General features: G+C 38.4%; 1 long non-coding RNA gene across 1 annotated transcript; it reads right to left on the minus strand.

The window, feature by feature from the left end:
- Window positions 1-42,211: 42,211 nt before the first annotated feature.
- On the minus strand, window positions 42,212-51,718 carry LOC129533482 (uncharacterized). The gene is made up of 3 exons (XR_008679749.2): window positions 50,518-51,718; window positions 49,180-49,261; window positions 42,212-42,549 (listed from the first exon to the last, which is right to left on the minus strand). It is a non-coding gene; the product is annotated as an uncharacterized lncRNA (long non-coding RNA).
- Window positions 51,719-64,628: the final 12,910 nt, after the last annotated feature.

The following is a 64,628-nucleotide window of genomic DNA, read 5'->3' on the forward strand; positions in this document are numbered from 1 at the left end:
CATCATCTGTGTCAACTACAGATCAGGGTCAGTTCCATGTGAGTGATTGATCTTCTAATTATTTTCTTATGTTTTTTTTTGGCATGTCTTTAGGTTCAAGACATTGTGAATTGTACCTTGCTGAGTGCTAGATATTTTTCAGTTACTTTGTTCTTGATGGATCTTATTTTTAAGCTTTATTAGAAGAATCACAGCAGCATTGCATTTAGGGTTAATTTTTTCTGCACAATTTTTGCAACACTCTTCTTAGTTCTCTGGCAGATGTCCTCTGAATTGTGAGGTTTTCCCCTGTAGCTGTTGGAAACAGGCAGTATTTCTGGCCCCTTGTGAGTTCTGCTTACTATTTCCCCCTATTCTTTCAGGAAAATTTTGCTTCAGGTTTGGGTACTTTCCTCACACACATGCTAATATGGTTTAGCTCTGGGTTCCCACCCAAATCTCATCTTGAATTATAATCCCACGTGTTGAGGAAGAGACCTGTAATCCCCATGTATCGAGGGAGGGAAGTGACTGGATTATGCGGGTGGTTTCCCCTATGCTGTTCTCACAATAGCAAATTCTCACAACACCTAATGGTTTCATAAATGGTAGTTTTTCCTGGACTCTCACACACTGTCTCCTGCTGCCTTATGAAGAAGGTGCCTGCTTCCTCTTCTGCCATGATTGTAAATTTCCTGAGGACCCCCCCACCCATAGAGAATTGAGTCAATTAAACCTCTTTCCTTTAAATTACCCAGTCTCAGGCACTTTCTTATATTAGTGTGAGAGTGGACTAATAGAGTAAATTGGTACTGCAGAGAGTGGGCGTACTTGAAAACGTGGAAGCGACTTTGAAACTGGGTAATGGGCAGAAGTTGGAACAGTTTGAAGGGCTCTGAAGAAGACAGAAAGATGTGGGAAAGTTTGGAGCTTCCTAGAGCCTGGAGACTGGTTTTGAGCAAAATGCTGATAGTGATGTGGACAATGAAGTCCAGGCTGAGGTGATCTCAGATGGATGTGAGGAATTTGTTGGGAACTGGAGCAAAGGTCCCTCTTGCTATGCTTTAGCAAAGAGACTGGTGGCATTTTGTCCTTGCCCTAGAGATCTGTGGAACTTTGAACTTGAGAGAGATGACTTAGGGCATCTGGTGGAAGAAATTTCTAAGCAGTAAAGTGTTCAAGAGGTGACACAGCATAAAACTTTTTAAAAAATGCAGCCTGACCATGTGATAGAAAAGAAAAACCCATTTTCTGGGGAGAAATTCAAGCCTCCTGCAGAAATTTGCATACAAACTGAGGAGCCAAATGTTAATCGGCAAGACAATGGAGAAAACGTCTCCAGGGCATGCAGAGACCTTTGTGGCAACCCCTCCCATCACAAGCCTAAAAGGAAAAAATGGTTTCCTGTGCCCAGCCCAGGGCCACCCCTGCTCTGTGCAGCCTTGGGACTTGGTGTCCTGCATCCCAACAGCCAGGGCTAAAGGGACCAAGGTATAGCTCTGGCCATGGCTTCAGAGGGACCAAGCCTCTAGTCTTGGTGACTTCCACATGGTGTTGGTGACTTCCACATGGGCCTGCAGGTACACAGAAGTCAGCTATTGAGGTTTGGGAACCTCCACCTAGATGTCAGAGGATGTATGGACACACCTGGCTGTCCAGGCAGAAGTCTGCTGCAGGTTCAAAGCCCTCATAGAGAAACTCTGCTAGGGCAGTATGGAAGGGGAATGTGGGGTTGAAGCCCCCACATAGAGACCCCACTGGGCCACTGCCTAGTAGAGCTGTGAGAAGAGAGTCACTGACCTCTAGACCCCAGAATGGTAGATCCACCGACAGCTTGCACCGTGTGCCTGGGAAAGCCATAGATACTCGACACCAGCCCATGAAAGCAGCTGGGAGGGGGTTGTACCCCGCAAATCAACAGAGGCAGAGCTGCCTAAGGCCATGGGAGCCCACTTCTTGCATCACTGTGACCTGGAAGTGAGACATGGAATCATTTTGGAGCTTTAAGATTTAATGACTGCCCTGCTGGACTTGGACTTGTGTGGGGTAGTAGCCCTTTTGTTTTGGCCAATTTCTCCCATTTGGAATGGGAGCATTTACCCAATATCTGTACCCCCATTACATCTAAGAAGTGACTAACTTGCTTTTGATTTTGCAGGCTCATCAGTGGAAGGTACTTGCCTTTTCTCAGATGAGACTTTGGACTGTGGACTTTTGAGTTAATGCTAAAATGAGTTAAGACTTTGGGGGACTGTTGGGAAGGCATGATTGGTTTTGAATTGTGAAAAGACATGAGATTTTGGAGGAGCTGGGGTGGAAACATATGGTTTGGCTCTGTGTTCCCACCTAAATCTCATCTTGAATTGTAATTTCCACATGTTGAGGGAGGGATGTGTAATCCCCATATGTCAAGGGAGGGGAGTGATTGAATTATGGGGGGCAGTGTTCCCCATGCTGTTCTCATAATAGTGACTGAATTCTCACAAGAGCTGATGATTTTACAAATGGTTGTTTTTCCTGCACTCTCATACACTTTCTCCTGCCACTTTGGAAAGAAGGTACCTGCTTCCTGCCAGAATTGTAAGTTTCCTGAGGCCCCCCACTAGCCATGCAGAACTGTGAGTCAATTAAACCTCTTTCCTTTATAAATTACCCAGTCTCAGGCTGGGCACGGTGGCTCATGCCTGTAATCCCAGCAGTTAGGGAGGCCAAGGCGGGCGGATCACAAGGTCAGGAGATCAAGACCATTCTGGCTAACACAGTGAAACCCTGTCTCTACTAAAAATACAAAAAATTAGCCAGGTGTGGTGGTGGGTGCCTGTAGTCCCAGCTACTCAGGATGCTGAGGCAGGAGAATGGTGTGAACCTGGGAGGCGGAGCTTGCAGTGAGCCGAGATCGTGCCACTGCACTCCAGCCTGGGTGACAGAGCGAGACTCCGTCTCAAAAAAAAAAAAAATTACCCAGTCTCAGGCAGTTCTTTATAACAGGGTGAGAATGAATTGATACACATGCCCTAATCTGGACTCAGCTGAATGAATACTCTCAAGGGGGGTTCCTCTACAGATATCCAGAGTTCTCTGTGCAGCCTTCTCCTCTCTGGTACTCTGCTCTGTGATCTCTTACTACTTTGGTGTCCCCAGACTCACAGCTGGCTCTCCAGCTCATGAGATCACTGGACTCTGCCTGGGTTCCCTGTCTTTGCACTGTGACCTGGAAACTTTCTCCAGGCAGTAAGCAGGGCCATTGTTTGGCTCACTTAATTTGTTTTTCATATCTCAGACATCCTTCTCCCTGTGATGTCCAATGTCTTGAGAGTTGTTGTTTTATATATTTTGTCTGGTATTTTAGTTGTTTCAGTCATAAGGGTAAATCCAATATCTATTCCTCCAGCAGAAATGGGTTTTCCAGAGTTGTTTGTGAAACATAAATAATTTTACATTAGTATCTTGCTGCAAACCTTCTAATAGCTTCCTTTCGAAGACTCCTTACTAACTTATCCACATCCACAGATTCTACATATTCTAATCTGTGCTTACCTTTCAGAGCTTATCTACCATTCTCACCCCACTTTGCTCTCAAAGGGTGTCTTGTTTTTTCCCAATATGCCAAGCTTGTTCCTGCCTCAAGGCCTTTGCTATAGCACAGCAGTCCCCAACCTTTTTGGCACCAGGGACCAGTTTCGTGGAAGACAATTTTTCCACAGACCAGGGACGGGGATGGTTTCAGAATGAACCTAGCACATTATATTTATTGTGTACTTTATTTCTATTATTATTACATTGTAATATAAAATGAAATAGTTATGCAACTCACCAAAATGTAGAATCAGTGGGAGCCCTGAGCTTGTTTTGCTGCAACTAGATGGTTCCATCTGGAGAGTGATGGGAAACAGTGACAGATCATCAGGCATTAGATTCTCATAAGGAACATGCAACCTATATCCCTGGCATGTGCAGTTCACAGTAGGTTTCCTGCTCCTAAGAGAATCTAATGCCCCTGCTGATCTGACCAGAGGTGGAGCTCAGGCAGTAATGCAATGGAAAACAGCTGTAAACAGAGATGAAGCTTCGCTTGCCCGCCACTCACCTCCTGCTGTGCAGCCCACTTCCTAATAGGCCACCAGTACCATGGCCTGGGTGTTCGGGACCCGCGCTATAGCAAACCTCTCCACCTGGTCCATCTTTTCCCCACATTTTCCAATAGCTGACTCCATCTCTACTTAAGAGTCCACTCAAATATCACCTCCTCAGCAGGGCCATTTTATCTAAAACAGGTGTGTGTCATCCCCTCACTATATTTCTTTAACTGCTGAGCTTTTCTAATGAGTCCTTATTCCTGACATTATTTTATATAATTAACTTATTTGCTTATTTTCTGTTTTCCCTATAAAATAAGGGAAAGGACTTTGTCTTATTCACTACTCTGTCCTTAGAGCTTACAACATTGCTTGGCACTTAGTAGATGATCATTACATATTCATTGAATGGATGGCTGGATGGATGAATAGAACCTCAAAATTAAAGGGCAATAGAGAGGACCCTATACACAGGAGTTCAGGTACTGGTTCACATCTCAGACAGTTCTTGTGTCATCAGCCAATAGCATGTGGCTGAAGAAAGAAATGTGTTTTTGTAGGAAACGGTAGTTTAAAAATTGCTGTCTTCTTGCCTTTTCTGAATTCAAAGGAATTCCACAGTCCAGCAGTCAGAGGCTGGGAGTGTTGAAGATTTGCTCTAAGGACCTTCGACCCTGATTTTTGTTTCTTGTTGCTTCAGCTGTTGTTTTTCTTTCCTTTCATCTGAGAAAATCCTCTATGTGGCTCAAAAGGCAGGTTCCCTACCCCTATGGATGGCTGCATTCATGGTTCTTTTGTCTTAAGTCCTATAGGGATGCTTACTTTTGCCTGTTTGGCCCAATGCCCCATTACCTTTGTAGCGCGCATCACATTTTTGTCACTTTATAAGGCATAAAAATAAGTCTTCAGAGCAAAATTTCCATGCTACCTTTCAAAGTCATCTTTGGGAAAACATTTTTTTCTCCACTAATACATCTGTCATAAGGCCCTAAAATTTGTCTGAAGTCATTCTTTCACTGGAGTTTATTGCTGAAATGCCAAACATCCTCAAAGATGGCATGCTCTGTGCTCTATACTATAGTTTCAAGACACAAAATTGCCAAGTTGCTATTAGATATGATTAGACTGATGCACTGAATACTCTTAACCAAATTTTAAATACAAAAATGTATATTTTTCTTGATGAAAACAATTCTGCTAGGAAGTGAATATGTGGATTTTATACATCTGTCTTATTTATAAATATATGCATTTATAAAACATAAACCTGGAGGGAAGATTCTCTCATTCCCCACTCCAAACCCTGCAAAATAAACAAGTTGAATGTCTTATCAAGTTGTGCACTGATCGGGGTATATTTACTCCAATATGATTTCCCAAAAATGTTGCTATAGCAGGACTGCTGGGGAGGAGATATCTATATATGAGGAGACAGTACCTGATTAATTCTTTGGGCAGAGAGAGAGGCACTGGATTTACAAGTCGAGATTTCCTGACTTGAAAACTCCTATTTCCTTGGTTACATATGATTATATTCCTTCAGGAATGTTTATGATGAAAGCTTTTCATGAATTGACCTGGGAACCTAACCACCACATATTATATTGTTTCTATAGGAGAGACATAATATTTGTACAAATAACTACATTGTATCTGAACTTTTGAAACACAATTTCTTTATAAGCTGAAAGCCATCTATATTCAGGGAACAAAAAAGCATAATAGCCAGTAAGTGCCCTTAGGAAGAAGAAACAGCACTTGCTTCCATAGAACAAAGTAAATCCAAGGAATGGAGAAGTGGTCTGGATTGTGGTCTAGTGGAGAATAGTAGATTGGGTTGGGGACCTGACTCCTTGTCCTATCTCTTTTGCTGCTAGCCTCACTTGGCTGTGGATGGCTCCTGCTCAGCCATCTATCAGCCCATGGTATCAGCCTAGATCTGCTCTCTGATCCCCAAAGGCTTAAGGACCAAAAGAATGGCTGGATGGGGCCCTATTGCTACCCCGTTACCCCCTTGTAACCACTGAATCGTGTCTTTCCAGTTTCAGAAGTGGGAGTCTGTACCTACAAGTCTCCTGCGTCCAGCAGTCTGCAGAGGTCATCCTCAGGAACAAGATCTAGACAAAATGGAGAAGGTTGATTTAGTCTCTAGTTCCCCTTTCCTGTCCCTATCCTGGTGTTGTCCTTCCTGATACCCCAACATTCCCTCTGACTTTGCGGCCTTTTCTTCCTCTTTTAAAATACCCAGAATGATTAAAGTGACTCAAATCAGCTCCATATACTCCTTCTTTCTGAAGTGTGTGCTTTATAACACAAAACAAGGTCAATGTTGGATTAAGCCAAAGGAAGACATCTCAAATTGTAGAATTTTTGTGCATTAAGGTGTAGGTAAGGGAGGAACTCAGAGGAAAGTGGATTTTTCCAGCACCCAAGAAATTATACTGTATAAATGGCTAATCCATTTTACCTGCCCTTTAAGAGGCTGATAATACAGTAGTGATTTTCAACCCTGGCAGCCTTTTAGAATCTCTGAGAGTTTTTTCTTTCTTTTTTTTTTTTTTTTAGAAGGAGTCTCACTCTGTCGCCCAGGCTGGAGTGCAGTGGTGGGATCTCAGCTCACTGCAAGCTCTGCCTCCCAGGTTCACGCCATTCTCCTGCCTCAGCCTCCCCAGTAGCTGGGACTACAGGTGCCCACCACCAAACCTGGCTAATTTTTTTCCTATTTTTAATAGAGGTTGGGTTTCACCGTGTTAGCCAGGATGGTCTCGATCTCCTGACCTCGTGATCCACCCGCCTCAACCTCCCAAAGTGTTGGGATTACAGGCATGAGCCACCGCGCCCAGCCAAATCTCTGAGAGTTTTAAAGACATATATGATGGCACAGGCCCTGCCCATAAAGATTCTGACTTCACTGATCCAAGTGGAACATGGGTATTGATATAGTATTTTTAAAGTTTTGCCAGTAATTCTAACAGTGAGCCAGAATTGAAAACTATTTTATGTAGGTGCAAAAGCTCCTGTGCCCTTCCCTCCAGAGACTCTTCTCTCCCATCCCTACCCTGGTCTCTAGACCCCTAGCAGGCCTGACAGTTCTTCATTTTTCCTTGTCTGCTCACCTCTCTTTCCCTGCTCCACAGGGCTGAGTGGGCAAGTGTGTCTGTGCCCAACAGCCCTGTAATGGACCGGGAGTACTCCCTTGCCTATGAAGGAGTTTCTCTACAGGAGAAGGGTGTGTCCGCAGAGGAGCTGATTTGCCTCTGTGGGCCTGAGCAGGCAGAATGAAGCCTGCAGGATAGGATAACATGTTCCTTATTCTTTGAGAATGTTCCTTAGGAGATAGACTTGCCAGGGGGATTTTCTGAGCGATTTGATTCCAATTACAACTTATTTCTGCCTCTGTAAGGACCACAAATCAATACAGCAGTTTCTATTTTAAGTCAATGAGCTTGAGCATTGGTACTAATGTTTTATGTGCTGACAAATCTATATATTTACTCAGAGATATTTTCAGAAAACTTTGATCATATCTCTTTTTGCAAATTCTTGAGAAAGGTATGCACATCAGATGGATATTTGAATGAATTAGGTAAAGTTTCCTGGTTCATAGCACTTGATTAATTAATTGTTCCTGCAGAAAACAGAATTCACTTGGGCCAGTTTCTTAATGGTTTCCAATTCTGACTGTACATGGAATCATCTCCAGAGTTTTTTAAAAATTTCTAATTGCCAGGCCCCATCCCAGAGGAAAAAAAATGTCTGGGAATGGGGCCCACGCAATGGTACTTCTGAACCATGCCCCAGGCCTGGAGATTTCTGTGTGGAGACAGGGTTGGAAGTTGCCACTCCTCAGCAACACTCAGCAGGCTGTGTTGGGGGCAAGCCTACCACTTCAGCAAGTTCACTGGCACCTGTCCCACATAGAATAGGTTGAATCTTCTCAGGGATGTTAGGTTTCATTTTGTTTTGTCTGCTTGGTAAATCCCATAATGTTAAATTTTGAGGAATATTGTTGACCAGAAACAAATGTCAGCAAACCCTTGGGAATGATCTATTTTTCTGTGTTTGGAAAGCTGTTTTCTACTTAATGTCATAGAAACTACCAACATTATTGCTTTTTCTGCCCAAATTTTATTATAAAACTTAGCAAGAAAGAAACTGGCCCATTGTGAGAATGAGACATTTCTTTAGCACTTCTAAAACACAAGAATCCTGAAGCAACACAATCATCTCCCTCTCCACAGCCAGCAGAAGGGCGGGATGTCATATGACTTGACGTGAGATGTGAATATCAGGAAACTCTGAAATCAGAGATTATTTCTGGGAAGTTTTTTTTTTTTTTTTTTTTTTTTTTTAACCTGTAAGGAACAAGACATGAATTTTCCTTGCCTCTGACATTTAGGACAGCCCTTTAAGTCTCTACATTAAAACTTTGGACATTAGGATCTGAACGTTCTGTTTACCAGCCTTGCAGTAAATGTCCTGTACTACCACAATAGAGACTTTTCTTGGGGTAAAGAGGAGAATGTAATCTGATCACTCCTGATTCCATGGAGGCAGGCAAACAATGTCAGCGCCCATGACAGACTTTATTAGGTGTGCTGGGCAAAGACACAGTTGAATTTAGCTTTCTAATCTATGCGGACATCTACATAATGACATTTAGCAACCACTTCTAGTTGGAATATCATTCTGACTACATAATTTTGTGGGGAAAAAAAGTATATATATATGCCACTTTTTACAAAGTATGAGAAACACACCATTAATAAGAATTATGGTTAAAATATATCAAGAGAATTTTATTAGAAAACAAGATAAGGAAGGAAGAAGGAAAGAAAAAAAGAAAAAAAGAAGAAAGCAAGAAAGAAACAAAGAAAGAAAGAAAAGAGAGAGAGAACAAAGAATCTCAGATTTTGAGAAATTCTCTGTCTAGACTGGCCATATCCACCCAAGTTCTAGAAAACAATTTGAGTGCTGAGTGAATGCACTACAACGTAGAGAACTAGAGAGGTGTCTGGGAGTTCTTGGTTCAATGTTTAATCACCTGTATGAACTGAGACAGGTTTTTCTTCACTTCTCAGGGCCTCAACTTCTGAAAAAGGGCTGATTTTTTTTTTTTTTTGAGTTCTGAGATTTCCTGGGAAGAGGAATGAGGAAACGAGCTTCACCTAGAAGGCAAAAGAAGACATTTGCTGACAAAAAGTCAAAAAAATGCTAGTTAAATTCAAAACAAGTAAAGGTAAGCTCCATTTTTGGGGAAAAGAGTATGTGTGAGCTTTCCTCTATCTCTGATGTATTGACATAAGCATTATTGGCATGCTTAGGTTAATTTAAACAGAAGAATTGTGCTTTATGCCACTGTACTGCTAGCCAGCAGCTTACAGAAAGAAAGAAATGTTTTAAATATATGAAGAAGAAACTGCAGGGGCATCGTTAAGCATTTTGAACCTGAAGGTTTTCCTGTTTTCTCTGGTAAATGTTAGGGATTTGTGTTAGCAAATGGAGGCCACGGCATATTATTTTGAGGAAGGTGGGGACATGTGTCTTTTCCTTGTTCCTCCTACATCAGACCTTCTAGGTGAGGTTCTAGAACACTTAGGATTTTCATCAGTATTAGTAGAGCAGCTATAGAACGTTATCAATTCTATTCGTTTATTCAGTACTTGCTGTGCCAAGTAGGACTGTGCTCAGGGAAAACACATACAAAGCTGGACACATCCTGTCCCACCGAGGAGTAGCTGTTACTGGAGATGAAGTGCGAAGCATTCAGTCTTCAGTAACCCCGTCTTTTCATTCGAGATTTGGAAGGCTCTTACGGTAATTAACAGTAGAGTCACTGGACTTAGTGAGATCCATCCTCTTGGGAAATCTGGGAAACTGCCCACAAAAAGCTGGAGCTTTTTGCCCAAGGAGGGGATTACATTCTGATCCTCTGGGAGAGATCCTCTTGTGTGTCCTTTGAAGTGACTGCTTCTCTGCAGGTGTCAAGTAGCTCAGATTTGGAGCTCTCTGCTAAGCACTCTGAGTGACCTTTCTCCACGGGTCTTTGGGAAATTCACATAGTAATCCCTTAAAAGCATTATGGCGATCAGAAACAGTTTTTAAAATAAAATGGAAGAAGGCTGCCCAGTACTGTCATTCCTGGCTTCAGTTTTTGTTGTTGTTGTTGTTGTTGTTGTTGTTGTTGTTGTTTGTTTGTTTTTTAAGGTGGGGCTATTTCAGGTACGGTTTTTCTAGCACTCTCCCCGCACCCACCAGACATTCAATGCCCTGCCTGCCCATCCCTAGCCAAGCACATGGGTCCAAATGCAGTGTTTCCCAGGCTTGGTCATTCTTTGCTAAATGTGCTATGTTGAGATTTGCTCCACCGAGAAGGATGCAGTAGGAGGTGTGTCCTATTCCTGTGTCTGTCTGGTGACTTCCCTATTCTAGCCTTAGGCTTTGGGACCAGTCATTGCCCCAGAGTTAGGTCCTGGTGTTCACTGTTCCTGGTTCAACTCTCTCTCCTCAGCACCTGCCCCCACTACCTGCCAGCCAGGAAAAGAAAATGATGGCCCTGCTTGCTTCTCTCTGTATTTGGAATATTAGTATTTTCTATCCTTTGCTGATGATGCCCATTAGTGCTGCGGCTGGCATGGTAGGGCAAGGCCACACCAGAACACATCCTTTGCTTCTTTTCCCAGCTGTCACTTTTTGAAGTTAGCATCATTGGTTATGACCCTTTTTTTAGTTGTTTCTCACAAAGTTTTTTAAGCTCGGCCTTACTACTCTTTTAAATTGTATTAAAAGATTGTACATAACTAATTAATTTCATTCATTATATTTCGTAGTAGGGAAGGTAATGTTGTTTGTTTGTGTTTAATAGAAGGAGTCTCACTATATTGCCCAGGCTGGCCTGGAAATCCTGGCTCAAGGGATCCTCCTGCCTCAGCCTCCCAAGTAGCTGGGATCCAGGGGAAGGTAGATGTTTGATGGTTCTTCATTTCACCATCTTTAATCAGAATAATTGTTAAATAATTGCTAAAAATGTTTTTTGACTAACAATGGACAACTTTATTTGATGATAAGATGGGTTTGGGTTCAAACCCTTGCTATGTGACTTTAACCAAGCTACTTCACCTCTCTAAGACTTAGTTTTGTCATATTTAAGAATTTGAGGTAACTCACAACACAGCAATGTTGGAAGTATTGCATGGAGGAATGGGGTCTAGCTTTCAGCAGAACACCTCACGTATGGTAAGCCATCCATAATGACAGTGACAATGGGAATGATGAGTGAATGCACTTTGGGAGGAGCAAGGGACAGGGTTGATGGAAGAGGAAGAAATCAGTCTATTAGGAATCTGCAAGTTTGAAGCAAACATGCAAGCAAAAACAACAAGAAGAAAACATCGTTTTTTAATGACTATGGTGATAAACAATAGAAAATAGCCGAAATAGCACATATCACCAGCAGTGGGATAGAACCCACTCGCATACACATACACATCCCCACAGATCCACACGCACACACCACACTCATGTACACACTCAGCCACATACACTCACTGACATATACACGTATATGTACACAGACTGCATGGTTTGGAAAGCTGTAGAGAGTGAGACCTTTTTAATTATGTGTTTAGCTTAAATATTCAACCTGCCCCAGTCTTACTGTCAGGAGTGTCCGGGGCTGTTTCTGGCACAGTTCTACCCCAGATACAGGTCACTCACTTGACTACACTTTGACTTGACCTTGTAAACAAGCTTCTTCCCCTTCTGAGGTCCATGTGGTTTCTGTGGTCTTTTATTTTTTAACCTGTTAAAACACTTTTAAGTTCAGTTTTGTGGTTTTGACATCCCTCTCCCACTGGAACCTGACAGTGGTTTCCTATTTCTGGTTTATTGCTAAGGAATGATGAGAAATAAAAAGCATTAGAGCAAGGTCACCACAATATAGTAAATAAGAAATCTATCCATGGTGAACATTTCCAAAGAAGTCTTCCTCTCAGGGTGATTTTCTCTTTGTCCTGTCTTAGAAGATGAGCTATAATTCTCTGAATTATTTGCCACATTACTTACTTTATCAAGCATGATATTTCAATCTTCACATCTGCTTGTAATTAAAGAGAAGAGTCTCTGAATGTCACAAGGACACTGGAATACATGCAATGGGACCTGTAAGCTGCTGCAGGAAGATTTTGGTAGAATTTCCCTTGATTCTCAAAAAACAAAACAATGTCTTACTAATACATTTTCCCTGTGAGTGCTGGTAGACCTACAGTTGGGCCAACTTGTTAACACGGGTCTCTGTTTAACCAGATGATATTTGTTCTAGTTGTTAAGAATCAAGCCTATCTCCAGAGAGTTCAAGTGCAATAAAAGAGAAGATGAGAGGGTAGAACTGATTTCTAATCTCGGAAATGCTTGGTAATCTGGATTAGGAACAAGTCAAACATACCCAAATGAAAGATGATAGTGTTACCAACAGAGGATTCATCTGAAAAGTGCTTATGCTCATGAATTCTCAAAATGTGAAGATCCATCTTTGTGGACCCTGTGTGCCTATTGTGTACCCACACTACTTCTTAATGGATTTAGCATGGATGAAATCTATGAAAACATTTCTAAACATCAAGTGGAGGCAAGCACAGGTGAAGGCAAGGTAGAATGTAGTAAAGGCCAACCTGGTACATTTGCATGATGTTCGGATGCAGGCCTCAGCAGAAGTATCCATGGAAACAAACTTTCTGGGGCTCTGAAGGAGCTGTGGATGGAAGCATATTCAGTCCTCACAGAACCAAATGAGTACCAGTTTATGGTTCAGAAAGCCAAGAATTCAATATAGAAGCACATCAAGGGAAGAAGATATAGGGGCCTACAATAACCCATTTTCTCTATTCATTTAAACATAACTCCACACATCACAAGGAAAATGTACAAGAAAATTTATGAAGCTATATGAAATCCAGTCTAAGGGGAAAAAATTCTAAGAAAAAGGTACTTTTATTTTAAACAGAACGATTCCAAAATGTCTCTTGCCCAAAAGACAAATGAGGTAACTCAGAAGATAAGCATCCTCAGAGATTAGAAGTGTGCAGCAAACAGCTAAATCAAACAATTATAATCTCTAATTTTCTAAGATTTTTCAGATTAAGATAATAAACATATTGATCAAGAAATAAACATCCCACTAACATGCCAATTATATTCTCCTTCCTAAGAACACAATGCAATACATGAAGAAATGGCTACTATGCAATATGATAGGAAATATTTTCAAACTCACAAAATAATCGCAAAAACTTAAAAACAGAAGGAAATAATACCAATAATTAGGCTTATGAAATCATACTGTTGCTCTTCTGATCTAGCCTTATTCCTCCAAGCAGCAGGGCTCCTAAACCATGTAATTATGTGGTGAACAAATGGCATAACAACTTTAAATATAGCCTGTTTCTATTCAGTGTAAAATGTCTGGAGATAAATTTAATGCCTCTCTTCTGTTTTTTGTTGCCTGTAATCCTACAACATAACCAAGTTTTATCTTCAAGGTCCTCTGCTTTATTTTTCCTTCAGACAGGACACTGATTCATTATTTGTTCGCTCATTCAACATTCAACACACACTATGTGGCAGGCTCCACTGGCCTGAATGATCATGTTCTCTACTAGATAACCCCAGACCCTTTCCTTAACCACAGCTCATTGGACCTGATGCAACAACTGACCCAAAGATGGTGGCTCCATTTGCTTCTAAAACTTACGGCTTGTGAGGCTTGGCTAAAAACTAAGTAGAGCCAATCTTCCCTGGGAATTTGGAGCCTGAAGTCCTTGGCTAATCAGCAGATGAGGGTCAGAAACATAACTATAAAAGGTTTCATGATGTAACAAGGACTGGATCAGCCCCTCTAAGTTATGTACAAGCTGAATAAGAGGTAGGCAGAGATGAAGATGGATCATAGACACAGAGAGTAGCAGAGACCCCATAACCCTGAAGCCCCCGCAGAGATAGAGTAACCTCAATTCCTGATAGCTATACAATTTTAGGTCCCAGGACCTGGTTACATAATGAATCTAATTTTTGATTTCTATCACCCTTACTATATCTTTGTAAAAATTTAAGTTCTTAAGCTAGCTTAGGTGGGTTTCTGTTCCTTGAAACAAAAGAGCCCTGACAGGAACACTGCCTGATTACATATGTCCTGGAGAATATGGCTGAGTCCATGAATATGTGAAAGAGGCATTTCAGTGCAGGTCAATTGGAAGTTGGGCTCACTCTTTTCAGCTAGCCATTGTCACCTTTATAATGATGTCCATTTTAAAATCTATACTTGTAGCAAACCCAGCTATCCATTTATATGTAAAAATTGAATTTGCTATCCCATCATGCTAGGTACAATTTTGAACACACTACATATACAACATATAGCAACTTATGGTTGAAACTTATCTTACTGGCAAGTCTGAAGTAAGAGTTGGGTAAGAAACCAAAGTCCCTATGACTGTTACTGTGAACATAACATTATATGTTTAAAACCTCTTCTACACTATTTGCTTTCCAAAATATAAACCTAGAACTCCTGCTATGCGTCTGTGAGGATATAGTCTTAAACTTCTGTTTCATCCCTCTATGACATACTTTAGATCATGAAACATGTTCTTTCATCTTGTTGAACATGTCATTATAATGTCTATTTTGCAGTAAATCTGAACCAATAAAAACTTCCAGAGTGAAATAATTCTTCAAGATTCTAATGTCATTTTTAAACTCAAAAATGGGTATATCTACAGTCCAGGAATATGTGGATGATCTGTGTTTTAGAAAACTAAATTGTGTTCTTCCTCTTTATATAAAATAAGTGGTAATATTTTAATAACATGGACATATCAGTAGAGTTTGCGTTGTTTCCCTGGAATTAAAAAAATTAGTCATTATATCAGTGTTTACAAATAAACCCTAATGGTAAAAATAAAATATGTATGTAGTTTAATAGTGATGAGTTAATTGCAGCTCATGAGATAATTTTTATACATATTTATAAAAGGAAGCATCTTCCGTAATACAAAACAAAGCAGTTAGAAAAATTAATTGGAAAACGCAACCAATAAATGTTTGTCAAATAGGGAAAAGCTTTTGTGGTCAAGAAAACCACATAGATAAGCAAAGTGTTAACAAAATGCTGGGTCAAAGAAAGATAGATGAATTAATGGTAGCTCTGACTACCGCAATATAATATATACATGGAAATGTAAAGGACATAAACTGACCAAAGCAATCTTGAAAAGTAGAACAAAGCAGGAGGACTTAGCAATATCTGATTTCAAGAATTACTATACTGTTGTAATCAAGACAGTATGGTGCCACTGTAAAGCTCAATGAAATAGAATAGAAAATTCAGAAATAGACTATGAATATTTGGTCAATTGATTTTTGATTAAGCATTTTCAACAAATGCTACAGGAACAATTGGATATATATATAGGAAAAAATTAACCTCAACTCTTACCTCCTACCATACATAAAAATTAACTTGAATGGATTATAAACCTAAATGTAAATAATTAAAGCCATACAATTTATTTTTTTTAAAAAGCATAGAAAAAAATCTTTATGACACTGGTATGGGAAAGATTTCTTGGAATTCAAAAAGCACAAGCCATAAGAGTAAAAATTGTTCATTGAATTTCATCAAAAGAAATATTTCTGCTCTGAAATAGACACCATTAAAATATGAAATAACCAAGTCATAAACTAAGAGGATATATTCACAGTACATACATCTGATAAAAATCTTGTATTCAGGATATATTAAGAATTCTTAAAATTTAGGAATAAAAAGACAAACAGTTCAATTAAAATAAACACGGAGAAGATTTAAACTGACATTTCACACACAAAAATATGAATGGCCAATAAACACATAAAAATATGTTTAAAATCATTAGTCATCAGGGAAATATAAGTTAAAACCATGAGATACCACTTCATACCCACTAAAATGGCTAATATTAAAAAGACTGAAAATCTTGGAAATGATGTGGAAGAACTAGAACTCTCATAAATTGCTGGTGGGAAAGTAAAAGTGGTGTAGCAAAACCAGCAGTTTCCTACAAAATGAAATGTACGCTTACCACACGACCCAGCAATTCCACTCAGAGATAGTTACTCAAAAGAAATAAAAACATGTTCCCATAAAAACTTGTCTGTAAATGTTTCTAGAAACTTCATTCAAAAAAGCCAATAATTAGAAATAACCCATATATACATCATATGAATAGACAACCTGCAGTATGTCTATACACTGAAATATTGTACAGCCATCTAAAGGGCAACAACATGGAGGAAGCTCAAAAACCTTACACAGTTGAAAGAAGCCAGAAATATAATATTACATTTATATGAGATTATAGAAAGAACAAAACTAATCTATAGTGAGTAAAAGCAAATCAATGGTTACCTGGGGTTCTGTGGTCGTGTGTGTGTGTATGTGTGTCGGTGTGTGTGTGTGTAGGGAGTGTGGTTGACTGGCAAGGTACACAGAGAATTTGGGGATTAATAAGAACATTCTATATTTGGCTGGTTATGGTGGTCCTATAGATCTATGCATTGAATACGTGAAGAAGGAAAACCCATCTTAGAGTTATGACTGAAAATCTTTTGACCAAACTAGCAAAATTTAACTATACAGAGAAAGTTCAGCCAAATGACCTGCGTGTGCGTCTACTTGGAAGGAGCATCCAAGTTCCACTGTCTCAACAAGAAATTGATCTACTGATTATCCAGATCTTGTGGCTTATTTTGGCTAAGGAGGTGTTCTTTTTCTTTTTGGCCTGGTAATGTTTCTCTAACCCTAGGAATATGTTAACATTATATTCTTAAAACCTTTGGAAAATATCAAAATTAACATAACTAAAATGCCAGTCTCATATAGAAACTAACATATAAAAAAGAAGCGACTTTAAACCCGTAGTGTTGGTGTTTTAGAATAAATTTATATATAACTGTATTCATTTGTGCATATTTGTCTGATTTTTAAAATATTTAATTTATGCAAACTATTCAGCAATACCAGTATTTTAGTTGTTTAAACTGTTTCAGGAAATTTAATTGGTTAAATTTGTCATTAATGACCAGATGCTTCAGGAAAAGTTTCTAAAGTTTTTATCTGATGTAAGAATTCAATAATTCTTCCACTCAAAGTGTTATGTGGTTAAATGTCTTTACATCTTTATACAAGGTACACAAAACCATCTTGCCATAATTAAAGAACTACGGTTGACTCTTGAATAGTTTTGAAGTATGCAGGTATACTTATACAACACTTTTCTTTCGGCTCTGCCACCACTCCTCTTCCTCTTCCTCCTCGGCCTGCTCAACATGAAGACTACAAGGATGAAGACCTTTATAATGGTCCATTTCCATTTAATGAGTAGTAAATATATTTTCTCTTCCTTATTGTTTTCTTAATAACATTCTCTTTCCTCTAGCTTACCTTATTGTAAGAATACAGTATATAATACACATAACACACAAAGTATGTGTTCATTAACTGTTTATGTTATCAGTAAGGCTTCCAGTCAACAGTAGGATATTCATAGTTAAGTTTTGGGGAAGTCGAAAGTTATATGTGAATTTTTGGCTGCATAGTGGGAGGCAGTACCTCTAACCTCTGCATTGTCAAGGGTCAACTGTACTATACACGGCTCCCCATGAAGCATCAAAGAATCTGGGATCCAGCATTTTCCTAGGAAAGGACTTGTCATTTGCATAGTTAGGCTCATCTCAATTTCAAGGAACAGAAAAGGTTTAGGTAAATAAAGAAATAAATTATGGGCAGCATCTCAGCAGCCACATACTTTTAAGCACTTCTGAGGCTGAAATATATAGCCATGACTTGACCAAGAATTGTGGGCACCCTGTTGTCATAGTTTGGGTTTACCCCAAACACAAAGCCTGAGCAGAAATTCAGGTGCAATGATTTACAAAAGACCAATAAGGGAGTGGGGAAGCAGGATAGGAAAGGGGAAGAAGCTAAGTAAGTGATTTTAGCCTAATCTCAAGGGCATCACAGGCTTGAGATGAAGGAACTGGACTTATATCCCACCCCAGTACATGTAGGCTACAAGCCACCCTGGAAGGACAAAGGTCGAGGGAGGCTTGAGAAGAAAAGAATGGGAAATTTCAGAAGAATGGCAGCTTCAGTGGCTCCAGTGTCCAAGGGCAGTTGTAAGTGACAGTTGTTAGGGACAAAGCCCAGCAGTTTGAGGGATGCACTCACAGAGCTAGTGATCCGGGTGGGATGGCAACACTGCCCACTGCACTTGTGCGGTCTAATAATGTCACCCCTTCAACCCAATATTCTCCAATACTAGGAGACATGCTAAGAATTACTTGGAAAAAAGACAGAAAGGACAGACTTGAGTGGCAGGGCTTAATCAATTTTCCAAAGAAAACCAATTTTCCAAAGAAATTCAAATTTGACTCCAAAATGCAAAATTCATCCAGGAAAGAGAAACATCCCCCAGATAAAAGCCTATAGATAAGAAATTTTTCCTTCTTCAATGTGAGTTTAGGAATTATGTGAATACAATGTCTAAGAGACATTGATATCCCTTGAGATGGATCTCCCCGTACCTTAAAAACCTTTTTCAAGAATTCCTTTCAACCAAATATAATACTCTTTCTGAGAGAAGTTCTAGTGAATACATCTTGTTACAGTTTTAGGGCTGTTTTAGCATCCCTTATAGTTTGGTGCCACAGGCAACTACCCAGTGGGCCCCCTTTCGTACAACTCAATATAGCAAACCTAAAAGTGGATTAGAACAGTGGGACATCATCTATTGGCTATCCATATACCTAACTTCATCACCTCCTTCAAGTGTTTGCTCAAACATCTTCTTAGTATGACCTGCTCTGTATACTCTGTTTAAAATTGCAAGCCCCCACCTATCAGCATTATGAATTCTCTTGATCCCCCCTTACCAAACTCTACCTTTCTTATCCATAGAATACTTACCACCTTCTAAGTGATAGTGCTATTAATCTATTATATCAATATCTTATTGTCTGTTCCTGTCCCCATTAAAAAGAAACTACACGAAGTTAGGGCTTCATTTATTATGTGTTTCAAGCATCTGGAACAGTGTCCAGTGCATAGTCAGTGCTCAAAAAATATTTACTACTTTAGTAATCCTACAGTTTAAGTGACTCAGATAACCTGTTGTTCTCTAAGAAGCATGAGCCCTTTGTTCCCAGTGTTGGTGATTCAACCATTCTCATAATTTAGCCACAGCTCATGGCTGAATAGGTGTGATCAGTTATCATTGATTTGAAACATCTCTAGGGGATATGCTTCTCAAGACAAACCAACGGTTTCCTATGTGTGTGCTTAAATGGTGTTTCCTAAGGTATAGATCCATGCACAAATCAACTGTGGCCACCATAACAGGACTACAGGACATGACACATAACAACTTTTGCAGAACAAATGTCCTGTGTTGACCTTTTCGCGTGCCACAGGGTCTGTGGGTATAGACTGGTGTAGTATGAACTGGCCAATGCCATTTAAGCTAGTCATGAGCCCTTTTCCATTGTGCTGAATTTTTGCAACAATTCATTTTCTTTCTTTTCCATCTAAATGAGGTCAGTGGGAAAAGTTCATACTTGGGCTGCACCTGAAATGTTCATTTTAAAATAAATATGTATGTAAATATATGTGGATATTAACTGATGACTTCAGGGCTTTGGCCCTCTGTCAATTGACTCTCAATGTTAGCTGTTTCAGAAACCCTTAAGAAAAGTCATATCTTATGACAGAGTTGCTGGCAAGGAAAACAGCCCAGAAGAGAGGTTTGGAGTTTAGTAGAAAACTGCAATTGTATCTAAGTAAACATGTTTATAGATTACTGTCTAAATGTGGGATTAAAAAGTGATGTGGATATAGTAATTCCTTTGACTTCCATAAGTCCATAAAAATTAGAAAGGAATAAAATAAAATTTAATGTTGTGGAAAGAACTGTATACCAGTATTCTCATTTAGCTCTGTCTCTAAGAAATTATGCAACACTGGCTAAATAATTTAACCTCTCCAGGACCCCATTCACACATCTTTAAAACAATAGGGCTGGAAGAGAGAGCCTCTAAGGCTTGCCAGTCATGGCCACTTAGAATTCTGGATTCAAAGTACTTGGGCAAACATTCTGCTAAACTCCCCCAAATCCATCACCTACTCAGTAAGTACATTTTCCACAGATAACATTTTGAAACCACTACACACATTTTACATTTTAAAAGCTCTATTCATGCAGAAACTAAAGAAATAATATTTACAAAATCTATTTCTGTTATTATCTGGCATTGTTTTATGCCATGTAGACTATTTTAACCACTTAAGAAAGATACTCTTTTATCCATAAAATATTAGATGTGGTACTAATCCATTGTAAACTAAATGCAGGCCATTTAGTTTACACAGGGCCACAGATAATCCTGCAGGTACAAGGTTACTGTATTATGCTGAGAGAAATAGATTATACAGCACAATGCCCTGCCTGTATGATTAGGTCATAAAATTCATGAGTTTTGTATTGCTTTGCAACAAGAATTGTTAGTCTTTTAACTAGAATCCTGCCATGTGCACCCTATAGTGCTGCAGACTTTGTTCAGTGGCTACTGTTCAACTGTCCGTTGCCCACGATATCAGTAAAACATACAGAAGTTTATCTAATATTTATTTAGTAAAATGATTCATTCTTTTGGTTTCTCTCTGGGACTAGACTGAGTATGCCATCAGAGAACTCATAACTCTTGTATCCTGATAATACAGCAGTTTGTCTTCAACCCTAAATCAGCTGTAGAATGATAGAACACAAATTTGGTGTCCAGCTTGTCTAAATCCATCATTTAACACCTGGGCAACCTTTTAGATGAAGTGACAAGTTATAATGTCATTTTTTAAAAGCCTACAGAAATAGTAACAAGTATTAATACAGCCCTTATATGTGCCAAGCACTGTTTTAAGGGTTGTACATGTACTAATTTACTTAGTCCATTCTTCAACCTGATAGTTAACAATCCTGAGGGGCATTCTATTTATATCCTGTTTTACATATGTGGAAACTGAAGAAAGAGGTGCTAAGTAACCTGGTTAAGAACACACAGCTAGTATGTGAAAGGGCCAGTATTTGAACCCAAACAATTTGTCTCCACATATAAACATATATGTATGTATTAGAAGAGAAATAGACCCGCAGTAAATAAAAGGCTTTTTACTAGAATTTAAACACACAAATATTCGTATTTCACTCATTTGCACTTCTACACCAAAAATAACAATCTGCTTTCATGGGTGAGTTTTCTTTTGTTGAATCATGAACATTATGCTGGAGAATTACGGTGGGTCTGAACTTATTATCAGCATGGCACACTGGGAACTCAGTTTGGATTTACAACATGCTCATCACACGTCATGTTAAATAGAAGCATTGACAGCTAACTTTCTGGCTTTTAGTAAGACTAATTATATAGGTTTAGTCTGCTCTAGGATTCGGTGAATGAATTTAACATAAGAAATATGCTATTTGGCACAAAGTAAGAAGATTTAAATTTGTACCATGATTCAAAGGAATGAGGAGAAAGAAAGCAAATCCTGAAACTCTTTATAAAATTTTAAGGAAGGAATAATTAAGAAGCAAAATTAAGCTAGTAGAATCTCTTTTATACAAGCTGACCTTCAGAATAAAGTCAGCTCAAATTATTTTGCCCTCTACCAAGGGTGAGTGTCTCCTTAATTCTTTTCCCTTTAAATATCTTCACAGTGATGGTTGTTGTAATGGTTAATATTATGTGTCAAATTGACTGGGCCATGAGATGCCCTGATATCTGATTAGACATTATTTCTGGGTATGTCTGTGAGGGTGTTTCTGAAAGAGATTAGCATTTGGATTGATGGACTGAGTAAATCGGGTGGCCCTCCCCAACCAGTTGAGGAGCTAAACAGAGTAAAAAGGTGGAGGAAGGTTGATTTACTCTCTCTCTGCCTGACTGTTTGAGCTGGAACACGAATCTTTGGCCCTTAGCGTTCCTGGTTCTCGGACCTTCAGACTCCAACTGGAATCTATACTATCAACTTTCTGGCTCTCAAGCCTTTGAAATACACCACCAGCTTTCCTAGGTCTCCAGCTTGCAGATACCAAATTTTTGGACTTCTCAGCCTCCATGGTCACATGAGCCAATTCTTTGTAATCTGTCTCTCAATCTCTCTCTCTCTCTCTCTCTCTCTCTCTCTCTCTCTCTCTATATATATATATATATATATATATGGAACATATATATTTATTTATATTTATGGAATAGATAAATATGGAATAGATGTATATCTCTCCTATTGGTTTTGTTTCTTTGGAGAACCCTAAGAAATTTGCCATTGTTCTTATAGATTTTTATCATTTCTGGTAAGCGTAGGTACTTTACATACATTGCTTCTTATTTCTTTTTTTTTTCTTTTTTTTGAGATGGAGTCTTGCTCTGCTGCCCAGGTTGGAGTAGAGTGGCATGATCTCCGCTGACTGCAAGCTCCACCTCCTGGATTCACACCATTCTCCTGCCTCAGCCTCCCGAGTAGCTGGGAATACAGGCACCCGCCACCACACCTGGCTAATGTTTTTGTATTTTTAGTAGAGACGGGGTTTCACCATGTTAGCAAGGATGGTCTCGATCTCCTGACCTCGTGATCCACCCGCCTCGGCCTCCCAAAGTGCTGGGATAACAGGCATAAGCCAGCGCACCCGGCCCATTGCTTCTTATTTCTAATCCTTACTATGATACCACAAATTATTGCTATCCCCATTTTCAGTGTAAGAACTCGAGGTTCTAAGACAAAGTAACTTGCCTAAGGTTATACCACCGTTCTTCAGGATGGCAGAGTTTATCATTATTAATATCCAAACCTAACTGCACAATGAGGTATCACCTCATACTCATCAGGGTGCCCACTATTTAAAAAAGAAGAAGAAAAGAAGTATTGGTGACAATACGGAGAAACTGGAAACCTTGTGCACTGTTGGTAGGAACGTAAAATCATGCAGCCACTATAGAAGATTAAATGGCAGTTTCTAAAATAATTAAAAATAGAATTACCATATGATCCAACAATTTCACTTATGGGTATACACCCAAAAGAATTAAAAGCAGGGCTCAAAGAGCTATTTGTACATTCATGTCCGTTATAGCACTATCATGATAGCTGAAAGGTAAAAGCAGCTAGTGTCCACTGACAGATTAATGGATAAACAAAATGCGGCATATACAAACAATAGAATATAATTTAGCCTTAAAAAGGAAAAAAAATTCTGACACATGCTACAACATGAATGGACCTTAGGGTCACTACACTAGGTGAAATAAGCCAGTCACAAAAAGAAAATGCTATATATATGATTCCACTTTCCTGAGATACTTAGAGTAGTCACATTTATAGACATAGAGTAAAATGGTGCTTGCCAAGGGCTGGTCGGGGAAGGAATGGGAAGCTGTCGAATGGGTATAGAATTTCAGTTTTACAAAAAGAAGAGAGCTCTGCAGAAGATTTGCACAACAATGTAAATGTACTTAACACTACAGAGCTGCACAGTTGATAAAGGTTAAGATGGTAAATTTTGTGTATATTTTACCACAATTAAAAATTAGAAAGAAAACTAACTTTACTCAGAATGCATTACATGTGTCAAGCAGTGACACTGGCCATTTAATCCTTACAGTAATCCCATAAGGTAGGTATTATTATTCCTTTTCTACTGGTGAGGGTTGTGGTAGGCTGAATAATGACTCATAAAGATGTCAGTGTTCAAATCCTCAGAGCCTGTGAATATGCGCACTTTATAGATGTGATTAGCTAAGGACCTTGAGATGGGGAGACTAAACTGGATTTCCTGAGTGGGCCCAATGTAATCAGAAGTGTCCATATAAGAGGGAAATAGGAAAGATTTGATCATAAGAGAGGAGTCTGAGAGTGATGCAGCATGAGAAAGACTTAACTAGTCACTGCTGGCCTTGAAGATGACAAAAGGGGCCACAAACCAAGGAAAGCATATGGTAGGAAAGTCAAGGAAATGAATTCTCCCCTAGTTTCTCCAGAAGAAACACAGCCCTGCTTATTTATTTTAGGACTTCCAGTCTCCAGAACTGCAAGATGATAAATCTGTGTTGTTTTAAGTCACCAAGTTTGTTATAATTTTACAGCAGCAATAGGAAACTGATTCAAGAGCTTGTATAACATGTTCAATATCATATAATTACTAAATTTTACACTTAAGATGCCAATTCAGATCTATCCAACTACAGAAGCTTGAGTTCTCAACCAGTGAGTCTATGACAGAGTCAGTCAAATGAACTGCGTGGTACAATGAAATAAGAATGTGTTCATACCAATCATATGGTGATATCCGCCTTACACTTACTCATATATACATTCCTCTTCTTAAGAGTTCTCAGAATGTTTGACACTAAGTTTTCAATTATTTGAAATTGATGTTAAGTAGCACCCCCTGGGTAGAAGACTGAAATATAAAAATTAATATTTCTGCCAAATGTCATCTATACAAAAATTTTAACTGAAAATAGATTACTTTCTTATTGGAATATTTTTCTGGAAATAATTGCTTGAATTAAAGAGAGGAAAAAATATCTGACAAAGAGGAGTTGCAAACATACCCTAATACTGCAAAAAAGTCAGATTGTCATCACCCTGAGAGATTTTCACTTATAACTTTAAAGCATCATTATTGTTTTCATTATTACATAACAATGTTCCCTGTTTCCTAATTTTTTCACTGAGGTATTATTGCATATAGTAATAGATCCTAAGTTTACAATCTGATGAATTTTGAGTTATATAGCCAATATCCCAGTCTAGATAGAACACTTTCATCATCAAATGATAACAAGGAAAGAGGCACCCTCTTCTCATGCCCCTTTCCAGTTTTGATCTTCAGGAAACTATTTATGATCAGATTGTAAGCAACCCATTTCTTACCCCCTAAGCCATAATTCTGCTATGCCTATAACTGATCACCCACATATTTGGAATAGAAATTAGGGTTATATTATATATGGTACACAAAGGGAATACTTATTCACCTTTCAATATGTCATTTCATGCTCTCCATAGTTCAGCCCCTACCTGCCTCCATAATTTTGGTCCCCTTCTCTCCTTTGAGTTTTCTTCTTCAATTGTATGCTCCTATACCCAGCATAACCTCCTCCCCTCCCTATAAATCTACATAATACCTATTCCTCTTTTAATATTGAAACTGCCTTTGCAAAATTATGACAGTAAGAGAAATCTGACATAGTTAACTCCATCTTGCTTCTAACCTCCAAGCTGTCCTTGGTCATTCCTGGGTGTGGGCCAAACTCACTTTGGGAGGAATTTAGCCTATAGTTTAACCTTAAAGCAAGGATGATAATAGCTCTTCCCAAAATTAAACCACCTTTGTAAAACTAGTGAAAGGCCAGAAGGTTAGAATTATGAAAGGAGCCTTAGTGCTTCTAAGATATACTTAAACACTAACCAGCCATTTCTCTGGAGGTCACAAGACTTGTAACCTCCCCCAATTACTCCTGTAGATAATATCACTGTTGTAGAACCTAAAATTGGCCTTTTAAGATTTTTTTTTCAGACTTTTGCATTTCTAATGACCAGCTGACTCAAGACTCACATAGTCCTGTGGCCCCCACTGAGAGGTTGACTCAGTGCACCAGGATCATTTTCCACACCCCTATTATTTCATCCCCAACCAATAAGCATTCTCCATTCTCTAGCCACCTGCCCACCAAACTATTCTTGAAAAAACCCTAACCTCTGGGCCTTTGAGGAGACTGATTTAAGTAATAACTCTGTCTTCCACATGGTTGGCTTCACGTCCATTAAACACTTTCTTTACTGCAATACCACAGTCTCAGTGAACCGGTTTTGTCTGTGCAGTGGACAGGAAGAGTCCATCAGGTGATTACAGTGACAATTCAAGGGCTACTTCTTTATTGAAACATTTCCTGAAGTCTTCCCCAATCTATGAAGAATTACCTCCTCCTTTTTGTCCCCAGTGTATCTTAATCACTATGCTCAAATAAAATCCAATATTGCATTTCTTTATACATGTTAGACCATAAAAGAGGGTTGCAAATCAAATGCCTTCATGACCGAGAGAGGCATAAGTGAGTGAAGCAGCTAGAATTAATATAATATGGAATGGTGAGAGTGTAGCAAAGTAGAAAGTGCATACCACTACCTACAGCATGCAAATAAATTTATTTTAGAACAAACAAAAACTGAAAAGTCTGGGAGCAAAGAACTTATGACACTATCTTTTTTAAATGTAAGCCACTAAAGTTGGTGTATACTCTTCAAGATGGAAGGGGACAAATACTAGTGACCAGCCAAGGTTTAAAGAAGTCTGTATGTTAAAGAGTTTCCCAGCTCAATCCCAGTCTAGCAATCCACTCTATTGCTTGTGAGAGTAAACCACAACTAATTGCCTTAGTAGGTGATATGGTTAGGCTTTGTGTCCCCACCCAAATCTCATCTTGAATTGTAATCCCCATAATCCATATATGTCAAGGGACAGACCAGGTGGAGATAATTGAATCATGAGGGCAGTATCCTCCATGCTGTCCTCATGATAGTGAGTGAGTTCTCACAAGATCTGATGGTTTTATAAGGGGCTCTTCCCCCTTTGCTCAGCACTTCTCCTTCCTGCTGCCTTGTGAAGAAGGTGCCTTGCTTCCTCTTTGCGTTCTGCCATGATTGTAAGTTTCCTAAGATATCCCCAGTCTTGCTGAACTGTGTGTCAAACCTCTTTTCTTTATAAATTACCCAGTCTCGGGCTGTTCTTTATAGCAGTATGAAAGTGGACTAATACAGTAGGACCCAAGAAATTATAACATGTACTATTGCTATTTACCTGGAATTATCAATAAGTTAGATGACGTTTAATTATTTTTGGTAATAAAGAAGTTTGCGTTCTACTATTTTTCATACTGATTGTTTAAAAGCTTCAACATCTGTTTTGCACACATACACAACCACATATGTGTAAACAATTTTTATAATAAGCCTATAGTATAAAAAAGGATAATTCTACCTAGAGTTATCATGAGGAGGGAATGATCTTTTATGCAAACCTCCATCAATAGTGTTGGAAACTAGCGGGAAACTACAGTGTAATTACTACACATACAAGGCTCTGCATTCTTATTCAATTACTGCCTTCACAGGCCTTTTATATTTTTACTCAAGCATAGTAAAGACAATATGGCATATTCAATCTCTACTTGGATAATTATAAATAATTAAATTTAATTAAGCCCTAATTATGCATAATGAAAAAAAACTAGCATTTCCCTGGGATGTTCATGCAATCCCATGACTAGCTTGGCTAACTGTACACTGCAGCACAAAACTTGAAAATTATTAAGAAACCTAAAAAGCAGCAGATACCGCTAATTTAAGATGTGTCCTGGAACAAGCCGCTCAATTTCTGTGGGACTTAGCTTCCTCACCTACATAGCCTTGGGTGGAATTAATTCTTTCCAAGACTTCTTCCAGACTTCAGAGTCTGTGTTTATATGATTATCTAGTCTACCTTTTTCTTATCTCAACACAACTTAAGGAAAGCAGCACAATCCCATCTTCAGTGGTGGCAGAGATCCTCAAATGACGTGATAGGTCCCCCCTACTGGAGTGTCTCAGAATTGCTAGTGTGGTGGGAAAGAGGAATTTGTAGATTGAAAAACAAATAAACAAACAAACAAAAAAAGCCCTCCAAGGGAAAGTAAAGTGAGGCTTTACTTCTGTTGTCCCTATTGACTAAAGTATTCCAACCATCCAAATACTAAATTTTAAAAATTATTATATTTAGAAAACCTTGTGGGGGCCAAGAGAGACTTCCCCTTTGCCCTCTGGGGAGCTGCTGAAAAATCAACTCACAAAAGGCAGATTAACTGGAGAAAAGGCACACATATTTATTTAATGTGCACATAGGGAGAATCACTGAGGGATGCCCACCATCCCAAATGGTTCAGAAGCTTAGATACTGCCCTGGCAAAACAGGTTACCTGAGAGGGGCAAAGAGACATTCTGTTGAGGGGATTACTAGGGAGAATGAATGTCTCAGGGAACAGAAATTAGCTTGTCCATTATCTTGTGAAAGGGTCTGTTCAGGCATCGTTGCATTCTGGTTTTACAGGGAGAAGAAAAAACAATTGTTCCTTTTGGTGGGCCTGGATCTTAGGCAGATAAAGGTTTTGGGAGAGACGGTGGGTGGAGGAGGGCACTCACATGAGGTTTCTGCAGTTCAGCATGCCAAAACACCACATTTGGAGTTACTGATTTCTGAGCCCTAACAATCTCTAATACAGGGATCATAGAAAAGCGGCCCTCAAACCATAGACAGTCTATATATGTGTTTTATACGGTCAAACAACGTTCTTAAAATATTGGAATTTGTCACCAAAACTTACAACCCAAGAGAATTCACAAAATCCCAATTTCTGGTTTGCTTTGAAAATTCAGAGGACCAGGCTACAGTAGGCTCACATTCTTGCAGCATGATAATGGTTGTAGCTGAGTAGCAGCTGACTCCCTGACTACCATTCTCAATGGCCTCTTTAGCATTTGTCACTATGTGTTTCTCTCTTTTTCTTCTAGTAGAGAAACATTTTTCTGTATCTCAGCTCTATCAAAGGTAGGAAATCTAAAGACAAACCATGTTTCTTATACCATCCGATTTCATTCATTCATCATCAGTGTCTCATATTTGACTCACCACTACTGTTTCCCACAAATTGGCCAGTCAAATATCAGGGAACTTATTTTCTGCTTTGTCACTTTGAGAAATATCGATTTGACCAGTTTTTACTCTTACTCTTTTTATTCATTTACTCTCAGGATGATTGCCAGATTTTCCCTTTCTCTGAAGCTCATTTATTTTAATAAAGTATAATATACTTTATTACTAATTTACATTCCCAGAAAATATATGTACTATATAATATAATATATAAATATACATTAAATATACAAGGTAGGTATATATTACATTTATATATTATAATATATAGTATATATAATACTTATATAACATTATATTTTCTATAATATATACATAATATATGTATAAAATAGAAAAAAAGATCCACAACAGACACAAATACTGTCAGTCACACATAAAAAAATAAGCAAAACTTCCTATCAATTATAAAATGTTTCTAAAAAATATAAAAAGTATCTAAGTATAAGGAACAATATGCCATATTCATTAATAGGAAGATGCAATAATACAAAGATATCATTATCCTAGCATTCATTTATAACATCAGTAAAATGCTTATAAATTTTTGAATTTTTTTCCATGAAACTTAATAAGCTGATTCTAAATTTATATGTAATTCCAAAAGGGTCAAATCTATTCAAGAGAATTTTCAAGAAGAAAAGGTAAAAAGACTTATCCTAAAAATTCCAGGACTTTAAGCTATGGAAGTTGAGATGGTAAGGTATTGTGACAAGAATAAAGAGACCAAACATAAATCTACATGTATGTACCCCTAATTCAACAATGTAACTACACTTAGTCTCTAAATACCATTTCCTACTAAAATGAACAAAGGCTGCTTGGAGAAAGAGCTGATTCCAGATCTGGAAACATAATTTACAGAATTGTCAGAAATATTTTGTCACTTTCAAGAGCAAGGAAGCTCTCCAAACTACTAGGGTCATGACAAAAGGACTTAGGAGCCAACTAAAAGAGGCTCCCAGTGGCCAAAAATAAGCATCAATAAGAATAATAACCAAAAAAAAAATTAAGGTATTGAGGTATATATGTATAGATTCTTGAGATAACAATGTGTCTACACAACAATCACCACCATGACAAACCTTGTTCATCACTTTTAAAGGATGCCAGAAAGCCAACTCATTTTAGTAGCTTATAAATAAAGATAAGGAATCAAATATTCTTTCTGACTTACCAATAAAAACCATAACCCAAGGGAACCAAATAAGTAATGAAAATTTCTCTTTATAAATGATTTCTTGCTAATAAATGAAGAAGAATGACAGAATGAGAATATCACCATTTTACAACCCTTATTGAAATAAATTAATGGAGGCAATGATTGCTAACATCACCAAAAGTAGGAAAAGACATTACATGCTTTCTAATAGAAGTACATGTGTCATGTACCCATGGGATTTTAATTTGTAGAGGTGACTGGGTGACAACATAGAGAAGCTAATGCCATTGAAAGATTTTTATTATTTACACTGCACAAGCGGAGTGGGTGTATCACAGCATTCAGGGCCACATGGAGAAATGCCAGGTTTGGTCAGTAAGCAGAAGGGGTGCAGGGACAGCATGGTCCAGAGCCTTTATTGTGTTTTCCAAGGGGAAGGCAAAGCAGAGCAGTTTAGGTCGGGTTGTTTGAAGAATGTTGGCAGTTGCTGGACTATAGTGGTGGTCTTTGGTTGTCTGGTACTTGGCCCTCAGTGCTTAGGACAGAGGAACACTGCCTCTCGGAGATAAGAGCCAGATAAGAGGTGCCTCAGAGTACAGACTCTGGCTGGTTAGTTTACATGTGAAAGACATGCTTCTAGGCAAGTCTTTTACTATGTCTTGCTAGCCCTGGAGGGACAGTCTCTTCCCATTCAGAGAGGCCACTAATGCTAGAGCATTAAAAATACAAAAATAAGAAAACATAGTTATTATAATACATACTGCCATGTATGAAATATTCCTGGAAATTCTTACATAATACCCTAGGATAGTACTGTGGCTTTCATGTGTGTCCTTCCAAAATTCATGCTGAAACTTAATCCCCAATGCAACAGTATTAAGAAGTGGGACCTTTTGTGAAGTGATAGTCATGAAGGCTCTGTCATTACAATAGGATTAATACCTTTACAAAAACACTGGAGGGAACTTGCTAGGCTCCCTTTTCCCTTTTCCCTCCAGAGGACATAGCATTCATGGCGCCATTTGGAAGCAAAGAACAGCTCTTACCAGACATTGAATCTGCTGGCACCTTGGTCTTGGACTTCCTAGCCTCCAGAACTGTGAGCAATACATGTCTATTGTTTATAAATTATGCAGTCTCAGATATTTTGTTATCATAGCACTATTGGATTGAGATGGAAATAATCAGCAAAACTCAGACTATGAGAAACTTTATGTCAAATATCCCTGTTTCTTCAAAAAATGAATGTAAAAGTAATAAATAAATAGAAAAAGGGGGACATACAGATTAAAAGAGACAAGACATATCAAAATTTGGATCTTATTTGGATCTCACACAGATAAACTATAAACATATATAATACAACTGGGAAAACTTGAACACTAACTGGATATGTAACTACGTTAAAAGATTATTGTTAAAATTTTTAGGTATGGTAATGATTTTATCATTTTTTTGAAAGAATTTTTTTATTTTATCAGTTTTTTTGAAAGAATTCTCATATTTTAGAGACATCAAATGAATTAGCTTCAGATGCAATAATGTGCTGTTAGTGACTTACTTTAAAATATCAAAAAGTGATCATGGAGTGGGCGTATAGAGAGTGGCTGTGTGCCTAAACCAAGACTGACCATAAGTCAGTAATTATTGAAACTGTAAAAGAAGAACATCAAAGTTCATTATATTACATTTCACTAAGCTTAAAATTTTACATAATAAAAATTTTTAACAGAAAGCTCACAAAAATTAAATTAGAGTCTGAGAATATCTAGTTTTGCAAGGTTGCTGAGCACTGGGAGTATACCCACGACGTGGAACAATTTGGCAATATCTGGTAAATCTGAAGACAGGTATACTCCATAATGCAGCAATTTCACATCCGGATATATACCTCAGAGAAACTTTTTCACTGATATATGAGAATACACATACAAGCCAAAAAACGAGAAAATAATCTAAATGTCTGTTAACAGAAAAGAGGATAAATGCACTGATGCAAACAAAAGATATTCCACAAATGTTAAAAGTAATGAGTGAGAGCAGCATGTATCATCATGAGTATATACCAAAGCAGTAATTTTTAGTAGAAAGAATGCAAGTTGCAGGATAATAGTTGTAATATCATTTACATGTAAGTTTATATAGAACTTTAAAATAAGCAAAATTATACTATAGAGCATTTATGAATATGTAATTATACAATAAATGTTTAAAATATATGCAGTTATAATAAACACCAAATTCAGGACAGTGATTTTTCTCTGAGAAGGAAGGGAATGGTATAGAATCTCAGAGAAATCTCCAGGGGATAAATGTGTAGGTAACACTTTTGTTCGAATACTTCTTCTCTGAAACAAAAACAAAACTGAAGCAAATATAGCAAATTATGAAAATTCACTAAGTGGATGGTGGCTACTTTGTGTTTTGCTAAACTGTTTGCCATAGTTGTCAGCATGTTTAAAATAGTTTAACATTCTAAAATAAAAATGGTGGTGTGTTCTGTGTCAATAATGCAATAATGGAATGTTGCAGCTGTCTCAAAAGTGTCTAATAATAATTAAATAATTTCAGCCAAGGCAAACATAATCATTCGAGGAAATTGAGAGCTTGAACCTCTGTGTGGTCAAATGAGCATTGTGACACCCAGCTGGCCTCTTAGCAAAGGTTTAGCTTTAACCACTGTTAGAAGGAGAGAAAAACCTGTGTCATTACACTAGATTCTGTTTCTAGTGCACACAATGGAGATCAGCTGTTTATTTCTTCCCCTGACTTTTGAAAATCATAGTTTCCACTTGTAATATAAAACTTTTTTTATCTTAGCTTGACTTTGTGGGGTGACTGCATGATAAGATACATATAAATCCTCACTTGTAAAACATTTCAAAGTGCCCAAATGAAACATTTGCTTCTTTTTTTACATTACATTCAAAACTAGGCTGTAGAAAACAGACACTTTAGTGATGACTCTACCCAAATACTGAAGTCAAATAAGGAGCTGCAGAACAGTCTTTTCCTTGTTGGTTACAAATAGTTTCTTTCCTAATGACAAAGATATTTCAAATACTCAGGGTTTTTGTTTTTCCTTCCTCCTTTTTAAACTTATTTTCTGTCTTTCTTATTCGTTATTAGTGTTGTCCTATAAAGGATGACCTGTGACATCTCTTAAATTCTGAGCAAGTTTCTTTTAATACTGTAGCCATATTTTAACGTCAGCAGTTGGCACTTCACATGTTCATTCTCACGGAGTGCAATGTGTGAAATGTGCTGTAGAACTGCCCCATATGCATGACTCCACAAAGATGCCTTCTGTTGCAATCAAAGCCTGTCAGCAATATCTTTGGGGTACAGCATAACACGTAGTGGTAAATGGAGACAGAAGGCCAGCCTCTGAGTACACTGCAAATGCTCAGCCTCTGTGAGGGTTATTCTCTGTATCTTGCTAAGGAAGCAATAGTAAGAGTCCAAATGTGTTTGGTAGAACCACTGAAAGAAAGCTCAATCAAAAATTTTTAGAATTCCCATCCCCTCAATTTCAGACTGTTAAAACAAGAAAGATCTACTTCTTTATTCAGGTGAGTGATGAAATGCCACAACTACCCTAGTGGCCTGCTTGAAGATAGCATTGCTTTTATAGTGTTGGATGATGTACATGATCTTCAGAAGCAAGATCCTATGTAACTATGTGTGTGTGATGTTCAGGGGGCATTAGCCCAGTGCTCTCTTTTTCGAACAATGATACAAAACAGAAACAAAACAGAAAATCACCTTCAGATTTGGGAAGAATGGTCAGATTCTAGCCTCCTTCCTTTTCCTAAGTTTTTCCTAAACTGAAAAGCACTGAAAAATGGCCTCAGTTATATAGGGAGCCACAGTAAGTAAGACTAGATCTGTGCTTAAGCCAGACAAAAGACCCTCCTCTGTTTCAGCAGCCTTCCTTTCTATAGAGGTAGTGGAATGGAATAAACTCTTTAATATCTTTTTATCTCTATCTATCTATCTATCTATCTATCTATCTATCTATCTATCTATCTATCTATCTATCTATCCATCCATCCATCCATCCATCCATCCATAGCTTCTCAGCCTTTTGGCTAAGATCAGTGTATTTATCTACATATTTGCCTTCCATTTTCTTTCTAGTTCTCTTCTCTTCCCTTTCTTAATTTTCTTTCTCTTGTATTCATAATAACCTTTTCATTTGGTTCCTACCCCAAACCACATGTTTGTATATTTGTTCTTATAACTTCTGGTTATTGCAGTTGTCATAATTTTTTGCTGACTGCCTTTAACAATCTCATCAAACTTGGATATCTTTAGGAAGATAAAACAACATAAACTATCACTCATACTAAATTTCAATATCTCAAATTAATCCAAAACATCATAATTTTTCATGAAATCCTGAGAGTTAATGGGTCAGTAAATAATTGCATGGTTTTCTCCGAAAAAAAAAGTATTTTTACCACCAAAGTGAACAGAGAATGTGTATTTACGCCCCAAAAGACTCTGAAAAATATGTGAATAATTAATTCCTGCAAACATAATTCTCATCCCCTAGTTGGAATTAATTTGACTGAAACCTTAGATGTATTCCTGAGTTTTTCTTGAGTCTACAGAATCTACAATCTAGTCCTAGGGGTCACAGTTTGTAACAGTTCTTGGAATAACAAGAAAATCACTGCATGTGTTCAGCTCCTCTTTGTCTCTGTCTATGAACTTTCATTGGTCTAATATTTTGTCAACAGTTCATCAAGGAAATTACTGAGCAGTCTGACAGTTTTAGCTCATGGGGCCACCATTTCCATCTGTGCGGTCTTCAAGTTGTCTCTCTGGGAAGGAGTTGAATACACAGGATTGTTTTAGGGGCTGGATGGAAGAACAGCATTCTTCCATCTTCATGAGTCTAATCCAATGATGATAACAAGCCCAAGTCATTCACTCTTTCTCAAAATGTGTTTACAAAATAATATTTGTTTGTTCAAGCTCTGTTGTTTGTGCAATGTTATGGTATATTTAGCAGCCAATTTTCATTTCCGAAGATCTTTGATAGTGAGCTGTTCTAACTGAAACCACATCTTTCTCATTGTTGCACCTCCACTGCCAGCACAGTGTTTAATTGAACAACATGGTATGTAGAACTTTACAAACATTAACTCATTTAATATACAAAAAAGCCCTGTGAGATGTTTGATTTTTGTCTCCATTGTAAGGATTAGGAAACTAAAGCAATAAGCCATTTAGTGACCTTGCTCAAGGCCCAGATAGCAAGTGGCAGAGCCTGCTTCCGAAGACCCCACTACTGCTGTGCTAGATTATGCATCAATGCTATGCTGCTTTGGGAGTGTCTGTGTATTCAGTACTGGTCTGTGGATGCAAGAGCAAGTGAAAAAGGCTAAAAGAGGAAAAGGGAAGGGAAAAGAAAACAATTTGAAGAACAGTTGAAGCTAAAAATATCATTAGTAATTCAGACAAACTGGGATTTGAGTTTCCTTCTTATAAGATAGGATCATCTGAAATAAATGCTCTCATTTTATTTTAATATAATTTTGATAACTATAAATATATAGGTAACTTAATTTTTGGAGCATAATAATAATATAATGAATACCCGTGAACCCACCACTTACCTCAAAACTAGAACATGACTCATCTGTGTGTTTTTTCTCTAGCTCATCTTCTGGTCTTCCCCCAGAAGTAAGAGCTACACTGAATTTTGTGCATATCATCCCCTTCCCATTTTAATATAATTTTATCATATATATAGGTAGCCTAAACAAGCTTTTCTTGTTTTTGGTCTTTATCAAAATGATATGATACTATTTAAAATTCTCTTTTGCCTTTTTCACTTAAAGTTATCTTAACAAGATTCATCTATGTTGAATAGAATGAACTCTCCTTTATAAAATGTCATAGGAGTTTTCAAAACACTTTGTTTGTTTGTTTGTTTTTGAGATGGAGTCTCGCTCTGTCGCCCAGGCTAGCGTGCGGTGGCGCAATCTCGGCTCACCGCAACCTCCACCTCCTGGAGTCAAGCAATTCTCCTGCCTCAGCCTCCCGCATAGCTGGGACTACAGGCACGCGCCACCATGCCCAGCTAATTTTTATATTTTTAGTAGAGACGGGGTTTCACCATGTTGGCCAGGATGGTCTCAGTCTCTTGACCTCGTGATCTGCCTGCCTCGGCCTCCCAAAATGCTGGGATTACAGGCGTGAGCCCCCACGCCCGGCCCTCAAAACACTTCTATATAAATTATCTCATTTCATTCACATAAAATCTATTGGAAATAAGTAGATTGCTCTAATTTTTCCTACTTTTTAAATTGCAATAGTACCAAAAACCATGCTGGCAGCCACTAACAAATCTGGGTGTTTTGCTGGGCCCACCCACGTGCTTCAAGGCCCACATGTCATTATGGGCTCCAGGTCTTGCAACAAACAGGGATATTACGAACTTTGCATATCAGTAAGTCTGTTTGAATGCTTGTAACTGTGATTTTATTTTCCATGTGGTATGGGTGTTCTCTCATTATATTGAGAGAGAAAAAAATAAAATAAAAAAGCAATCAAAGCACTTAGGACTTCTTGGAAATTCATTTTATTTCCATATGTATGGCACATAAATAAAGCTTTATGTTCATTCCAAATGTGACTGTCATGTCCATTTCACCATAGCTGATAGGATATGATAAACAATAGCATATGTAAATTCCCACCAAAAATATATATCTGGAGGAAGTTCTGTCTTTTATTACCTTGCAAATTTCTTTTTTAGACATTCTTTCAGCTGCCTGGCAAGCATGTGAGGCAGTAAGAGACCTGAAGTTCCTGTGGTTGGCTTGAGTTTTGTGTTATTTATTACTCAGGGATGTGCTAATATCTACTACCTTACAAAATAGCTACAGCAGAAAAACTAGAATTCTGCTTCCCACACGAAATATGCAAAACAAATACGCCAGTGGGCCATAACGCCTGTGAGATTAAGAACTCAGAAAGCTCAGTTGACTAAAATGAAAAAATGCCCAATTCTCTGGTGGTTTCCTCCATGGCATTGGACTAACAGATAATTCCTCATTGGACATGGTATATTTAATGCAACATTAGATACTTTCTCCATAACTTTTTACTAAAGTTATGTCAGTATAAGAGAATTTATTAATAATTGAATAAACTAACATGGTAATTCAGAGCACACTTCCCTGACCATCAGGAAAGGGGTGAGGAATGGACTTTTCACATAAACTTTTCAAGTTTACTCTTACCTGTGGGTTGATTAGTCATTACTTCCAACAAGTAAAATACATGTATATACCACCATCAGAGTTGTCTGTAAAAGCAGTGAGAACTGCCTTGTGTTAAATAGTAAGACTAAAGCATTGACCGTCTTAAAGTTAAAAACAAGTTGTTCTGTATCTTAAGTAGCCAAAAGATCTGCTTCCTTTTGAGGTCACATGATGTAAGAAAAAAATACTGAGCAAAAGTTGTTTTCCCTTGCCACATTGGCCTGCAATACCATGAAAAGTTTGGGAGCACACATTTAGAGTCTGCCGGACTAGGGTTCAAGTCCTATCTTGGCTACTTAATACATTTGTACCTTAAAAAACTGTCTTAACCTCATTGAACATCAGTTTTCAATATCACAAAATGGAGACTTTCTTCTGGTCTTTATCCACAGGCTTGTTATGAATATTAAAGGAGGTAAACCACCTGACAGTGTCTGACATGTAGCAAGGGCTCCTTAGTAGAGAGGAGTGTCTTCTTGGGCAATCTGATATCCTGCTGATTTAAACAGCTCTATCATACTTGCCATTCTAGAACCATGTTTCCTGCAGACAGAGAGTTGGTGATTGCATTCTCAGACATCACTCAGCCTTTGGTTTCCATGTGTCCCACAGCTGGAGCTGGGGGACAGGAGTCAGTGCTCAGCAGCACATGAGCTGCCAGTTTGCACCAGAGCTGCACTTTCTGTGCTCAGCCATCTGACCTGCCGGAAGAGGTCCAGAAGCCTCCTGTCTCCTCAGTGTAATCCCTATTGGGAGTCTGTGTACACAACCCACTTTCATTTTGCCTCCACATGGCGATTGTTGTCCTTTTCTAGGGCTTTGTGTTTTCTTTCTTACTAGGTCCTTTTCATGTTAAAGTTGGGCAAGACCTACCTTCACAGCAGGCATGCTCACTCCTCCTGAGGAGTATCCATCTCTTGTTTCTACCCAGCATGGTTAAAGATGGTTGTTTTGTGAAACAAACAGGCTTGGCCCAAGTTAGGGCTAACAGGATGTGTTACTCCTCAGGGGTGAAAGAATAGGAAAAGTCCCGCATGAGGTGCTCTCTCACCCCATTACTCTGTTGGAAATGGTCAGGAAGAGCAAAGAAAATCTGGACAAAAGAAATAAAGTTAGATTTGCTAGTTTCGATCAGAGACTTTTGCCTCAGAAACAAAACCGGGCATGATATTTTAAAGATAAAATTCACTTGGAAACTATAATCAAGCAGCATAAATGTACTTATGATATGAAACTGAAATTAGAAGTGCCATTCTCAAAACTGAGTGATCCCAAAGGGCTTCTGATGACTGGTATTTAACTAAACTATGATGATTTTACCTCACCACTGAATAACATGTATCACAGAGATGCAGAATGAAAAAAAGGAGAGGGGACCTTCTGATTCTGTTCACGAATGGAACTTGGAAAGAATAAGGGGAGAGTGGAGAAAGGGAAATCTAAAGGAAAGTCATGGAGTGAGTTGAAAAAAAATGAATCTCACACAAGGAATGGCTGTTCCCTGAATTCAGAGTTCTTTGGGAGCTTCTTCCTTCCCCAGGACTGAAATCTCAAGGTTATTTCTTGCCCACTCCTTTCCTTCTCTTTAGATGTGTATGGACAGGCAGTCAGTTAGAGGTGAGAGCCATGCCTGGCAATTTCTTAGACCATATGTTCCTCTCATGGTATAGCTTAACCTTTGGCTGTTTGGCTTGTCATTTCTTTTTCCCAGTATAATTCTTCTGCTTATGGTCATTCTTGAAGTCTATACAATAAGCTGCATTAGTCAGGACTGCCTAGGGTTCTCCATTTAAACAGATTTTGAACACAAATATATTTCCGTTGAAATTATCTTCATGCACTCTAGCACACATTCCTTAAAACACTTAACTTTTTAAGAAAAAAATAACTATTGATTGTGGTGGTGGTTTCAAAACTCCTAAAACTGTACACTAAAAAGGGTGAAATGTATGTAAATTACACCTCCATTTTAAAAAAGCTTTTTAAAAAAGTAAATGTTGCCACATTATCTGCTATAGACAAGTAGAGCAAGTAGGGAATCATGTACTGAAACTAAGAACATCACAAGCCCTAGATTTTTAGGCCCAATAAGCTATTAATTAACTGTAGGATCTTAGGCATGCAATTTCATCTTTAACAAGTCAGTTTTATCATCTGTAAAATGAGGAATGTGTTCAGATTAGCATTTGTGAAAGTATGTTTGGCAAAATACTAATTTTTTCAGAATATTTTTTAATTTTTTTTTTTGAGACAGAGTCTTACACTGTCACCCAGGCTGGAGTGCAGTGGCGTGATCTCGGCTCACTGCAAGCTCCGCCTCCCGGGTTCACGCCATTCTCCTGCCTCAGCCTCCTGAGTAGCTGGGACTACAGGCGCCCACCACTATGCCCGGCTAATTTTTTGTACTTTTAGTAGAGATGGGGTTTCACCGTGTTAGCCAGGATGGTCTCTATCTCCTAACCTTGTGAACCACCCGCCTTGGACTCCCAAAGTTCTGGGATTACAGGCGTGAGCCACCGCACCTGGCCTTAATTTTTAAACTATTATTATTTTTTAATAGAGATGGGATCTCACTTTGTTGTCCAGGCTGTTCTGGAACTCTGATACTCAAGAGATCTTCCTGCCTCAGCCTCCCAAACTGCTCGGGTTACAGGTGTGAGCCACCACACCCAGCCATGTTTGTAGTTTTTATGTGAGGCAAAAAAAGGTTTCCTTCATCAAATATTTTAAAGAATGGTTGCATCAAGTAAAATGAAGTAGATTCATGAAGTACAGGACATGTCACAGCTTTTTCACCATGTGAAAATGTATACACCGTTTCCTCAGCTTATCCAATCACTATAGTCTTTATCTACTCCACCCCACTCAGCCTTCAGCATCTGCGGGTTTAATGTATAAATGCTGGGAAACACTTAAGTAATCCTTCTTGACAATCATCTCCCACAAAATGTTCCTTCCACAAAATGTTTCTCAGGCATCAATTTTATTTGCACTTAAATTGACACATAGGAGCAGAATGAAGTTATTAAGTGGTTATTCTAACAAAGTGATTTGCCATTTTGTTAGAGTCTGAATATAATTGGGAGAAATCTTTACTTCATACTGCATGTGTAGACACAGATGTGGTCAGTGAATAATTGTATAAACACGTTTCAGAATTGCTCCAGCCTCTTTTGAGTGGAGTATATGTAGAAAGCAGGCTGAGGCTAGCAGAAGTGAGAGATAACAATAGAAGTGTAGGCAAGAGTCAAACGAAATTCTATTGGAAAATAAAAACAATGGTGAACCTGAAAAGTGTTTGAACCCTGTTACAAACTCGCATCAACGGTTTTCTTTTCTCTCTGCGACAAATGTGACAGCCAAGTTACTGTATAAAAAGAGGCCTCATTTTTAGCCCCATTCTGGGAGCCCATGTAATTACTACTGGAGTATAAAGCTGGGAATAGGGGATCTTTTTGCACTGAACGAACTATAATCAGCACCCCAGCTTTGTGCAGTCATGTCTCCAAGGAAAAGCTCATCTGAACTTTTCCAAAGTTTCTTTCGTATATATCAAAATTATTTATATGCTGTCAAAAATTGGCTGAAACCCAGCTATCCACAGCTATCCACAATTCCTAGAAAATTTAGCATATGATGTTTCTGGAGCATTTTTCTGCCTTTCTGCAAGGAACTTATTTAGTTATATTAATGATTATTGGCCTCTTTTACCACTCTTTTGCAAGAAAATCCTTCTGGACAATACAAATATTAAAAATGTAAATACAGTCACATATAATAAATGACTGCTTTTACAATACCTTGGCTATATGCTGTATATGATGAATCCCAGCAGCCTTCTCTCTTTCCTAGTTATATTTATTAGCAGTATTTTTCTTATGTAACCATAAATAATACTCTACTAAGCAATTCCTAACACATATATTTAATAAGTTAAATACAAATAAAGATCTTAGTAATTAAATTAATAGCATAATTTTCTTGGAAAGAAGTTGAACAAATGCATTAAGGAAAATTTCAAGTCCTCAAAGTTGCAGAAAATAAACTTGTAACACACACAACTGGAATCAGAAGGATAATAGTAATTTGTAGCCCCTCCAAGGCAAAATTTCAGGAGTGGCCTCACTAGCCTTTTACCTAAAACTGATGACTTTAGGTGTCTACTCTATCACAATACTACAGCTACTTATGTTTCCTTTAAGCCTAAACAGAAAAAAGGAAAACACAGCAAATATTTTTTGCCTTTATATTAGAGCAGTGTTTAACCATCAGCAAAGTGAACAACTGGTCTTTAACAATAGGCTGCTTCCTTCTACTGAAACTTCTACTTACACTACTATACTCCAATTATCCTGCAAGTAAGTAAAGTGGATCCATTAAGGTCCCTAATAAACATCAATAAATATCTTGAATTTATTTCATTGAACTTTGATTTAGTTCATTATAGGCTCACCTTTAGTTCCTGAGCTGTAACCTTTAACATTTCCATATTCTGCCTGGTCCCAAATGCTCCTGGGAATACTTAGGTAAAAACCACACCCATAATTGTAATATTTCTATGTTGGGTTTAATATTATTAACATGGAATCAGATATAGGTAATTAAATCCATTTGCAGCTAATATAGAGATATTAATTCTTGACTTAAAGGTCAAAAATAAAAATCTTATGAGATAAAATTGTATTTGTCTTTAGATTTTTATTTTTTAAATTGCATTCAGTTCAAATATTTACAGAAGCACTTAAAAATAATATATTTTGAATTTCTGAGAGAAAATAACTATGAGCTATGTATAGTTATCTTCTTTCTATTTTGTGGAGGAAAAAAAGGAAGACTGAAGATATTATTTCAGTTTCCTGGTAACGTATTCAACAGACACCAGAAGGGATTTAAAATATTTATTGAATTGAAAGAATATCAGCTAATACATAACAATTTGATAATTAATATCTACAAACCCCATCAGTCCAAGGTTGCCAAAATTAAAGTACAGAGTAAAAAGTTTCAAAAAGCTCCAGAATGAAATAAGACACTGGACCTTCTTTCCTGGTGCAGCAGAATAACAGACTGAACACATCCCAGGCACAAAGAATTTCACTATCCAGTGAATATTCTACTGACCGTTTCTTTCAAATGCCAGCAAATTCTTCACAGAGGGGAACGCACCAGCCATCTTCTTTGTCCTTGGGACAGAGCAAGAAGGGTCTGTTCAAGCTGGTGACCTAGATTTGAGGAGCAAGAAAAACAAATGATGATCCCTGTCCCAAAATATCTTCATTTTTCCTGAAATGAAATTTCCTAAATGAGCCCATTTTTCCTAAAAAGAAGGTATTTCCTAAATATCTTTCCTAAATTATTGCCTCCAACTCCTGCATTACTGTTTCAAGTTAAGACTTGGAAGACTGTTGTAGTAGTCTGTTCTCACACTGCTAATAAAGACATACCCAAGAGGTTCAATTGACTCACACTTCCACACGGCTGGGGAGGCCTCATAATCATAGCTGAAGGGGAATGAGGAGCAAAGTCACGTCTTTCATGGCAGCAGGCCAGAGAGCTTGTGTAGGGGAACTCCCCTTTATAAAACCATCAGATCTCATGAGACTTATTTTATCACAGGAACAGCATGGGAAAGAACTGACCCCATGATTCAATTACTCCCACTGGGTCCCTCCCACGACACATGGGAATTATGGGAACTACAATTCAAGATGAGATTTGGGTGGGGACACAACCAAATCATATTACCTGTTAAAAGGCAAATATTTGGGTGAGCAATACCCTTTACACTGCCATGGCAAATAGATTTGACCCCATATGACATCTCTGATAAAGTGACAGAGGTTGCTGTAATGTGCTGAACAGATTCTAAGGCCATCCCCAAGCTCAATAGAAAAGAATACTCTTTGAATAGCAATGTGCACTGTGAGCACAAAAGAGACTTGCAACATATAAGTTGACTATTTCCTGACTGTTGTTTTTCCTTATCCAGCATCTACTCATCTTTCTTTTGCCAATATCATGCTGATTTTCCTTTAAGTATCCACCTCTTCCCTAATTTGCATTCTCCCATTTGCATTCCAAATTTTTTCCGTCTCTGTTTTTACACATTCAAAACTCAGATCAGTTTGATTAAGCAAGAAATGTGTCAATAATCATAGATGTCCCCTCCTGGGAACCATGTAGGTGTGCTAATTTGTTGGTGCAGAGAAGGGAGATTTGCTCTAGATTCAGCCTTATAAGAAGTGAATTGAAGATAAAGCCTTAGGAGCTCCAGTAGTGCAGTTGGTTAGCACACGATACTTAAATGAAGATAAAGGGTTAAAAAATTGCATTGAATATTCATATGACTTGTGAGAACATCTGGCAATTACAGAGCATTTTGCCAAGACTTAATAAAATAAATAAGGAGAATAAAGATCAGAATATATTTCAAGCTAGTACAGTCTTGCTCAATATATTTTTTAATTGGTCAAGAATTATATAACAAAACCTTATGAGATAATCTCTAGCAGCAATTCTTTTTCTCAAAAATTAAAGAAGCTATTTAAAGAGAAGGGCTGTCCACCACAGCAACTTTCTAACACTGACCTACCTAGTTTCTTCTGTAAGGGGATACCTTATTGTATTTAATGTACTCTAAAAATACATTTACTTCCATGTTATTGTTTTATCATGACCATTTATTTATTCAATTTTTTTGAGATAAGGTCCTGCTGTGTCTCCTAGGCTGGAGTACAGTGGTGCAATCACAGCCCACTCACTGCACCCTCAAACTCTTGGGCTCAAGCGATCTTCCTGCCTCCTGCCTAGCCAGGACTACAGGTGGACACCACCATGTTCAGCTAATTTTTTTTTAAAACTTTTTGTAAATTAGGGCCTCACTTTGTAGCCCAGGCTGGTCTCAACCTCCTGGCTTCACTCAACTCTCCTGCCTTGGCCTCCCAAAGCACTGGGATTACAGGCATGAGCCACCACACCCAGCCCTAACCATTTTTCGTGAGCATTTGATCTTGCTCTTCATGACACTTTTCAAGAAGTAAGCCCAGAGTTTGTCAAAGGGATGTTACATTTTCCATAACACAATTTTTTTTAGGCAGAGTCTCACTCTGTTACCCAGGCTGGAGTGCAGTGGTGTGATCTCGGCTCACTGTGACCTCCGTCTCCTGGGTTCACACCATTCTCCTGCCTCAGCCTCCCAAGCAGCTGGGACTACAGGCGCCCGCCACCACACCTGGCTAATATTTTGTATTTTTTAGTAGAGACGGGGTTTCACCATGTTAGCCAGGATGGTCTCAACCTCTTGACCTTGTGATCCGCCCACCTTGGCCTCCCAAAGTGGTGGGATTACAGGCATTAGCCACTGCGTTGGGCCTCCGTAACACAATTTTTAAGGCTTCTTTAATAGAGCCGCTCTTGGGATCTATGTTTCCAAAAAGAAGTTCAAACTGTCTCTCCGTTTCATTGCCCTGTATTTTCCTTTATGATACATCACAATCTGTATTTATTTTGCTATTTGTTTCCTTGTTCTTTGTCTATGCCATACAAGCTGTATGAGGTGGCACTTTGTCTGTCCTTTTCACTATAATGTCTCCAACACCAAGCAGAGTGCCTGGCACAATAATTATGTGTGAAAAGAATGCTTGATAAATCAATGAATCTATGAATCAATGAAATAATTCATAAATGAAACTGATGGTGATACAACACAGTGGAGGTGCTTTTATTTTGTAAGCAGCTTTGTTCATAAATTCATGAGAGTTCAGAAGTGGAAAGCTCATAAGTAGAGGCACTTCTGTTCTCCTTCCTGCTTATCTCGGACATGGCATCAATACCCATCTCACGCAGATTCCCAGGCAGCCACTTCAAATGGATTCCTTCCATCTCTGGGATAAGGTACTAAAGCCAAAGTAGGTATTCCTGCCTCTGTTCGCCCTGACCCTGCCTTGGACTCTTTATTCCAGTAAAGCAAGCTATCGTACATTTTCCTCTCATCGTCTTGCCATTCTGTCTATACAAAAGTTTGGACCTTTCTATGCGTTGCCATGATACACTCTTTATACCATTCATAACATCTGGCTCACAGCTTCTAATAACTCACAAATGCTTTGACATAAGCAACAGCTAATTTCATATTATGCAAGGTTTTAGTTATATTAGAAAATGACATAATGTATATAAAAGCATTTTATGAGCTAAAAAATCCCATGCAAATGAAAGAGATAATGATCATGATTATCACTATCATTGTTGTTGCCTCAGCAAAGACGGAAAACTCTTTGAAGAGTCTTTTCACATTCTCCCTTTTTGGCTTTTAAGAAATATTGAACTACATGCTTCCAGAGAAGAAATTGTTTCTTGGCATTAAAATAGAAATTTTAATAAAATCGCATTAACTCTTCCAGGCACTGTTACATTACAGAGGAAAACAAACAAACAAACAAAACCAGATCCTATTGTCCCAGATCCACTATTTATCTAAAATGTGAAGAACAGGCATTTCTTAGTAGTTTACATTTTCTTTTTTTATTTTTCCATTAACTTTTGTTTTAAGTTCTGGGGTTGAAGCGCAGGATGCGTAGGCTTGTTACATAGGTAAACCTGTGCCATGGTGGTTTGCTGCACAGATCCACCCATCACCTAGGCATTAAGCATACAGTCCATTAGTTATTCTTCCTGATGCTCTCCCTCCCCCGCCCCCAACCCTGACAGGCCCTAGTGTGTTTGTTCCCCCCACAGTGTAAGCTTTGAAACATACTTTCATTTCCTATGCAGAGGATGATTTTGATTCCCCACTTTACACAAACTACCCTCTTAGAGAGGAGACCCCACTAGGCCAGTCAACCCAGCAGTATCTCAGATCACATCAGACTCATTGGAAGAGAAGTAGAAGTTGCCTAAACACTATAATTTGAAGCACATCAAGAAGGTCCACACATGGCTCTGCCTAGAGGTCTAGCCCTGGGGACTGAATAAATTAAATAATAAGCCTAATGTCCTTGAGCACTCTCAGCTACCAAACAAAAGCCATGCTAAGCAAATGGAAGTACAAAAATGGATGCATACAAACATGCTTCTTTCGCACACAAATGTTCCCAGAAAGTATTGAATTGCATGCTAGCAAGAGAGCTAGCCACAGAAAGGATTGTATAAGCAAATTCCTGTTTCCCAGTTTTGACCTTTACTGACTGTTCAAGAATATTCAGCTGTCTCACACTACCTTGAGCAATATTACCATTTCCTGTTTATCCAGATAAAAGAAAATGCATACCAACAGTCTCTGGTAGCTATAACTTACTAAATGATACCATGGGAGCCTAAATAAGTTAATATAGATTTCACATGTATAATATATTCTTTGAACAATTGTACTTACAGCAATAATATAGCTCATCAGTTTTTGGAAGAGGCAAAGCACTTTTCAGGGCTTATTTTTGCAATATCACATTCTCTCCTAGCTTTCCTCCAGTTATGAGAAGTCAGAGGGGAAAATAATGAAACCCATCTCTGGTCATAGGCGTCTGACTGAAGAACTTTGTTACTATTATTTGCAAGGATTTGACACTGACTTGAGGTTTCAGTGATGATTGGCATTTGTAAAGAAGCCTTTGCATAGCATTCAGCAGGCTGTTAAAAACATGTATAATTTAGCTTTGGTAGTTTCAATGAAGTAAAGGTTAGGTTCTGCCAATGACCTTTCTTGAACTTCTAGGAGTATATAGTCTTTTGGTGAAAAGGTAAAAAACAAAGACTATATTTTCCTACTTAGGTGGTAATTACACTTCAGTTTATGTAGTTCTGATGTTCGTGGGAGATCTTTATAATTTACCCCTGGGCAGGCTCTCACTGTGAAGCTTTTTTTTCCCCTTGAGAGAGTTGGTTGTTTTTTTTTTTTTTTTTAACTAACATCCTTGCAAATTGGATAAGTGTTGCATTACAGTGATTTGCAACTCATTGATAGACTTACATGTTTGAACCTTAGGAATAGCACTTGAAAGAAAGATTACAAATCCCCTTAACCTGCAAGCATTCACTTTCCAAAAATACCTATTTGCAAGGCATGAAAGCACTGAATTTTGAAAGCCCTGGTAAATCCAAGCAAAGTGAAATGTACCTCTGCTCAAATGAGTTCAATGGTGGTCGGCCTTTAAGAAGACAACGTGTTTTGAGGCTTTCTACAGATAGCCAAAGAAACTCGTCCTTCATTCAACATCACAGGGTTCCTCTGCCATCATGGTAATTACACATGTTGCCAACTCAATTAAGATTGCACAAGGAAAGATGATTATTCATTGTAGCAATTTCACTTTATAGTCAGTGGTAAATTCTGTGAGAAAACTTCATCCAGCAACTTTCCCATCCTCCTGGAAGGGGGGTCCTTGGTGGTCAGCCAGAAACATGCAAAACTATCAGTATAATTCATGCTGCTTAGGGGTTCAAAAAAAAAAAAAAGAGGCATTTCCAAAGCCAGGGCAAATTAGCCTTTGGCATTGAAACTCTCGATTATTTATCCACTCAGGCGCATCTATACAATGAGAAACAACTGCCTTGAAAGGCAATAAAATGTTGCATACAGTTCCCAGGGGCCTGTCTGCCTGATGAAGCATTTAATCAACCAGGCCACAGAACCATTTGCGTTCTATGTATCTAGCTAGGGGAGGTAGTCAGTGAAACTCATTAAACAGTACTCAGAAGAAACTATCCAGCCCAGGTCTTTATTTTCTCCACAGGCTCTCAGGCAAAGTCCCAAAAGTCCATCTTTGGGCTATTGATGAGTGTTACCAAGCTCCAGCTCCATTTTCTCAGAAAACTCAGGTCAGGAAGGTGTTTCTTCCTTTAATCTCTTCCTTAACTCCCAGGCTGTGGTCAGCATCTCATGCTCTCATTTTGCATGCTTTGTTTTCTTTCCCCAATAATAATGCAATCTATCGAGTAGGAATGATGGCATTCTTCTCCCACAGTATCTAAAATGATGTTTGGATAGATCATTGGGTCTTGAAAAGTACATTTTCATTGTACTGGGCTGGATGGTTTCTTCTGAGCACTGTTTAATGGGTTTCACTGACTACTTCCCCTAGCCAGACACATAGAATGCAAATGGTTCTGTGGCCTGGTTGAATAAATGGATTTGTACTTCATTGTACTACTAGCGGCTCTTCACCTAAACAAAATTTCCATTTGGAAATGGGAATATCCCTCTCACTTATGTAAACACTACTTTCCCTCTCTTTTGATCAAGGACCTTCCTTCAACTTCAAAGTTTTTCATCTCCTCTGTACACATGATGCTTCCGGATTCTGAAGTCTTGTAAGTCAAAAATTTAATGCCTAAAAATTTTTCAATGTACCATCTTTCATAGACACAGAGTAACTATGCATCAGAACAAAAGCACAACTACTTATTTATATAATGGTACTTTGTATATAAGAATGAAAGGGAAGGCCAGGTGCAGTGGCTCAAAGCTGTAATCCCAGCACTTTAGGAGGCTGAGGTGGAAGGATTGCTTGAGGTCAGGAGTTCAAGACCAGCCTGGGAAATGTAGCAAGTCCCTGTCTCTAAAAAAAAAAAAAAAAAAAAAAAAAAATATATATATATAGAATAAAAGGGGAAAGATTTTTTGGAACTCAAGCTATTCATCCATTGAGGAGTCTCTGTACAAATTATCTGGTCTCCTTATTGTCAGGAAGCACACAGAACCTTTCTTTATGTATTTGAGTATTACATATGCATTTATTTGAAGAAAATTCACAGGCTTTACAATGAGTTATAACACCAATTCCCAGTTCCTTCTCACTGCGGAACTGTTAGCGACCCATTTGGTCATTTTAGGTGCACCATTAGGTGCATTAGCATACCTTTGAGATAATCTCAGATCTACTGCTTATTAGTTGCATGACGTGGCCACATTATTTAATGTCTGTGCTTCAGTTTCCAAATCTGTGAAACAGAAATAGCAATAGCAATCACCTATGGGTTATCAGGAGGATTAAATGAGTTACTACATGTAAGGCACGTAGAGCCTGGTACTTGGTATGAACTCATCAAATAGTAACTTTTTTTTTTCTTCCAGATCTGGGGACATTCTCATGTGTCCCTCATGAATTTTGTTCCATTCCAACTGAGAGTAGTGGGAGGATGCTACTTCTTAACTCAGGGTCCTCATTGCTAAGTCTTCGGCCTTTTGTTATGTACTCGTTCAAAATACAGGCTTCAAGTGATGACTCTGTATTTCTATAATCTCCACTTAGACAGAGATTCCTAAGGACAGGAACTCGATCCTAAGGTTGTTTCTATGGCCCACCATGTTTAAGGCAGTGTCTCACATGGAGTAAGAGCTCCATATTTATTTTTGTTGATATTTTTTACTGTTCCTTCCTCTCTGGTTACCCAACACTGATTATGGCAGCATTCCACTCTTTCTCCTCTTCCACACCACGTGTAATTTGATCCGATAGAGGTTACAGAGCCTGTAAGGCATACTACAAGGGACTTACCAGTAACCAAATACGTGATCCTTACCAGAACTCTTATTGTTTAGATAGGAGAAAGAGCAGATAATTTTTTGGACAGATGTGTGTCCTGGGTTGTGGGCTGCTTGTGGGTTTCTCATGTGCTGGCAAGCTGATAAAATTGAAAGGCAATGAAAAAATTTGGACAAGCATTCCAGTGAAGCTAACACAAGATTTCTTGATTTTGACTAACTTTGGCTACATTATTAGGAAAAGATAGCCCATGAAGGTGTTTTCTATGGGAAACACTCTACTATAAGAAGATAACCAATGAAAATTTTTAATTCACTGAGCCAGACTTCTTTCCACATAGTCTCATGTGATTCAATTACAAAACACTTTTTTCGGCAGGGTGCGGTGGCTCACGCCTGTAATCCCAACACTTTGGGAGGCTGAGGTGGGTGGATCTCGAGGTCAGGAGTTCAAGACCAGCCTGGCTAACATGGTGAAACCCCATCTCTACTAAGAATACAAAAATTAGCTGGGCATGGTAGCACGTGCCTGTAATCCCAGCTACTCGGGAGGCTGAGTCAGGAGAATTGCTTGAACCGGGACCAGGGCGGCGGAGGTAGCAGTGATTGAGATCTCGCCATTGCACTCCAGCCTAGGTTACAGAAAGAGACTCTGTCTCAAAAACAAAACAAAACGAAACAAAAACAAAAACAAAAAACATTTTTCTCTTACCTGCTTACTGGCATCTTTGAATGCAGATTCAATAGTGAACTGGACTTAATCTCTTCAGAAGGTACTCCTACTGATGCTAGAAAATGCAGCCACAAAGGAAAAACATTGTAGAGGAATTTCACTCCAGCAGAAAGAAGCAACTCCCTCATTACCAGATTGTTGTTTTCAGTAATTCTGTGGAAAGTCCCTTCTCTTGTTCAGTCCCTTGCTTCTCCGTTTGACTTAATCCCCCCAGCTGTAGTTTTCAGAGTCTTATGATTATTATTAATGTTATTGACTGGCTATTTCAGATAGCGTAGGTTCAAGTCTTCATGAGTTGAAACTTAGCCTTTCTAATCCATCTGCTCACGAAGGTCCCTCATGGATTCTTTTCCTTTAAGTTGTGACTTGGCACTTTGGTTTCGTCTGATTTGTTCTGTGACCTATGTATAAGCCATGTTTTTTTCAGTATTGGAAACGGGCTATTTTTTTGGTGATCACTTACACATGTTGCTGTTTTCCCTCTGTTTCTCTGCTTACTCCATTCTAAAATCCAACACATGATATGCTGAATTCAAATGGTTTTTGGAACCAGGTGAGAATTGAGCTTTGGTCTTATTTTTTTTTAATGGGCAGGTTTTTCCAGTGAAGGATTTTCAAGCTTCTTTCTTTTGAATTTTGCTCCTTTAAAATCCAGATGCTGTTTAAAATTAGTAGAAGGCATTTGAACTGTATGACTAAAAAAACCATAAACTGTTAGTATTCATGAATTATATATTTCTTTTAGAGATGAAGCCTCCCTATGTTGGCCAGGATGGTCTCGAACTCCTGACCTCAGGTGATCCACCTGCCTCGGCCTCCCAAAGTGCTGGGATTACAAGTGTGAGCTACCATGCCTGGCCACTTAGTGACTTTTAAAAGAAAAGGATTTGGACCACAAGAAATTTATGCTATTGTAGAGCATTAATTAGTGAGGATATCTGAAATAAAGAAATCTCCTTCCATTCAAATTGGCTTGAACATAAGAGAAGGACCGTTATATATATTTCAGGCCGGTTTCAGTGATGGCTGCCAAAGTGGTCTAGAAAATCCTTGTATTAGTCCACTTTTATGCTGCTGATAAGGACATACTCGAGACTGGACAATTTACAAAAGAAAGAGGTTTAATGGACTTACAGTTCCACATGGCTGGGGAGGCCTCACAATCATGATGGAAGGTGAAAGGCGTGTCTCACACGGTGGCAGACAAGAGAAGAGGGCTTGTGCAGGGAAATTCCCGTGTCTAAAACCATCAGATCTCATGAGACCTATTCACTATCCTGAGAACAGCGTGGGAAAGACCCAGACTCATAATTCAGTGACCTCCCACAAGGCCCCTCCCACAACATGTGGGAATTCAAGATGAGATTTAGGTGGGGATACCACCAAACCATATTAATCCTTAACTATATGGGACTAAGGTAGAGATAATTGCAGAAAACAGAGACTTCTTAGTTTCCTGAGCCTGAGAGAAACCAGGAGAAGAGGGTCTTGAAGGTCTTTCTTGCCCATCCAATAAGCCATCTCTTTTCCACCAGAATCTATAAAGGGGCTAAAAGTCTAGCATTAAATGTTGAATCAAATTGTTAGTTTCAGTAAGAGTAAAAAGCCTTTCAAATCTCCTGGAAGTAACACTAGGTGATTCCCCTCCTCCACCCCTCACCTCCACAAACAGCAAAGTGTTAATCTCTCTGTGCTTCAGTTCCCTCATCTTTAAAGTCTCTGTAGCATGCCTCCTCATGACCTCCCACATACATAAACAAAAATGGCTAGACAAGCCCTGATTGTTTCACAAGCTATACAGCCTTGACTCTTCATCACAGGCTATTTCTATACAGCTAAAGGGAAATGGAGAATTGAAGCTAATGTGGAGAATTGACATCTCATGCTCAATTTTACTCTTGCAACATTCGGAGAATGACTGTTTTTTGAAAACCTATTCAAGTGTGCTGGAACCAGGGCCTGGATAAATAAATTTTTAAAAATAGATCTAATATAGGTGATACTTAGGAGCTCATTTGCTTCAAAATTCTGCTGCCTCAAATCCACTGAAACAACTTGTGCTAAGATCACTAGTATTTTCCTAAACCTCAAACTCAATGGATACTTTGCATTTATTATCTTAATTGAATTCTCTGGACCATATGGCATTGTGCAAATGTGGGTCGCTGTCTCCACGTTGAAACTCTTTTTCCTTTGCTGAGGTATTGTAGAATAGACTAGGGTACAGATTCTGGAATCAGATAAATTTAATTCCAACCCCACCACTTTCTAGTTGGTAGTCTTAGGGAAGTTACTTGAATTTCCTGTGCCTCAGTGTCCTCATCTTAAAAATGAATATAATATAACTTATTTTATAAGATTGTTGTATTAGTATTAGTTGATTTACCCTATGCACAATGCTTAAACAGAGCTCTTCCACATAGATGGCGTTCAGTAAATATTAGCTTAATTATTCATAACACCATTTTCCTTCCTTATTCGGATCATTGTCTCACGGTCTCCTTCACTGTTACTAATTCCTCTGCCTAGCCTATAAAACCAGTGTCCTTGTCTCTTCTTGTTGTACATAACCACCTTAGATGATCTCTTTTACCTCAAACCTTCACATACAATCATTAGGTGAAAGCTTCTTAAATCTCAGTGTCCAGCCAGACCTCTCTCTTGAGCGCTGAGCTCTCTCTCCAACTCTTTAATGCACAATTCACCCTTGGTTGCACCATCAATACCTCATATTTAGTATGTCCAAAGAGGAATGCACCAGCCCCTTTCCTGGAACTTCAGCCACCACAGATGACAGCATGCCCCTCAAAGCAATGTGGTAGGGAAATCAAGGTGTGGGTGTTTAGTGAATGGTGAGTGTTCTCCATCTCAGTTCCAGCAAAGGGTGGCTGTGGACAGGCAAAGAGGCTTGATTCTGAGTAGGTAGAATTAGCTTAGATTTTTACAAAACTTACTTATAATTGGGAATTCCGTTCTGTAGTAAATAGAGAATTATTGAAAATGTATGACAGAACAGTTCCTAAAAAATATTGTCACATGTTTCTAGCTCTCATTTCCATGAGCTATAGACTTTACTGACATCAGGGATAATCTCCAGTCTCTTCCTTTGTATTCTATGTATCTCTGTCAAGAACAAAAAGTCTGTTGCTCTCGGTTACTCTATGAGTGGCCGGACAAGGTCCAATATATGAATATGAATCTTTTCCATAATAGAAACCCAAAAACCAGCTGACCTGACTTCATGCATCTGAAATCTTTGGTGCAATCAGATAATCCATTTCCAGTTATTGGACATCAAGCTAGTCTGATAGCTGTTGTTTCATGGCCAGTTATGCTGTGCCATTTTAACTTATAGATGGGAGAGTATTTTTCACAGATTTCCTGAGTTATGGTAATGGTTTACTATTAGTCATCTCAATAGATAATAGGTTCCTGTTTCTTCCATCAATATATTCATGTAGAAAAAGTCCTGAGGCCAGGATCCAAAATGTATGTTCACTGGTGATAATTTAAGTAATCCTACAGAGTTGGCAGGGATGCCTGACAACTCATAGGAAATGGCCTCAAGGCATCTTTGCTTTGTCATCTAGTAAGAAAATGTAACACAAGTCATAGAAGGTGTCCTGCCCCAAACCATCACCATAGCATAGGGTATATTAGCACCAGGCAAAAGATTATAACCATTCTGAGTGGGAGTAAAAACAGGCACATTCATAGTGAGGAAGAGTAATTTCTGACTGTTACATGCCTGACACACAGAATTTACTGAGGAGGAACACTGATATTCATACCACTTCATCCAACAACTATTATTTTAGCAACTACTATATACCAGACACTCTTCTATACACCAGGAATATACCAATCAACGTGCAGACCAAAGTCCCCATGCTTATGTAACTCATACCCTATTGCACTGAGAAAGGTTTGAGACATGGGAGAAAGTTGGGTCGGAGATTTTTGCTTCGTTGTTTATTGAGACCAAGTTCCTTGATTGTACAACTACGCTCTAGTATTTTTTAAAAAGAGAAAAAAGTAAAGAAAGACACTACACACACACACGTACACATATACAAATACACATAAATATATACCTATTTATGTATATATTCATGCATAATCATATATATAATTAACAATACCACTCCCCTCACCCCATATGTGTTTCTATGAGGAAGAAGGTATTCGTTCTCTCAGATGGTTTCACAGTTGAAAAGCAAAGCAGATGGCTCTTCTAGAGGAGGCAGCTTGCTTGCTAAAATGTCATGGATATACAGAAATAAAACCGAAAATGAAATGAAAGGCAAGAAAATATTCTCATTTGAATAATGAACTATGTGATGTTTCCTTAGAGCCACACAGCTCAGATAACAAAAAGAAACACTCTCAGACCCTTTGTTCTGCATTTACGACAAAACTCAAACCACATGTCTGTCATGTAATAAGCCACTCTGGATAATTTTTTGAAGAATAATAATCATTGTTTGATGGAACCACTTGTAAAACACAGAAGGCACCCCAGAGAAGCTGGCACTCATAGTAAACTATCCAAGGGATAATTTATGGCAACAAATGATACACTGAATATTGCATTTAAACTTTAAAACAATTGTTCACACACAAAAGAAAACTAATGGCTGAGCTCTCGCTCCACCCCAGCTTCCTGTCACTGTTCATTTTTCAGTTTCCCCATGGTTGAAGGAAGCCCTTGGGACTTATGGCAGCAGATAGCTCAAAACGATGCCTGTAGAGCTTTTGTAATTATTATTATGTTAAACACATAATTTGGTTGCTTTGTTCTGTGAGTATATGTGCTTATTTCAGCCTCATAATAGTTGCCAGATTCAGCTGTGTGATTTGTATCCTGCAATAAAATGCACCGACCACAAGTTTGCCTTTCTGCACCCACGTTTCCACCAGCACTGTGCAAACCAACAATGCCCATTATTGTCTCGGGAGTTTTGCGTAGACCTGAAGTGACAAAGGGGAGTAACTTCAGACAAATCAACAGAATGTAATTACAGGTAAGGAGTTTGGCTTTACTCCCCCTAAAGGTCTTTGAGGCCTGGGATAAATTTTGACGCAACAGCAATTGGACTGGCTTTAAGATCAGTTGTTTACTTAAATCTATTACATCCAGATTTCACATGAGCCAAGAGACCCACCTGCAAAGCCTGACCAAAGTTTGCTGTCTTTCCAACTACCTCCTGGGACAGGAAAAATTCCCAGAAAAAGATTAAATGAAAGATACTAGAGATGTGACCTCCAGCACTGTCAGTGTGGACTAGAACCAAGTTGTTAAGGCCCCTGGGATCTCCATGATAGGAAAGAGGAGCCAACCATTGTATAAACCCTTCTGATTGCCGTCCCACCCTGGGATCCCTCCTCCTCAAGCTTATTCTGAGAACAAAGCAATTTGCCTGCTGCTTAGAAACAAATCACCCAGGTCTGAACAAACAAAGCAGACACTTCTTTTATGGAGGAGAAGTTGAGAGACCCTAAAAGCACTGTGAGTTAGAAAGGGAAGAGGTTTAAAAAATTGATGAAATTGTTTTCCCTTAAGAGTAATTTAACTGAATAGTGAGCGGCCAATTGTTAGGATTTGAAAACAATTCAGAAGCTATAGAAATCCTTTTGACTGTAACCTCCCTTACCCAGACCTTGGTCTCATGAGAAAGAAAACTTTCTTAGCTTAGAGTCATAGCAGATAATGCCTCCACTAAAGTTCCCAGTAAGGGCAGATGAATGAATCAACAGGAAGCAGCCAGCAGTGCTTTGTGCTTTGACAAATCCTGGCTTTCAAACTCAGGCCTCTCTCCTATATAGTGGAGAAATCAGATAATATATTGAAGAGGTGATCACAACTTAAATTATCAAGGAGGCGTAGACAGACATTGGGTGCCTCTGGTGCAACATCCTAAGAAGGACATGACGTCATCCAGGTAGTCTTCCAGCAGAACACAGAAAAACTAAATCTAATCATGAGGAAATGTCAGAAAAAAATCAGGAGCATTTTATTTAAAAAATTAGAAGCATTTTATTTAAAAGGGGAGAGAGGCTGGAGGTTTCACAAACGGTGATGTGATAAAAGTCATAGTCACTGAAAAGTTGAGGAACTCTTGCTGATTAAAGAAAATTAAAGAGATATGAAAACTAAATATAATATGTGATCTTAGAGTGGATTCCATATGGAGGGGGAAATGCTATAAAGAACATGTCAGATCATTGAGAAATTGATCTGGCTGGCTCAGGAGTGAAGCTGCAGACCTTCACAGTGAGTGTTACAGCTCATAAAGGCAGTGTGGACCCAAAGAGTGAGCAGCAGCAAGATTTATTGCAAACAGCAAAAGAACAAAGCTTCCACGGTGTGGAAGGGGACCCAAGCCGGTTGCCACTGCTGGCTCTGGCAGCCTGCTTTTATTCTCTTATCTGGCCCCACCCACATCCTGCTGATTGGTCCATTTTACACAGAGCCGAGTGGTCTGTTTTGACAGGGTGCTGACTGGTGCGTTTACAATCCCTGAGCTAGATTGTATTTTTTGTATAGACAAGGTTTCACCATGTTGGCCAGGATGGTCTTGATCTCCCGACCTTGTGATCCACCTGCCTCGGCCTTCCAAAGTGCTGGGATTACAGGCGTGAGCCACCGTGCTTGGCCTTATAAATTTTTTTAAATGAACTCAGTAATACTATAATAGAGCATTTAGTAAATGTAAATCAATTTCTAAACTTAATAATTAAGCTTCCTTCAAGCCTGTGTCCTTATCCTGGACACCTCATTTCTCTGGGTCCTGGTTTCCTTACAGCAAAATGGAGATAATAAAGCTACTTTAACTTCTTCAAAGGTTTATATGAGATAATATATGCATCATCAGTGCCTACAGAAGCGTAGGGGAAATATATCTATATGGTTGCATGTATATATCAGTATAACTTTTTTACTGTAAGGGACTGAAAACAGAACTCAAAATAGTTTAAAGAGTAAACCATTCATATCTCATTCAACAGGGTGTTCCAAAACAGCACATTGTACAAGAATAAATATGCTAACCATACTCGTCTTCCTCCTTGCCATCTCCTGCCTGTGTTCCCCATTGGTTAAAGCCAACCAGAAGCCAGAGGGCAAGAAATCCATTGACACAGACCATATAGGTCAGCCTTTCAGGGAAAAGCAGGGTGAGAAAAGTGAGTGATGGGTATGAGGACTAAAGAGAAGATATTTGCTGTAAAGTGGTTTCAGCTTGGTCGACTGAATACGTGACTCAATGACATCAAGGTTCTAGATCCTTGCATTAATCAGTTGCCCACAGCTAAACCCTTCCCCAAAAATGGGGGAAAATATTTCCTCTCAATCTGAATGCCCAGTTTAGGTCTCATGCCCAGCCATAATCCAAGGAGTCCTTAGGTGAATGCAGTGCTCTGATTGGCTTAAGCCGAGGTGCCAGAATCCATCATAGGCAAGGAAATGGGTGAGTTACCATGATAGGATTAGACTGTAGATTCAACCTCAAGGTCCACAATAAACATAAAGCACCCATCACAATTCCTGGTACAAAATGGTTACTTAATAAATCTTTTTACCCCTCCTTATTTAACAAGGCTCTGCAAAGTACTGTTCTTCATTCTGTGGACATTAAAATGCAATACATGATCTCTTCTTTTAGAGAGTTTACAATCCAGATGAAGAAAAAGAGGAATGTTAACAGAAAAATATAAAATATAACCTGAGAATACAAGATGGCATGTTAAGTGCCCAACTAGTGGTATAGATATGGAGCATTTAGGATAGTGGTTTCCCAGATATGATCTACTGTGGACTGGTGAACAGAGTAAGTAATTCTAAGGGTTTGGGAATTCAAATGTTCACCCAGGATTGACCGTGGGCGCTAGGCTGTAGAGGCAAAGAATAGCATATACTGTAGTAAAATAAATATGCATCCCAAGCACACACACATGTGCATCTCAGTCATGAAGTGGCCTCTGTGGTCTCTTCTGCAAACTCCATGGCCTATCATCTCTGTCCCTGCCACCCATGATGGTGTGCCAGTGTTTACATCAGCCCACCAGCAGGAACACAGCAGCCATCTCTTCCAGTGGCTCATTCCTACTCATGCATGACTATTACAAATGCTCCTAGGCTCCACTTCCACCAACGGCTTCTGTGGAAGTGTTTAGTATTTGGGGATGCCATCCCCCTACCATCACCAGAGTCTCCCCAAGGCTGGTCCTAATCGCTGGTGAGCAAGCTTCTTTTTGAGAAATGTATACTCCCATTCATGGCCACAGTATTGGAGTCCTCAGAGCACTCAGGATCTCCCCAGGTTTCCAGCTGAATGTGCACCCATGACCTGTCTGGGGAAGGCTTGAGAAAGAGGCCTGACCCACTTCTGGAGGTCCTAGGCCCATCACAGCCCTAGACTAGGCAGGCTGCAATGAGCTGAAAGCAGTTGGGTTATTTTTACGTCAAAGAGCAAAATATCAAAAAGGAAGTTGAGAGCACTCCACTCTTCACTATCCAAGTCACACCCAAGCTTACCTGATATCTTGTAACAATTTGCCTCGCACCAAGAAGAAAACAAACTTCCAGCAGCTAGCAAAAAATAATAAAATGAAATAAAATATTTAAAAAAATAAAACCATACTAGTATTTGTAAAAATGTTTAGATACAAGCTAAAGTATTACTAAATTCATTGTAGCTTTTTGCTATTATACATTTCACTCAAAATTGAAAAAAGAACAGCCATTGTCATAACACAATATCAAAATGCTTTTGTCCTTATAAGATATCAAACTGGAAAAAGTTGAGTCCCACTGCTTTAAAAGTTCTTAAACTGGAAATGATCATTGCCCTTTTAACCTTTCCCTATGCCAGCATATGATCATATGAGAATCATTTGGGCTGCTTCATTCTCATGAGGCTGCTCTGTGGCCTATCCACCTTATGCTGGAGCTTGTCTTAAATAAAGTACTGAGGAAAGGAAGAGTTGGTGGCTTGAAGGAGATATTTTCCCTTAAAAGATTCTGCTGCCACATCCTTCCTGCTCAGCTTCCACCCAGACCACTGGTCTGGCTCACAGAGTATCCCATCTTCTCTCTAGAACACAAAAACACCCTGTCATATGTCTTGGGTTGGAGACTCACCTTGGCAAGAAACTATTTTCTGCCAACCAATCAAGAGCTATAAGTATAAAGTATCTGGGGAAAAATTTTATTTTCCCTAATTTCACATTCTCAAAAGAGCAAGGTAATGTTTTTCCTGTAGAGACAATATTCTCCCTATTTTATTGTTTCTAGAGGATTTGGAATTAGATAGATTTTTGTTTCAAATCTTGACTGTCACTTACTAGTTGCATGAGCTCAAGCCTTATTTTCCCCATCTGTAAAAATGGGAGATATATATACACACACTTACGATGAAGGATGTGAATTATTTATCTTTATATCATCAAATATATAATAAATACTCAGTAAAGTGTTGAGCACATGAAAGCAGAATAAACACACGTATTCCTACATCCCAGCCAAGCTATACCATGCTCTTTTTAAAGTTGTAATAATGAGACCTTGAGTGGCAAATATGGCTGGGGTGGTTTTGAGTGATCCAGAGAAGACGTTCTTTTAGGCCGAAAATCTCCAGCTATTCTTTTCTTGATACACATCTCAAAGAGGTTCATACACAGATCCAAGGGGACGTGTACAAGGATATGCGTTACAGCATTATATGTGGTGGCAAAGAGTTAGAACAACCTGGTTGTCTATCAAATAATAATGTGGTAGATAAACACCAGGTCTGTAGCTGTTAGAAACAACAGATTCAATATACACATGGCAACACATGAATGTATCTCACAACCATGGTGCTTAGGGACAATAAGTAAAACACAAACCCATTTTCATATAGTCATGCAAAGCAGCAGCGCTCATTTTGCAAGAAAAGCACACTAACAAAAGATTCACAATAAAAGCATTAGAGAATTTGACTACGGGATAGAGAAAAATGATTAACTGGAATGGAGATAAAAGGAAATAGATAAAGAAGGAAGGGGGGGAAGAAAGAAAGAAGGGAGGTAGGGAGGGAAGCAGATCCTTTGCTCTCAACAATGATTATTATGTGCCATGAACTGTGGACTGAAAGGTATAATTAATTGTTCCTTCTGCATTTAGGTCAGAAAACAAGAAAGAAAGAAAAAGAAAGTAAGCCTGTGGAATAGTTCTCAAATATTTTCCCTTCCCTCACAGAGGTCCAATAGACTTCCATCAGGACCCTGATCCTCCAGGGCCTGGAGGAGAGGAGAACAGGAGGAAGGTGCAGGTTCTAGGGTTCTAGAGCAGAGATTCTCAACATTGTGGTCTGAGAACCACCTGTATCAGGTACACTGGAGGCTCTGGTTTATGTGCAGATTAATGAGTGCCATCCCAAACCTACAAATCAGAACCTCTGGAGGAGAGGCCTGGGAATGCATTTTGACAAACTCCTTAGAAGATTCTCTGTCACCTGAAGTTTGAGGACCACTGCTGTAGAAGTATACCTCATTCATCTACTTAAATCAGACTGAGTCTTTTCTTAAGCTGAATTCAGATACATATCTTTCTGCCCATTTTTTGCTTTTATTATTATTTTTCATTGACACAATAATTGCACATATTAATGGAGTTCAGTGTAATATTTCAATACATGTATACAATGTGTAATGATCAAATCAGGCAAATTACCATATTCATCGTCTTAAACACCTGTCATTCATTTGTGTTGGGAACATTCAAAATCTGCTCTTCTAGGTATTTAAAAATATACAGTAAATTATTATTAATTATATTCGCTACAGAACACTAGCGCTACAGCGCTGTAGAACACTAGAACTTATTCCTTCTACATAGCTATAATTGCTTTCTGTTAACCAACCTCTGGCTATGTGCCCCACGCCCCTTCCCTAGTAACCACAATTCTACTCTCTACTTCTCTGAAATCAACTTTTTTAGCTCCCACATATGAGTGAGAATATGCGGTACTTGTCTTTCTGTGCCTGGCTTATTTCACTTAACATAATGTCCCCCAAGCACATCCATGTTGCCAGATACATTTTTATAAACTGATTTGTGTTGCCTAGCTTCAGGCCGTGAACCTCTCAAGTGAGTAGTCATAGAAGCCATCTCCTTTCATTTTTTAACTTATTTGTGTCAGGCAAGATGGAAAAAAGAGGAAAAATCAGGCTTCTTGATCAGATGTTATAAAAACAGTGTACCATTCCTTTATATACAAAAGTAAAAAGCAAATTCAAGAAATTAGTTTGCATTGGCACTTATTGGGTGCTTTAAATCACTTGACAATGGGAATTGAACATCAGTGAGCTGGTATCTGCTATAATTACACCTACTGTTGCATGTTATTTCTTCTTCCATGGAACATATGGCAACTTTCCAGAAACTTTGTTCTGTTATTATACTGTAATATTCTTCAATGCGCGGGGAAAGAGTATTTTTAAATTTTTTCCCTTTCCTTTGAAATTATTTCCCATGCCTTTCATGGACCTTGGTAATGTTCCAAAACTTTTCTAATCAATATAACATTGTAAGCTGTCAGAATGGATTTTCTTTGCTAGAATTTATATGGCACTACACATTTAATATCTGTTCTACATAAATCGTTTTTTGGCATTATTTTCTTGTTTCTTGAGAGTCTTTTTTTTCAGATGTATTGAATTATCTCCAATTTTAAAGGCTTTATTAAAGTAGCTCTAGAGTTCCATTTCCGGAAACACTGAACAGCAAAATCTTTTTGACAATTTGCTATCATGTTACTTAGAGACTGAGACTCATTCCATTTGCAAAGTGTCTAAAAAGAGGGTATTAGACATTTGAGGAGGATGAACTGCTTTGATCAAACTGGTTAGTACATTCAGTCATATAACCAGTGAATTCTGGTAACAAGCTTGATGATTGGGGAATTGTTTTTTGTTCCTTTAGTATATTGAGTGGCTGCCTTAATGAATTTACGAAAACACTGGGGTTTTTTTTGGTTGCTTGTTTTTTGTTATTGCCTCATTGTAGTCCATAACCATAAAAATAACCTCTTATTGAACACAAAAATGAAGCTTAACATTGAACAGTAATGGCAACTCAATAATAAAGCAAATTAAAATGGAAAAAATCTACTCTGATATGTACCAAATAAAATATTATTCTTTATCTAATGTCTTCTTAGCTGTGCAATTACAATTATGATTCAAGTTCTATACTGTGATATTTCAGCATTATAATAGTTTTGTGTTTTATTGGTTTTTTTCAAGAACATACGTTGAAAAATATATGCAGAATTACATATATTATTTGCATTTATTAATACCGACCAACCAGTGGGAAGATGTGGTAATGGATATGTACTGAAGTTTAAACCACTTACCTTTGTGCTATTCCTGTATTGTAATATGGAAATGAAAAAAAAGGAAATAAACGTTAAAGACTATATGATGGACTAAGAATAATAGAGACCAGCCAGGTCAGTGCTCATGAGTGAGTGAAAATATTGGTTATTTTGCAAGATGATTCTTTCTGTTAATTTGTTTCTAGGGCTAAATGGCACTATATAAATACATTGAAGTTAGAATGCTGACAGAGTGAAAATGTTTTGCTTTCTGAGAATGCCACAGACTATTTCTGAAACATTTAAACTTTGGCATTAACTAAATACATTTTCCAAGCACCTTTCCTCTATTTGAAAATATGACTACATATAGTCCATATGTTTCTGATTCATTTGCAACTAATTTATCAAAATTGGCAAGACCTATTTGCTAACCACAAGGTCTAGGAAGCCAGTTTTTTATGTGTGTGTGTGTTTTTAAAGGTATTCTTAAATTTTCCATTTGGACCACTCAGTTAATTCAGAGGAGATTCAAACTCTGATTATGAGAGTTTCTTAAAAAACAGAGAAGCTGTTGAGTGTTTCCTTTCACTCTATTTTTTCTATCTGATCTATTTTGCCAACCTAAGAGACCCTTTTTTCCTTTAGATGCCCTATTCTCAAGGTAAGTGGAACATGTTCATTGATAATATTAGCAATAACAAATTCAAAAAATATTTATTCTGGATAATGCTTCCATTCCCCATGGATCTTATATTCTAACAGAAAAAAAGTTATTATTAATAGAAGTCAACTGGCTGGGCATGGTGGCAGACGCCTGTAATCCCAGAACTTTGGGATGCCAAGGCGGGTGGATCCCTTGAGGTCAGGAGTTCAAGACCAGCCTGATCAACATGGCGAAACCCCATCTCTACTAAAAATACAAAATTAGCTGGGCATGGTGGCACATGACTGTAATCTCAGCTACTCGGGATGCTGAGGCAGGAGTTTTGCTTGAACCTGGGAGGTGGAGGTTGCAGTGAGCCAAGATCATGCCATTGCACTCCAGTGTGGGCAATAAGAGCAAAACTCCATCTCAAAAAAAAAAAAAAAAAAAAAAAAAAACAGAAAAAAAAGAAGTCAACTGTATAATACATTCAGTGCATTTACTTTTAGTTTCTTTCATACTTAACTGACACTGTGTTTCAGGACACGTCTTTTATGTAAACTTTCCCCTGAAGACCCAATACGGAGACCGAACCTGCACATTAGCAATTAAACACTTGAATATCTACACATCAATCTATCTGTTAATTAATCAGTTAAATATTGCAGTTGTATTTCTCATATTATCCAATCTCCCAAATGCACCTAATCATAAACTTACCTGGGCATTTATTTAACACACAGAATCCCAGGTCCCTGCTCTGGAGGCTGGGGACTGTGCATGTTTAAATAATACCTCAAAGTGATTCTTAGCGATCTGGAACCCATAGACACCGTGCTGGCTAATTATACTTTCTGTTACACAGAGTTCTCATATGACCCTGATTTCAGGTCATTTTCATCTTTTCAACAATGATAATGTTTTCAATGTGCAATTATATGTGACAATATTTAAACATCATAAGACCTTTCCTGCTAATATATTTACCAACAGAAAAATTTTCTGTCACACTACTTGTCATAATTTTTCCTTCAGAAAAAGGATCTTTATAATATTAAGTGTGGTCTCTTTCCTTAAGAAGA

Source organism: Gorilla gorilla, chromosome 4, assembly GCF_029281585.2.
Source record: "Gorilla gorilla gorilla isolate KB3781 chromosome 4, NHGRI_mGorGor1-v2.1_pri, whole genome shotgun sequence".
NCBI lineage: Eukaryota > Metazoa > Chordata > Mammalia > Primates > Hominidae > Gorilla > Gorilla gorilla.